Source organism: Euphorbia lathyris, chromosome 7 (assembly GCF_963576675.1).
Source record: "Euphorbia lathyris chromosome 7, ddEupLath1.1, whole genome shotgun sequence".
Lineage (NCBI taxonomy): Eukaryota > Viridiplantae > Streptophyta > Magnoliopsida > Malpighiales > Euphorbiaceae > Euphorbia > Euphorbia lathyris.
This window is the reverse complement of record NC_088916.1, coordinates 26,368,898-26,440,986: the sequence shown is the minus strand read 5'-3', so window position 1 is coordinate 26,440,986 and position 72,089 is coordinate 26,368,898. Positions and strand designations below refer to the sequence as shown.

General features: G+C 37.8%; 2 protein-coding genes and 1 long non-coding RNA gene across 4 annotated transcripts; 1 reads left to right on the top strand and 2 right to left on the bottom strand.

Moving 5' to 3' along the window:
- The first annotated feature begins 19,776 nt into the window (after window positions 1–19,776).
- LOC136201551 (uncharacterized) lies at window positions 19,777–37,771 on the top strand. 2 transcript variants are annotated; one of them, XM_065992241.1, is made up of 4 exons: window positions 19,777–19,946; window positions 23,092–23,196; window positions 26,074–26,302; window positions 26,369–27,133. In XM_065992241.1, the coding sequence occupies exons 2-4, from the start codon at window positions 23,174–23,176 to the stop codon at window positions 26,543–26,545; spliced, it is 429 nt and encodes a 142-aa protein (XP_065848313.1). In that variant the 5' UTR covers window positions 19,777–19,946; window positions 23,092–23,173; the 3' UTR covers window positions 26,546–27,133. The 2 variants fall into 2 exon arrangements, 1 of the variants encoding a protein (XP_065848313.1); XR_010673902.1 differs by lacking the exons at window positions 26,074–26,302; window positions 26,369–27,133 and adding an exon at window positions 37,541–37,771 and having other exon boundaries at window positions 19,788–19,946.
- On the bottom strand, window positions 36,309–38,012 carry LOC136201550 (GDSL esterase/lipase At1g71250-like). The gene is made up of 4 exons (XM_065992240.1): window positions 37,585–38,012; window positions 37,184–37,411; window positions 36,693–36,936; window positions 36,309–36,601 (listed from the first exon to the last, which is right to left on the bottom strand). The coding sequence occupies exons 1-4, from the start codon at window positions 37,966–37,968 to the stop codon at window positions 36,408–36,410; spliced, it is 1,050 nt and encodes a 349-aa protein (XP_065848312.1). The 5' UTR covers window positions 37,969–38,012; the 3' UTR covers window positions 36,309–36,407.
- Window positions 38,013–55,251: 17,239 nt separating this feature from the next.
- On the bottom strand, window positions 55,252–58,125 carry LOC136234924 (uncharacterized). The gene is made up of 4 exons (XR_010691549.1): window positions 58,104–58,125; window positions 57,821–57,938; window positions 57,613–57,711; window positions 55,252–56,299 (listed from the first exon to the last, which is right to left on the bottom strand). It is a non-coding gene; the product is annotated as an uncharacterized lncRNA (long non-coding RNA).
- Window positions 58,126–72,089: the final 13,964 nt, after the last annotated feature.

The window sequence follows — 72,089 nt, the reverse complement described above, 5'->3', positions numbered from 1 at the left end:
TAAATCAAAGCATAATATTCAAAATTTTTTTTAAACTGTTTTCTTTTGTTTTTTTTAAATAGAAATAATTAAAAGTAGGCAATAACTCTTATCCTTTGTTTCATTGTTTGTCAAGATTTTCATGATCGACCATTTTCGTTGAAAAAGAGTCAACCATAATATTCACTACCCTACTTTTATCTCATTTTGCTGTAATGGGAATATTTTCCCTTTATATTTATCTTTAACTTGTTTTTGTAATTTTCTTTTTAAATTTTTTTTTTTGTAAATCATAACTTTGCCTACTAAATGTTTCAGCAATCTACCTCTTTCTGATTTACTATTTCATTTAAATTATCCTGATGTATTAATTCTTAATCATAGATATATTCAATCTATGCATATGATAGTTTTTGCAGAAAAATGTTGTTAAAAAATGGAAGTCATAAAGTTCAAAGGGTTGAAGAAGCTAGTATTTATGTTGCTGATGAAATGTGGGTGTAGCTCAAGTTTGATGAAAAAGCACGACCAAATCAAATAGACCAATGCAAACAAATAGAGGATTTCATTGATGTATTTTATTTGGATAAGCTGCTTTCTCTTGTAAAATTATATATAAACATAGTCTATTAGTCAACAGTTTGCTTATTAGTTATCACTATCCTTTTGTTATGTGCTTCTTCTATGGTTTAACACTGCATATTTTAATTTAATGGACAAAAATAATTTCTTCTTTTTTCTTTTCTCTCGCTCAGTATTATACCTATATTGATTGTCAAACATGTTTTTTTATAAAGAGGAGAATTCAGGTGATTTTGTATTTATTTAAAATCACAAGTTAATTGCTTGATATTTTTGGTTTTGTTTGCTAGAAATATATCAGAGAGAATACACTGTTACTGTTTATGTAAAAAAAATGGTTATTGTTTACGTAAAAAAAACGTATGAAGAAGAAGAATCAGCCAAACTAGTTAAACGTTCGATTAAATTTGAATTTCCAAATTAAAATAATAAATAACTGTATAGGTTGAGGGAGAGAGCGAGAATTTCGATTAGGTAAGTTTATATTCTGATTTAGGGTTATTTAAGTGCCATAATAGTTTTTTTAATATTATCCAGTTGAATAATATTTTTTAATATGTAATTTCCTCAAAAAAGAAACAGCCCATAGTATAGTTTGAACTAAAGGTTAGTTACATTAAACACATGATTATTTGAAAAAAAATACAAATATCTCATAACTGTGTAAATTATTCTAAATTTGTCAAGTTTACTAAATTATAGTGTTTATATCACGGAATATACTCTTTTCGTATTCTTTAGTCATAGTATCATATTTTTATGAGTTATCACATGAGATTTTAATAAATTGGAATCATAAGAAAACTAGATATGAAATCATGATGGAATCAGAAAGCATATATACTTATATAAGATTTTGCTCTAATTTTTAGGATATGTGTCACGACCCGAACCTGGCCATAACCGGCGCATAAATTAAGATTACCTTAACCTATACTAGACTCGAATTTAATTTCAAAAAACAATACTTATCTAACTAATAAAACCTTCTAACATGATTAAACATCTTAAACTGTACAAAAATATATACCACAAAATATCCAAAAGTCTCCAAATACGTACAATAATAATATCTAGCTAACAATATCCTCCTTCAATATCGAACCCAAATGTCTGCGCAGCTATAGAAATCTTAATCTGAAAAATATAAAATCAACGTGGTATGAGATTTCCGCCTATGCGAGCGAAAATCTCAGTGAGTGATAATCATAGCACAACAGACGGGGAACAGGCAGATATGCAGATAAGTTTTCAAATTTGTTTTCAGAATTTATCAAACATAATGGTGCAGAGAAATCAAATAATATTGCGATAATTACTCAAATCAAGTAAATCGAATAATAATAATAAATTACAGAAATTATCAAAACCACGGTACAGTAACATCAGAGTGATGATATTCCACATCACCAAAGGCCAGATAACAGATACAGATAACAGATATAGATGGTAGCGCTACCAGATTCAGATACAGAATGTCTTCACCGACCTTATGCATGATTCTAATACAACTGACACAAACACATACACATACACAGATAAAACAATGACAAATAATGCAAGCCTAATATGAAGGTCAGTGAGACATGAAAACAGAAGAAGATAATACTGAGCACATGTACTGGTTTCAAAGTGTATAATTTATATCTCAAAATATTTTTCAAATAACTTAAATATCCAGATGACAGAATTCAAATAAATTTTAGATTTTCAATACAAACGGAAACAGATAAATCAATCGATTAACAGAATTAAATATATCCTCAAAATAGTTTTACCTTTCCAAATAAAATAAATGATATAAAAAAACTAATGTATAGAAGGTCTGTTCCCAGAAGCATATGCTCTAATGCAGAGAATATTGACAAATAAGTTTAAGCTCAAGAAAATGTTTATCATCTAACTAAACAATGTCTATTTTGAACAAATAACATTTTTAGGAAAATTCATCCAACTGTTTTAATTTAAATGAACGAAAATAGGAGATAAATTTAAAAACCGGATCGAACTATATTTATCAAACGTTTTGATATTAATCACTAAAGAATAGAAAGATGTTTTAAACGAAATACAGAAAGATGTTTTAACGAAATACTTTTATCAAACATATTTCATGCCAAAAATTTCAAAATCAAACAAATAGTGTCATGAACCATAATTACCACTCACCTCGAACTCCAAATAATAGCCAGATCCAAAGCTTAGTTATCAATTTTTTCCAATCCATCTGAATACCGTCAAATTTCCTATTCAATCAATCCAACTAAAATTACTCCAAAATTTTCTATCATACTTAATAAAAGTTGCAACCCAAATAAAATTGAGTCAAACTAAACTATTGGGGAATCGAAATAAGTGAATTTTTATAATGAATATATGGTTTTATAAAAGAACAAGAGCTAATGAGTAAATTACCTTTTGTTGTTTGAAGAGTTAGATCAATTGCTTCCCAATTTGTTCAAAATCGATGAATACGGTTAAAATAAACTGTTTCGGTGAAAAGGAGAAGAATTCGATTTTTTTTTACAGGAAACATTAACCTTTAAAAACTGATTTTATTTTATTATTAATTTTTTAAGAGTTCAACTAAAATAAGTAACTTAAATAATGGAGAATAAAAAGGATTTAGATTATTGTTAAACAAAATAAAATAATAATCCAAACCCACTGATTTAAAAAAAACGAAACACTGGGCAATCTTTTTTTGTTTTTTTTTTGGTATGGAAGTTACATAGTAAATTATAATATTATAAAACCATACTTATCTATAATTATAAATTATAATAGTATGAAAAACTTAAAATTACTAATTAATATTTTCTTTTCAAAGATAAATAACTTTTTTTTTTGAACAGAAGGAAGGGTACAGGACCCCGAGAAACAAAGCAGCAAGACTCAGGAGGGGCCCCGATCTCTCCTAACAACACAAGAACCCGAAGAGTCCGAAAGAATGATGTCTCTAAGGCCTGCAGGGGGCTCGTCACACTCGTGATGCCCTAAGCACAAAGATCCTGCGAAATTTGCCAAAAAATCTGCTGCTCTATTCCCTTCACGAAGAGTATGAACAACTCTAACATCCCAAGTCCTGACTTCTTCCGACACTCTTCAACCAACCAGTAGTACCTGTGTACGCTTGGAGCCTCCTCATTAATCATCTTGACCGCCAAATTAGAGTCTGATTCAACAACAACTTTCTTCCAACCCAATTTCCAAGCCATTTCCATCCCATAATATATACCCCAAAGTTCTGCTAACAATGCTGTGCAAATCCCCAGATTACACACAAAGCCTCTCAGCCAATTCCCCGAACTGTCACGAGCCAGACCTCCACAAGCCGCCCAGCCCGGATCTCCTTTGCTTGCCCCATCATAATTAATCTTAATCCAGTCCTCCGCCGGCGGATTCCACTTCACTAGACGAACCTGACAGTGCAAAGGGCGCGGCCTGCTATGCCCCTGATTCCAATTCACGCTCCTCATCTCCAACGCATGGCTCGAGATGCACGCGATTTTCTCGTCAATTCCCCGAGCTGAACCATCAAATATTAACTCATTCCGCCACTTCCAAATGAGCCAGCAACTGACAGCAAACACCGAAGACCATTTCCTTCCAGACCAGCGTTCTTCAATTTTGATGTTCTGTTTCAGCCACGAATTAAAATCGCCTGAGAAAAAAGCTTGTTGCCAGGTGATGGGGATAAAGAAAAGCCAAACTCTCCGAGCCTCCTCACAATCACAGAAGAGATGAAGCATATCTTCCTTATTTCCGCAATGTAGGCAGCTTGCATCCAAGCTCAAGTGTCTACGGACACGATTCTCATTTGTCAAAACGGCTCCATGCGCTACGATCCACATGAAAAAGCGGATCCTTTCGGTGGTCTCAATCTCCCAGAGCCCCTTCCAGTCCGAGCAACTCCCCTCGCCAACCCGATTCACTGGATGCGGACCCAGAGCCTCATACGTCGAACTCACTGTAAAGGCACCTGTCTGCGTTTTATCCCACGTCCAGCCATCCATCGCCTCACCTCCGTAAAACAGCACTATAGCTGCAAGTTTGAACATTTCTTCACGAGGCAGGACCAAGGCAAGACCATCCCAGTCACACCCTTGCCGCTCCTTCCAGTAATCCGCAATATTCCTTCCCTTCTCTTCCTCCGATAAAGATCGAATGGCAGTTTCACGAAGAGGCCGAGAACCCAGCCAACAGTCATTCTAGAAACTCGTCTCTTTGCCATCTTTAACTAACCTCCTTATCCCTTTCTTCAACACCTCTGCCCCTTTGATAATATTATTCCAAATACAACTCTGGGGGTTCTTCTTCCGGAAGATCTCCATCCCATTACGGTTCCTACCATAGATGCCTTTAAGCACCTTAACCCAGAAGCAGTCCGGTTCTGAAAGCATCCTCCAACTGAGCTTTGCTACATTCGCGAGGTTGGTTTTACGAGTTTGTCTGACCCCTAGCCCTCCTTGGCTCCGAGGTTTGCTCACCCGCTCCTAATTCACCAGATGAACCTTCTTCTTACCATTGGTACTTCCCCAAATAAAGTTTCTACTGATACTGTCTAGAGTCTTACACACACTAATTGGAAAAACTGCTGTCTGCATTGAATAAGTCGGAAGTGCAGAAAGGACTGATTTAACAAGAGTGGTTCTACCTGCCATTGAGAGACAGTTCTCCCTCCAGCCCGCTAGCCGACATCGAACCCTATCGATAACCATATCAAACGAGCGTTTATTCACTCTCTCGTGAGCAAGCTGGACGCCAAGATACTTCCCTAGGTTCTTTGTGCTTTTGATACCCAGCATCCCTGTAATTTGATCCTCCACATGATCCTGCACATTTGCAGAAAAGAAACAACAAGACTTCCCTAAGTTAACTTTCTGGCCAGAGCCATCACAGAAATAGTTAAGGATTTCCTTAATAGTGCTAGCCTGCTCCCCAGTTGCCTGAGCCATCAGAATGATATCGTCTGCGAAGAAGCAATGAGAGATTTGAGGTCCATTCTGAGAGAGCACAATTAGCTTCCAGCGGCCAGTTTCAACAGCATCCAGAATAATATGGCTTAATCTTTCCAAACACAGGACAAAAAGATAAGGAGAAAGAGGATCTCACTGTCTTAAGCCCCGGGAAGGGATGAAACCCTCCCCCTTGGTTCCATTCCAAAGCACATGCATATAGGGGGAGGACACGCACTGCATAATAATAGAAATCAAACCAGTGGGAATACCAAGGCCAGATAGAGTATCTCTGAGGAAATTCCAATTGATTCTGTCATACGCTTTCTCCAAATCCAACTTGATCAACATTTGTTTTTTGTATTTCTGACCCGCTGAAAGGAGAAAACCTTTTCTTGAACTAGCACTACATTGTCAGAGATCTGTCTGCCTGGGACAAAACTACTTTGCATCGGACCCACCACCTTAGGCAGAATAGACTTAATTCTATTCGCAATGCATTTGTTGAGAATCTTGTAGCTTACATTGCACAGACTAATCGGGCGGAACTGAGTGAGGCTCTCCGGGTTTTTTACTTTTGGAATTAGAGAAATAAGAGTGTGGTTCATACCTTCCTCTAGGACCCCAGAGTTGAGCCCACGCAGAACACAAGCACTAGTACTCGAGCCCACCGTCTCCCAGAACTTTTGAAAGAAGCCTGCTTGGAACCCGTCAGGCCCCGGGGCTTTCCAAGGAGCCATGCTATGGAGGGCATTCTTAACCTCTTCCTCATCAAACGGTCTATCCAGATCGGCAAAGTCAGAATCATCAATTCTGGGAAAATTGTGGGTAGAAGAGATTTGGACCCGAACAGGGATATCTTCATGATATAATTGCTTAAAAAACTCAGTCGCCATTACTTGCAGCTTTTTCTCATCCCAAATCCACGTGCCATCCGAACTTAGAATCCCAATTCTCCAATTCCGGCTATTCCAAATAACAGTAGTGAGATGGAAGAATCTCGTATTCCTATCCCCTTCTACAAGCCACTGAACCCGGGACCTTTGAGCCCAAAAAAACTCTTCCTGCTTCAAGATCAGATGGAGTTCCCTCATGAGTTTCTTTTCAAGCCGCAGGAGTCCAGTAGTGCAGCGGACAACCAGCTTTTGTTGAACGCCCCCCAAACGCGCATACACCCGCTTCTTGCGCTTCAGAATGTTTCCAAAGTCCTCCCGGTTCCACTTGCTCAAACGCTCTGAAAGTAACTTGAGGGCGTTAACTAGCTGAGCATTTTCGCACCAACCTTTGTTAATCGTGTCCGCTAGCGAGGAGTCTTCAAGCCAGGCTGTCATAAACTTGAAATTGTCCTCTTGCTTCCTAGGATGAATGTTGAACTCCACCATAATTGGCGTATGGTCAGATTGAGTCCTCTGCAGATGCCTCACAACTGCTGAGGGAAATCACAGCCGCCACTCAGGGGAGCAGAGCCCGCGATCCAGCCTGCACGCCATTCTAGTCCGAGGCGTCAAACCCCTATACCAGGTAAACTTCGGGCCTACATAACCCAAATCCACTAACTCGAGATCATTAATCCAAGTTGAGAACGGCCCACAATGATTAAGAGTTCTTGAAAAACCCCCCTGTTTCTCGCTACTATCCCTGATGCAATTGAAATCACCACAAATGAGCCAGGGGTTTATCACACGGTTGGAAAGATGTATCATATCCATAAAAAATCTCCTCTTGTGTATCATCTGCGGTCTAACATAGGCGGCTGTAAACTCAAAGGCTTTCTCATCCCACTCACCCCCTTTAAAGGTAACGAGGCAGTGCATAAACTGATAATTCTTCTCTAAGATCTTAACCTGGAAGCAAGAATCATCCCAAAACACCCAAATGCCACCACTGAAACCCTCAGCTTCAACAATTTCACATTTCTGAAAACCCATCTGTTTGCCAATTACAGGAGCCCTAGTCCCAGGAATACGCGTCTCCAAGAGGCAAACAATATTAGGCTTGTGCACCTTCACCATATGTCTCAAAGTTCGCTGAAAGGCGGTACCACCGGCACCGAAACAATTCCAAGTAATAATCTTCATAAGAAATATTCTAGGAAAAAAACAAGACTAAACCACTCACTTCAAGTTTAACGCGGAGAGGGGTTCCTCCGTGCTATTTTCCTTTCCTGATCCCTGTGCTACTGACCTGTTCCTCAATTTCTGGATGAGCCGATCATTACCTTTCATCACAGGAATCTCCCGCGTAGAATTCAGAATTAACTCACTCAGGACCGTTCTGGGCTCCGACTCTAGGCGGGTTCGTTTACCTCTTCCTGTCAACCCTATCGCAAAATCCCCACTCATACCAGTTGCATCATTCATACAGCTCCCCTTTTCCACCTCCATCGAGTCCTGCATCAGCTGAGCAAACTTATTCGGATGTAGCAACATACCTGAATTACTCTGCTCTTTTGATATGGTGCCTTGCCTCACAATCCCTTTCCCTTTGAGATTATTTGAACCAGGTCCTCCCACCTGAGCCTTCTCTTTATCCCTCTTGTCAGTAGCATTAAAGCCCTGGAACTTCTCAGCCTCAGGATTGGCATGCCCCTGGGGTGCCTTTCCAGCAAATGGGTTCTGGCCTGTAGACTTCCATCCCTCCTGGTCTTCTCTAGCAACTTTGCTCAGATTAGAATTCCTTGGCTGAAACTTTCGTTTGGGTACCAGCATCCACGGACCATAAACCTCAGAACAGGAACCCGGAGCCTCTTGAAGATTCTTATCCCCTTGTACTGGTTCAGAATCTTTCTCTCCACTCTTCTCATTGGTATTTCCTTCCCCTACAACCATATCACAGGGTTCCGAGGGGCTTTTTTGTGGGACTGCACTAGGCCAATAACACTCAGCTCGGAGATGCCCGTACCTCCCACAATTGGTACATGCGGTATGAAGACCTTCATATTCCACTCTCTGAACTTCCCCATCTAGCTCGAATTGTGCAATCAGCGGTTTTAGCAAATCAATCTCAACACATACTCTAGCAAACCGGCCTCGGGTTCGTTTTGCAGTGTTCTCGTCCACCCGAATAGGTTTACCTACAGTAGCAGCAATGCCCAAGAGAACATCTTCATCATAAAAAATAAGGGGGAGTTGAGGGAGACGTACCCATACCATTGACTTCTCCACACTTGCTTCTGTTGGGCTGAATCCTGGCGACCAGGTACGAACAGTCAGGTAATGCCCCTGAACTAGCCAGGGACCATCGTTGATTACATGATTTCTATCCAGTTCATTATCAAATTGCACGAGGTGGAATCCCTCCCCTAGTTCCATCATACTTACCCCAGCAATAGGTTTCCAGAGTTCAAGAGTTCGACGTTGAAGTGCCACATACCCTAGACTTCGTCCGAGCAATTTGATTATAAGAGCATTTTCCCAAGGTCTAGCTAGACTATTCTTCAGCTCAGGATCAATGGTAACCTTAGGGATAAGAGGTTCCCTTTCATCAACTTCAATTCGGATCAAACCCGCAGCTCGGAGATCCTTTCGCGGTTTTGGTGGGCTTGTCATCGCGCTAGCAGCGGCGATGTCTTTCCAGGATAGTCTAGGTGGATTCCGGGTATTTGGAAATTGAGGGATTTGATCATCGGGGGGACGGAGGAAGAGGCGGCGGCCGATCGATCAGGAGGAACAAGGTTCCGTTCAATCGCACCTGGCAGGGACGACATCACGGATATTTCGATTGTAAATAACTAAAAATATACATATAATTAGATTTTTTTTGAACCATCTCTAAAATTCGGAATATTACATTCTCTCCCCCTTAATAAAATTTCGTCCTCGAAATTTCAAACATGAAAGTCTGTCGAAAGTTTAGACACTACCTTATTTTAAATCAGTACTGCACGTCTGCTGAACTTAATCCTATAAACTGTCAATATTGATATCCTATCATCTTTCAATAGTTACATCTAAACTAACTCCACATGTTCTTAAACCATATATCCTCCTGATTATCCCAATCATCCTAGAAAACCAACAAGATGTTTTTTTTTTTCCGGTAAAGTGAGCTAAACACATTTTTGCTAATATCAAATTCTAGATATAACTCCTATTTACCATAAGACTTTACCCATACTATTTATTTTCAATATAATGAATGAATAATATTTACATTCTTAAATTGCATTCAAATTAATTATCGCATCTAGCCCTTCAAGGCACTGCTCAAACTACATCCACTCACTCTTTTTCCCTGCTTAACTCCAAGTGTTTCAAATATCAATATAATCATATATTCACCAGAATTTCACCATCCAAAACCATATATCAATGACATAGTATATATAAATTCTCAATCATTAAAGTCTCAAAATAAATTAACTAAATCTAAAACACTTTCAATTTGATCTTCCAAATATTTATAAGTCACTTTCATTATAAGCCTTAAGTAAATATGAACTAGATCAAACAATCTCCAAATAAAAGTGACTTAAACCTTACTAATATCTTAATAATTTATAATGTGGTGATGAAGGCTTTATAAAGCACTAAAACTCCAATACACACGTCCATTCAATTTACTTTCCCCAACCATGAAAGCAATACATAAAATGATCATTTATTATGATAATTTGATAACTAAATTTTTAATGAGACCAACTCCATATAATGACTAAACCAACACTAAAGATCCAAAAAGAAAATCTATAACCATTCAAATCCTTTAATTGGACCTATGTAACATAAAGGAATCGGTAACTTTACTCTTATAATGGCCATAACATTTATTTTGTAAAACAACCTCCAATGAATAACTCGATACCAAAACTGTCAGTACTGCATACATATAACAAGTCCAAATTATTTCTTCTTGTACTCTCGAAACACTAAACCTCAAACACATTTCAATTTTGTTGTCTAATACGATTACAACATTTTATGTTCTGGATATAACTCAAAGCTTTAATTTGTAAAACTCTCAATCACCTTAATCCACATTAATTCAGAGCCCAGAAAATCTATGCTCACAGCTTAATTAATCAACAAGTTCTATGTACTAGAGTGACTACACTCACAACAGCTCATAAAATCTATAACATTCAAATTTTTCTATAACTTGAACCTATCAATCACTAAAACTCCAAATAGACTTTGGTATAGTTCTCCAAACCATTTATACTTTCAAATTATATAATATGCCAATTTAAAGTTCTAACCAAACAAACTTAAATTCCCACTATCAATACTAATCAGTTAAAACAATGAACACTCTAATCACCCTTCCAATTTGCCTATCCAAAACCATATACCAATTAGCACATCATTACCAAAGTGGTGCTCAAATCAATTCAACATAATAACCTTGCTCCCACTAAAGGCCTATAAAATATATACAACAAACTTATATCTAACTAACTCCAAAATTATATGCACCAAAAAAACCTACAATTGTTATAACCCAAAAATTTGAATAAGACACCTTCATTCCAAAGGATAACTTGATCCATAAAAGTATCCCATAAAATCTACAGCCTATCTCTGATACCACTTTTGTCACGACCCGAACCTGGCCATAACCGGTGCATAAATTAAGATTACCTTAACCTATGCTAGCCTCGAATTTAATTTCAAAAAAACAATACTTATCTAACTAATAAAACCTTCTAACATGATTAAACATCTTAAACTGTACAAAAATATATACCACAAAATATCCAAAAGTCTCCAAATACGTACAATAATAATAATATCTAGCTAACAATATCATCCTTCAATATCGAACCCAAATGTCTGCGCAACTATAGAGATCTTAATCTGAAAAATATAAAATCAACGTGGTATGAGATTTCCGTCTATGCGAGCGAAAATCTCAGTGAGTGATAATCATAGCACAACAGACGGGGAACAGGCAGATATGCAGATAAGTTTTCAAATTTGTTTTCAGAATTTATCAAACATAATGGTGCAGAGAAATCAAATAATATTGCGATAATTACTCAAATCAAGTAAATCGAATAATAATAATAAATTACAGAAATTATCAAAACCACGGTACAGTAACATCAGAGTGATGATATTCCACATCACCAAAGGCCAGATAACAGATATAGATGGTAGCGCTACCAGATTCAGATACAGAATGTCTTCACCGACCTTATGCATGATTCTAATACAACTGACACAAACACATACACATACACAGATAAAACAATGACAAATAATGCAAGCCTAATATGAAGGTCAGTGAGACATGAAAACAGAAGAAGATAATACTGAGCACATGTACTGGTTTCAAAGTGTATAATTTATATCTCAAAATATTTTTCAAATAACTTAAATATCCAGATGACAGAATTCAAATAAATTTTAGATTTTCAATACAAACGGAAACAGATAAATCAATCGATTAACAGAATTAAATATATCCTCAAAATAGTTTTACCTTTCCAAATAAAATAAATGATATAAAAAAACTAATGTATAGAAGGTCTGTTCCCAGAAGCATATGCTCTAATGCAGAGAATATTGACAAATAAGTTTAAGCTCAAGAAAATGTTTATCATCTAACTAAACAATGTCTATTTTGAACAAATAACATTTTTAGGAAAATTCATCACAACTGTTTTAATTTAAATGAACGAAAATATGAGATAAATTTAAAAACCGGATCGAACTATATTTATCAAACGTTTTGATATTAATCACTAAAGAATAGAAAGATGTTTTAAACGAAATACAGAAAGATGTTTTAACGAAATACTTTTATCAAACATATTTCATGCCAAAGATTTCAAAATCAAACAAATAGTGTCATGAACCATAATGACCACTCACCTCGAACTCCAAATAATAGCCAGATCCAAAGCTTAGTTATCAATTTTTTCCAATCCATCTGAATACCGTCAAATTTCCTATTCAATCAATCCAACTAAAATTACTCCAAAATTTTCTATCATACTTAATAAAAGTTACAACCCAAATAAAATTGAGTCAAACTAAACTATTGGGGAATCGAAATAAGTGAATTTTTATAATGAATATATGGTTTTATAAAAGAACAAGAACTAATGAGTAAATTACCTTTTGTTGTTTGAAGAGTTAGATCAATTGCTTCCCAATTTGTTCAAAATCGATGAATACGGCTAAAATAAACTGTTTCGGTGAAAAGGAGAAGAATTCGATTTTTTTTTTTTGCAGGAAACATTAACCTTTAAAAACTGATTTTATTTAATTATTAATTTTTTAAGAGTTCAACTAAAATAAGTAACTTAAATAATGGAGAATAAAAAGGATTTAGATTATTGTTAAACAAAATAAAATAATAATCCAAACCCACTGATTTAAAAAAAAACGAAACACTGGGCAATCTTTTTTTGTTTTTTTTGGTATGGAAGTTACATAGTAAATTATAATATTATAAAACCATACTTATCTATAATTATAAATTATAATAGTATGAAAAACTTAAAATTACTAATTAATATTTTATTTTCAAAGATAAATAACTCAAAATATACATATAATTAGATTTTTTTTTGAACCATCTCTAAAATTCGGAATATTACAATATGTAAACATATTATCCAGAACAAGAAAAGAGAAATTCATGCATAAGACACTGCGATGATGAGATAACCAATAACCAGTGTCCAACTTTTATAGAACAAGTCTGAAATTAACCAAGTTTGAAACAACCGACCGTTCTTGAATTAATAAAAAACCTAACCAAAAGAGACAAACAGAAAAAGAATGATTGAAGTTAGCGAAAAACAGTAAACGAACCTGAAGACAAAAGGAGGCGGCGGCGGCGATATTTGAGAGCAGCTCAACAATTGTATAGGTTGAGGGAGAGAGCGAGAATTTCGATTAGGTAAGTTTATATTCTGATTTAGGGTTATTTAAGTGCCATAATAGTTTTTTTTTAATATTATCCAGTTGAATAATATTTTTTAATATTATTTAATATGTAATTTCCTCAAAAAAGAAACAGCCCATAGTATAGTTTGAACTAAAGGTTAGTTACATTAAACACATGATTCAACAACAACAACAACAGAGCCTTAGTCCCGAAATGATTCGGGGTCGGCTAACATGAACCATCTTATAAAACCGTGAAATCAAGTCGTGTCAGCGACACAAATTCGCTCCCTCCACTCCATCCTATCCACTACCATATTTTCCTCAATTCCCTGTAAACTCATATCACTCTCGATCACCCTCCTCCAAGTTTGCTTAGGTCTTCCCCTACCCCTCACCACTACATCCCCTTGCCACTCTTCGGTTCTCCTAACCGGCGCATCAAGTGCTCTACGTCTCACATGGCCAAACCACCTTAGTCGATTTTCTCTCATTTTATTCTCAATAGATGTGACCCCTACTTTTGTCCTAATTATTTCATTACACACCCGATCCTTTCTCGTATGACCACACATCCATCTCAATATACGCATCTCCGCCACCGACATCTTATGGATGTGGCAGTGTTTCACTGCCCAACACTCCGTACCATATAACAATGCTAGTCTAATTGCCGTCCGGTAGAATTTTCCCTTCAATCTATTAGGCATGCCGGGGTCACAAAGGAAACCCGTAGCACTCTTCCACTTCGACCAACCAACTTTAATCCTATGAGCAACATCTCCATCTACTTCTCCATCCGTTTGGATAATAGATCCTAAATACCGGAAGCAATCCGAGGCCTGAACAACTCTCCCATCTAGGGTGATTGTCCCTGCCTCCCTACTCCTATGGCCGCTAAACTTACACTCCAAATATTCTGTCTTACTTCGGCTCAACTTAAAGCCTCTAGATTGTAGAGTTTGTCTCCATAGTTCCAACTTCCTCTCCACTCCTTCTTTCGTCTCATCAACCAACACAATATCATCTGCAAACAACATGCACCATGGTATACCATCTTGGAGTGAACTTGTTAGTTCATCCATAACGATGGCAAAAAGAAATGGGCTTAGTGCGGAACCTTGATGCACTCCAATCGTAATAGGGAACTCTTCAGTCTTCCCAACACTAGTATGTACACTCGTGCATGCTCCCTCATACATGTCCTTTATGATGTCAATATATTTCCGCGAAATGCCTTTCCTTATCAAGGCCCACCAAAGTACTTCCCTTGGTACCTTATCATATGCTCTCTCCAAGTCAATGAAAATCATATGCAAGTCTTTCTTCTTATTTCGATAGTGCTCCATTAATTGTCTCATTAGATGGATGGCTTCTATAGTTGATCTTCCCGGCATAAAGCCAAACTGGTTTTCCGAGATCTTCACCATCCTCCTTAGCCTTTGTTCGATCACTCGCTCCCAAAGTTTCATAGTGTGACTCATTAATTTGATTCCCCGATAGTTGGCACAATCTTGGACATCGCCTTTGTTCTTATACAAAGGGATTAAGATATTTTTCCTCCATTCTGATGGCATCTTATTGTTTCTCCAAATTTTGTTGAAGAACGTCGTCAACCATTCGATTCCTCTTTCTCCTAAACATCTCCAAATCTCAATAGGGATGCCATCCAGTCCTACTGCTTTCTTCAACTTCATCTTACTTAATGCCATTTTGACTTCACCCTTTTGAATTCTCCGCAGGCATTCATGATTTATCATATCGTGATGGATACTTATATCTCCAACATCTTGTCTGCGATCTCCATTAAATAAGTCATCAAAATAGGACCTCCATCGTTCCTTGATATCCTTATCTCCAACTAGGACTTTTTGGTCCACATCCTTCACACATTTAACTTTTCCAAGATCTCGCGTCTTCTTATCTCTCATCCGAGCAATTCTATATATGTCTCTTTCCCCTTCTTTCGTATCCAATCTTGTATACAGATCCCAATTCACCTTTGCTCTAGCATCTCGTATGACCTTCTTTACTTCCCTTTTAGCCTCTTTGTATTTTTCGTAGTTCTCGTCACTCCTACATTTCCCCAATATTTTATAGGATTCTCGCTTACTCTTTACTGCTTGTCGTACTTCTTCTGTCCACCAAGATGTGTCCTTACCCGGTGGCATGCTACCTTTAGATTCCCCTAGAACTTCATTCGCTACTTCCCTTATACTATGCTCCATCTTAGTCCATATCGAATCTATATCTAAATCCATATTACAAGTCCAAACATCTTTTTTGGTCATCTCATCCATAAATTTTTGTTGATTCTCCCATTGCAATTTCCACCACTTAATCTTAGTCTCTACTTGTGGTGTTTGTTTTCTTATACATTTCCTATAATCAAGCACCACTACTCTATGTTGGGTTGTCATACTCTCACCAGGGATCACCTTACAATCAATATAACTCTTTCTCCAAGCACTCCTTACTAAGAAGAAGTCAATTTGGCTCGCATTACCGCCACTCCGATAAGTCACTAAGTGGGATGTTCTCTTCATAAACCATGTGTTCATGATACTCAAGTCATAGGCTGATGCGAATTCCAAAATATCATTTCCTGCTTCATTCTTATCTCCAAAACCATACCCTCCATGAACACTCTCAAACCCATCTCGCCTAGAACCCACGTGTCCATTGAGATCACCCCCTAGTACCATTTTTTCATCCCTAGGAACCTGTTGCACCACTTCCTCTAGGTCCTCCCAAAAAGCTTGTCTAATAGAGACATCTAATCCTATTTGTGGCGCATATGCACTAATGACATTCACAACCTCATCCCCTATCACTAGCTTAACACTCATAATTCTATCGCTCTTCCTAGACACCGCTACTACATCATCAATATACTCCCTATCAATAAGAATACCTACTCCATTTCTACCCTTATCCTTTCCTGAGTACCAAAGCTTATAACCCCAAGGAGCTATCTCTCTAGCCTTGGCTCCAACCCACTTGGTTTCTTGTAGGCACATTATATTTATTCTCCTCCTCTTCATAGCATCTACAATTTCAGCTAATCTTCCTGTCAAAGAACCTATGTTCCATGTCCCAAAGCGTAACCTACTACCCTTACCCCTACCCCTACCATTACCGTGGACTAGCTTATTTACCCGCAACCCTTGCATATTTGACACCACCCCCGGGTCCTGGTGTGGCGCGCCACTTCGGGGCGATGACCTAGCAACCCTTGCACATTTATCACTACACCCGGGTCTAGGAAGTGCAGCGCGTCGCTGAGTAGGAAACGCCCCAACGATATTTATATTTTGGTTCATGTCATAAGATGTGGCTAAGTTTTACGCTGGCCGCCACCAACCTACCGCAACCCTCCTCCTTTGTCCGGGCTTGGGACCGGCTGTAAAGGCCATAGTATCATGGAATATACTCTTTTCGTATTCTTTAGTCATAGTATCATATTTTTATGATTTATCACATATGATTTTAATTAATTGGAATCATAAGAAAACTAGATATGAAATCATGATGGAATCAGAAAGCATATATACTTATATAAGATTTTGCTCTAATTTTTAGGATATGTAAACATATTATCCAGAACAAGAAAAGAGAAATTCATGCATAAGACACTGCGATGATGAGATAACCAATAACCAGTGTCCAACTTTTATAGAACAAGTCTGAAATTAACCAAGTTTGAAACAACCGACCGTTCTTGAATTAATAAAAAACCTAACCAAAAGAGACAAACAGAAAAAGAATGATTGAAGTTAGCGAAAAAAAGTAAACGAACCTGAAGACAAAAGGAGGCGGCGGCGATATTTGAGAGCATCTCAACAATTGTATAGGTTGAGGGAGAGAGCGAGAATTTCGATTAGGTAAGTTTATATTCTGATTTAGGGTTATTTAAGTGCCATAATAGTTTTTTTAATATTATCCAGTTGAATAATATTTTTTAATATTTTTTAATATGTAATTTCCTCAAAAAAGAAACAGCCCATAGTATAGTTTGAACTAAAGGTTAGTTACATTAAACACATGATTATTTGAAAAAAATACAAATATCTCATAACTGTGTAAATTATTCTAAATTTGTCAAGTTTACTAAATTATAGTGTTTATATCACGGAATATACTCTTTTCGTATTCTTTAGTCATAGTATCATATTTTTATGATTTATCACATGAGATTTTAATTAATTGGAATCATAAGAAAACTAGATATGAAATCATGATGGAATCAGAAAGCATATATACTTATATAAGATTTTGCTCTAATTTTTAGGATATGTAAACATATTATCCAGAACAAGAAAAGAGAAATTCATGCATAAGACACTGCGATGATGAGATAACCAATAACCAATGTCCAACTTTTATAGAACAAGTCTGAAATTAACCAAGTTTGAAACAACCGACCGTTCTTGAATTAATAAAAAGCCTAACCAAAAGAGACAAACAGAAAAAGAATGATTGAAGTTAGCGAAAAAAAGTAAACGAACCTGAAGACAAAAGGAGGCGGCGGCGATATTTGAGAGCAGCTCAACAATTGTATAGGTTGAGGGAGAGAGCGAGAATTTCGATTAGGTAAGTTTATATTCTGATTTAGGGTTATTTAAGTGTCATAATAGTTTTTTTAATATTATCCAGTTGAATAATATTTTTTAATATGTAATTTCCTCAAAAAAGAAACAGCCCATAGTATAGTTTGAACTAAAGGTTAGTTACATTAAACACATGATTATTTGAAAAAAATACAAATATCTCATAACTGTGTAAATTATTCTAAATTTGTCAAGTTTACTAAATTATAGTGTTTATATCACGGAATATACTCTTTTCGTATTCTTTAGTCATAGTATCATATTTTTATGATTTATCGCATGAGATTTTAATTAATTAGAATCATAAGAAAACTAGATATGAAATCATGATGGAATCAGAAAGTATATATACTTATATAAGATTTTGCTCTAATTTTTAGGATATGTAAACATATTATCCAGAACAAGAAAAGAGAAATTCATGCATAAGACACTGCGATGATGAGATAACCAATAACCAGTGTCCAACTTTTATAGAACAAGTCTGAAATTAACCAAGTTTGAAACATCTTTACCCGTTTTCACACTTTGGTGTAAAACTTTCAATTTTGCACACTAAAGTGTACAACCTTTTGATGACCTCACACTAAAGTGTACAACATGTAATTGTGACTGGTCAACCCGAAGTCAATGCGCCACCTCAACAATTTAACTTTTCTAAAAACAAAAAATTAACCAAATTAATAAAAAAATTATTTTTATACCATTTATAACATCATCTTCTTCAACCCCATCCTTATTTTCTTAGGTAAATTACATACGTGGTGTACAACCTTTACTCCAAATCACACTTTGGTGTACAACCAAAATTTTGTCACCACTTATGTAATTTACCCTATTTTCTTTTACTCCATTTAAAAAATTATTTCTCTCACTAACTCACATCTCTCTCATTCTCTCTCTAACTCTCATGTCTCTCATATTTTCTCTCTCTTTCTCATTCTCCCTTTCTCTTTCTAACTCTTCCATCTCTCTAATTCTCCATTTCTTCCAAAACTGCTCAACATTTAGTAGCTGCTACATTTTGGAGAAACATAACCATATCAATAAACTTAACGCACTGACACAGAAATCAACGGCAAGTCTTTCTTCCATCTACAACAACTGTTTCTTTCCTGTGACCATCACTGTTTCATCATAATGATGAAATTAAATTGAAATTTTCCCTTTGTGTGAATAAAGTGGTATCCGATTAATTATTTTATGATGATCAAATGAGTTGTGCTGAACAATTAAAGAGAGAGAAAGTGAGAATTAGAGAGAGATATGGAAGAGTTAGAGAAAGAGAAAGAAGTGATGCTTATAAAAAGAAAATAAGGATGGAGGTTGAAGAGAGAGAAATAATTTTTGAAAATGGAGTAGAAAGAAAATAAGGATGGAGGTTGAAGAAGATGATGTTATAAAGGGTATAAAAGTAATTTTATATTAATTTGGTTAATTTTTTATTTTTAGAAAAGTTAAATTGCTGAGGTAGCGCATTGACTTCGGGTTGACCAGTCACAATTACCTGCTGTACACTTTAGTGGAAGGTCACCAAAAGGTTGTACACTTTAGTGTGCAAAATTGAAGGTTGTACACCAAAGTATGAAAACGGGTAAAGATTGTACACCACGTATGCAATTTACCCTATTGTTTGGTCCTAATTTTTAAGATAGTTTGGTTTAAAACCGAACCTAAATGCAATATATATTTTTTTTTTTTACTTTTAGGTTTAAATTAATTAACTAAATGCATTTAAACAAATTTAAACAAGTTTCTATCTCTGTCTAACTTCTAAGAAACCTTCTTTTTGCCGCCTCTCTTTAGGAATACGTTACATCAGGAATCTAATTCATTCTGCCGCCTCTCTCTAGGAATACCTTACACCAGGAATCCGATTCATTCCGCCGCTCTCTAGGAATACATTACATCAAGAATCCGATTCATTCCGCCGCATTCCCATACCTTGCCTTCATTTCTCATTTTCTCCAGCTCCAAAGGTATGTCGTCATCTTCTCTTGCGTTTTCTAGGTTTTTTTTTATCTATTACATTTTCTGTTTTCTTTTTTTATCTATTACGTTTTCTTTTTGGTTTTTTAATCGGTTATGCTTATTTTTGTAAAGATAGAACAGACTAGAAGAGAATTTAAAGTCTCACTTAGAGCTTAATTTAGGATGTAAAGTTCATTGAGTAATGATTTTAATTAGGTAATTGGGTGAACTTGATTTATTTGATTTAAGAACTATAAAGTTGGAGTCTTTCCTTATCTGATTTAGGAGCTTAACTTTAGTCGGTTGCTATTGCATTTTCATTTAGAAAACAATCAAATGGTCAATATAACTGGCTTTCCTTGAGTTGAATTTATACGTGGGAATTCAATTACTAATTTATCAAATACTAATTTAAGCATAGCTTGATACATTTAACTTGGCTTTTTGCTCATGAGCTGCTTAAGACTTTTTTTTTTTTTTTTTTTTTGTAGTTTCATGCTCTTTGATAGTTAATAGCTTTTGCTGATGTTGTTAATTATTGAATTAAGAGAGATAAAACAATATGGAAAATACAAAAATCGAAACATGAGAGCATTAATATGAGGAATTTATGTTTACTAATAACCCAATCAAATTTCAAGGTTACATTTGTCTTTCCACTCCATAAAAAAAAGTCATTCTATCTATTTTATTCATAATTTCTCTATCTAAATACTTACTCCTATAATACTCTTAATTGTGTGTACTTCAGCTACCCAAAAAGCATTATTAGATTAGATATATACGTCGCTATCTCTATATGAGTCTCAATAAGTTTTTTTTTTTTAGTATAGCGCGGAGTTCTAATATAGAATGCCATATTTAAGTGGAAAACAAATTTGGTAACTTGATTGAATTATTAATTTCCATACTAATTTTATGTGTTGCTAAGTTATATAAGAAAATGGTAATTTTGGATTTGTTCCAAATATAAAAACAAAGGGAAAAATGGTAATTATGGAATTATTTTAAATACGAGAGAGAAATAAGCAAGTGCCAAATTGATTAATAGATTAATTTAATTTGACTAATTGATTTTAGCATAATTATAATTTGATTATAGTTATTAATTAAATTAAATAAACAAATTAAATCTAATTAGAAAATATAAATATAGAGGAAGATACATTATTATCTTTAGATTATTTATATTAATTAACTAATTATTATTTAGATAATGATCTTTTGAGATTTTTATCATCTAATGTGATTAGGAATCAAAATAGGAAAAAGAAGACTATGACTAGGGGTGTCAAATGTAGGTCACGACTCGCGTAACTTGCAAATTAAATGAATTAGGGTTGAATCTTAATAGGTTCGAGCCATAAACAAGTCAAATCGGTCGACACATTCAACTCATATATAAAACAGGCCAGGTCGCAGATTGACATGTGAATTAATTGTAGCCCGTATAATTTTAAGCGTTTTAATGGGTCATATCGATCCAATCCGAGAACCCATGTAACTCGTTTAATCCATATAAAGATTGTAAATATCATTAATATATATGGGTATGATACCGCCTCCAAATTACTTATCACTGCTTCCATTGGACTTTTTTGCCCTTCTCATAATTTTAATCAAAAACTGAAAATTCTCTCTCCAAAATCATAAACCCGAACAACAATAATTGAAATTATGAAAATAATTGATGTGTGACAACCCGAACCCCGAAAATGGATGATTACGAGTCAGAAATATTAAAATTTATATTTTTCTTATCAAAGAACTCATGAAAATAATACATATTTTTCATGACGATTTTGCGTTTTTCGTCATAAAAAATTGGAGAATTTTGCATTTTTCATTACAAAAATTGAACGATTAGTATTTTTCATCACTAAAAATTAGAGAATTTTGCATTTTTTAAAATTTGGCCTAAACGGATGGCGCATTCCCCCCGGCCCATGACAGGAACGGATGGCGCATTCCCCTTGGCCCATGGTGGGGGCGGATGTGCCATCCGTTCCCGCCATGGGTCGGGGGGAATGCGCCATCTGTTCCCGCCATGGGCCGGGGGGAATGCGCCATCCGTATAGGCCAAATTTTTTTCAATTTTTTTTATGCAAAGGGCAAAATTGTCCAAGTGGTGGCGGTGATAAGTAATTTAGGGGTGGTAAATAGCAAAATCCAATAATTATCACTAATATATATGTCTTAACTTCAATTCATAAACCTAATATTTGAGATGGTGGCTGTCGATATAAGTGTTCCATTTTCGATCTCCTTTGATCGTGAACCTCTCTGTCTGCATTGGGTATGTTTATTGTAATTATGATAATTTGATTTAATTTGACTAATTGATTTTAGAATAATTATAATTTGATTATAGTTATTAATTAAATTAAATAAACAAAATTAAATCTAATTAGGAAATATAAATATGGAGGAAGATACATTTATTATCTTTAGAATATTTATATTAATTAACTAATTATTATTTAGATGATGATCTTTTGGGATTTTTATTACCTAATGTGATTAGGAATCAAAATAGGAAAAATAAGACTATGACTAGGGGTGTCAAGTGTAGGTCACGACCCGCTAACACCACTGGTGTAACTTGCAAATTAAATGAATTAGGGTTGAACCTTAATAGGTTCGAGCCATAAACAGGTCAAATGGGTCGACACATTTAACTTATATATGAAACGGGTCGGGTCGCAGGTTGACATGTTAATTAATCGCAACCCATAGAATTTTAAATGTTTTGGTGGTCCATGTCGATCCAACTCGAAAACCCATTTAACCCGATCCATGTAACTCGTTTAACCCATATAAGGCTTGTAAATATCACTAATATATATGAGTATGATATAATTATCACTAACATATAAGACGTGCTTAGTCAAATATAGATATTAGTTTAAATTAAAAATAATAATGTAATAAGATTTATTTACACTTTTTCATTACATTGAGTGCATATGTGATTTTTTTTTATTTTTTTTTTATTTTTTTTTTGATAAAGAGTGCATATGTGATTTAGATATTCAACCATTCAAAATTTAGAATCTTAATACAAAATTCTATTAATTATTAAGGGTTTAAGAAAAATTTAGCACAGGGGCCCCAAAAAGTTTAAGACGACCCTGTGTGTGTGTGTTTGTTTAGGTGTCTTAATTTCAATTCATAAACCTAATATTTGAGATGGTGACTGCCGATATAAGTGTTCCATTTTCGAACTCCTTTGATCATGAACCTCTCTATCTGCATCAGGTATGTTTATTGTAATTGTTTTTTTGTTAATTTCAATAACTCGTCTTTAGTTCGTCCGTCTTTTTTGGTTAATTTCAATAACTCATCTTTTAGTAAAGTGGATATAAAAAGAAGAAAAAAAATGCCTGGATGATCGGTTGTTTCGCATAAATCGGTTGTTTGGCATAACTGTCTTTTTTTGTTTTTTTTTTATAATAGAAAACTTGTATTACAAAGCAAGAGAAATAATATCGTTCAAAATACAAGAAGAAACACAATGAAGGAAATCTTCTATAAGAATTACCAAATGAGAAAGAACAAGCTCAAACGGCTAAATTATATGCGATAACGTTTGCCTGACGTCTCTCATATATGAACTCAATAGAGGAAAATGCGCGAGTAATCTCAATAATATCTCTCAGGATAACACGCAAGTTAGGCAAGCTTTGATAGTTAGGCAAGTTTTAATTTCAATAACTTGTCTTTTAGTGTAGAATATATAGTTAGGCATAAATGAATGCATATTAATTCTTTGACATAGATTGGTTCTTTGGCATAAATTCTTGTCTTTTTTTATTAATTTCAATAACTTGTTTTTTGTATAGAATATATTGTTAGGAATAAATGAATGCATATTGGTTGTTTGGCATAAATCGGTTATTTCTTTCTACTACTGTTTTGTTATATAAATTGGTTGTTGTTTTGAAATGGATAACATAAATCCATCCTTTCTTTCTATTCCCTTTTCCTTCCATATGATTTTTGTTTGGATATTCTACTTTTAATTTTTTAGGTAAAAGACAACGAAATATTCAATAGATTTCATATTGTTTGTAATATGATTTTTTGTAAGATATAATATGATATGAGAAAAGAGATAAAAAATTATAATAGGTTAATGGTTTGACGAGTCATACAATCCATTTAACAATATATAACAGGTTAATGAGTTAAACGAATTATATTAGTTTTTTAATCATGTTTTTTAAATAGACAAGTTATCTAGGCCAACCCGTTTCAACCCGTTTAATAAATGGGTCATATCGTGTCAACTAGTTTATTAAATAGTGATAACAAGTAGAGAAATTCTGATCAACGTCCGTCCCTGTGGGGGCGTCGTTGGGTTCGACGGGGGGAGGCTCCGATGCCAAAGTCAGTAAGGTGAATCAAGGAAACAAACTGAATTGACAAAGGTTGTGAGAATGTGTACCTTGATAGCCTAGAGATGCAGGCTATATATAGCTAGGAAGTCGTAACCTTCAGGCAACTAGAAAGCCTCCATTAATGCTCCATTAATGGCGGTTACAAGTTCTCTTTAACCTGGCGGTTAGCTAATTGATAACTCATTAATGGTCTTTATGGCCGAGTCGGCGGCCAGCCGTTACAGTGGCGAATCAGGTGAATGAGGAGATTCGCCTCATAGGTCCGCCAGCGGATCTCTCTGAGCAGAACCGTGGAGATCCGCCTGCCGGCTCTCCTTTGGGGATTAATACGCGGCGTTCTCAAGGTGAATATCCCTTTTGGTCCTCAGGATAATATCTCTATGTTATCAGAAGCCCCCCCAAAATTCCCTTAAAGTCCTTTAGGGCTTTTGAGCTTCCGCGCGCCGTCATAAACATCTGCATTAATGAGCACCCTGTTCGATGCCAATTGATGAATGACACGTGTAGTGGACGCACTGTCCCAGGAAGGAGAAAACATCCTTCTTCCTATTTCGCTTTCTCTTTCTTCTCCATTTCTTCTTCATTGTCTCCTTTATTGTTCGAAGCTTTTCCTGGGAATTTTCAGAGTTTCGTTCCAAGCTTCCGATTTCACATGTAAGTTCATCTTCTTCTGTTTAACTTTTCTCTGAATGTTTAGAAGTTCATCTTCATCTTCTAGATCGACTTCAGAGCTTTTTAATTCGACCCCTTCCCTCGAAATAGTAGTTGATTTTAGTTGGACCACTTCGTCATCGGAGAACTCCTTTTCCTCCGAGGACATGATTAGCTCTGATTTAGCTGGGTTTAATAACTCGGCGTGTAATCGCTACCAAACTCGTTCCACCAGATATCCAGTTCTTTTTACTTCTGTCTCCGGTACCGCTCCGGCCGTTAAGGCTAGGTGTTTTCCGGGGAAAATGGCCTCTTCTTCTATCCCACCTAGGAAAAAGAACCCTCGAGCGGAGTCCACTCCGTCTCGTATGAGTGCCGCGGATCTAGTGGATCTGGCGAATCGCTTCCCTTGGATCAATAATTATGAGACTCAGTTAGCCGCAGCCCATCAACGACCTTCCTGTCTGCCTAGCGGTTTTCTAACAGTATATTGCAGTCATGTAGAGAGAGGGTTCTGGCTTACTCTCCCAAAGATGATGGTGGACATCCTCTCATACTTTGATATTACAGCCAGCCAACTGCACCCCAACGGTTGGTTGGATATTGCTTTAGACTGCTACCTCGCCTCAAATTTAGGAGTGGTATATACGGGTCGTGTTTTTAGAGCTTTCCATAAACCCTCGAAATGGAAGTATGAATCCTATCTCACCTTCGCCAAATTCGGAGTATATTCGCCATTCAGCGACAAAATGTCCAATGTCCATTGCTGGGATGAGAAATTCTTCTATGTGAAGATAAAAGAGGGCGAATCTCTGGGTTTTCCCTCGTTTTGGAATCCCAAGCCTTTACACATGGCGGGCGATATGCAAATATTGACCGATAGTGATGAAGTGGTGGCGGAGCTCATGAAGAAGATCAAGGCGGATGCATGGTCATACGCAGACGCTTTAGCCTTCATGATGAGCGATATTCTGTTGATTCGCCGAGAGGGGGAGCAATTCATTTACTCCAAGATTGCGCAATTTGACCAAGGTAACTTTTATTTCTTCTTGAACTTTGATTACTTCAATGTTTTCCTTGGCAGGGGTTTATCTAAGGCCAATCACGCTATTATAGAGAAGCGTAGGAAGTTTTTAGAGGCTGAAGCGCGTAGGAAAGATCAAGCGGTGAATCCTCAAACGGATACTGGAAAACGCCCTGCGGGAACAGTGGTCGAGCCGCCACTAAAAAGGAGGAAGCCTATAGCCACTGGGGGCCTTAAGCTTATGGCGGATGCCATGAGGTCCGCCAGGCCTGTTGGGGAGATAGAACAGGTAAGTTGCCTTTTATTTTTATCTGTTCATCAAGTTTTAAGTTTTGACCCTTGAACGTTTGTGCAGATGGCGAAGCCTGATATGGGCGGATACTGGTCCGCCAAGTATGGCGCTCAAGGATCTTTTAAGAATGAGTCCATCATAAACAACTTGGATGAAGCCCTGGGTCAGGTGGGCGAAGTGCAAAGGAATCAGAACCAAATTCCTGGTAGCGGATGCCAATGCGCACATTGCTTCTGCTAATGCGAACCTTGCCTCTGCCACAGCCGCCTTAGTCCTTAGAGACGCGGAAATTGAGAAGCTGAAGGAAAAGATTGTGACAGACGCCAAGAACCATGAGGACGCCCTAGGAGAAGCTGAATATATGGCGGGTGAGCAAGCCTTCTATTATGGCGAACTGCTCATGACGTACTTTTCCTTGGCGCATCCCGAGATTAATTTTATAGATCCGCAGTTCACTGTCCCTGAGCCGGAAGACGTAGCCAAATATGACAAAATGTCAGACGCTAAGGAATACCTCCACGAATATGTTCGAAGATGGATGAAGGGACCCATGGAGGAGAGAAAACCTTCCACTAATGTCACGCTAGTGGAGCTTGAGGAAATGCCCCCCAAGGCGGGTGAAGAACCGATCACTGATAACACCCCTCCTCTTGGTCCCACATCTTCCGTGGAAAAGGAGGTACCTTCGGCTGGCGTATCTGAGGCTGTGGAGAAGGAGGCTTCTCAGGCTGGCGCCGTAAGCAAGGATAGTGTAAATGAGGATGCTCCTATTATTACTTAGTTGCTTACTTGTGATTTGTAAAAAATCCTTAAGTACAGTTTGTTTTAATCCTTTATGGCAGCTATTTATTTTACTATTACGTTTGCGTAAGTAAATGTATAGGCATCTAGGATTTATTTTGGAGTAGGTGGCCAGCCATACTCCATTGCATGGACCTTTGTGAAGGTTAGAAGCTGTTTTATTCCATTGAAGGAAGTAAAGCTGCCTAGGGGATCAATTTGCTACCTGTCTTTGAGGTCAAGTGATCCGCCCGTAGGACTTGTGAATCCTTTTTTGGGAAGGATATGTAAGAGAGTGTAAAGACCTTGCGTCCAAGGATCGTTTTAACTCTATCAGAGATTGAGATCCTCTCAAAGATGGATCCGCCCATAAGATAGGCTCTCTTATGTCTAAGGAGAAAAAGTAGCTATGAGATAGCGATACTTTGTTAATGTGGAGAGTGTTGGATGCCCCTCTTCTTGTTAAGACTGGAATATTAATATTGCTGCAATAAACTTTAAAAAGAACACAGATAATAGAACAAATGATGTTTATTAATGGGAGAAATGCTTTATTACAGCAATCAGGTCTTATAGGTGAGCCTCGTTAAAACCTTTAGTAAGAAAAACCACATGGGAAAAAAGCTTACTAAAGGAAAAAGAGTACTCAAGACCGTGTGTACACCTCATTTTCTGACAAAATATTTGCGGAGATTTTGGAGGTTCCATGTGCGCGGTAATGTGTTGCCCTTCATGTCCTGAATTTTAAATGTGGCGGACCCAATCTTGTCCACTATCTGATACGGACCCGTCCAGTTGAGCCCTAACTTGCCCTTGCCTTCTCGAGACTGGATTTTGTCGGCCTTTCGGAGCACAAGATCACCCACATTCAGATCCACAAGCTTGGCATTTTTATCATGGTAAGCGGCGATCCGCTGTTTATACGCCGCCATGCGTACATAGGCTTGGTCTCTTCGATCGCCTACCTGATCTAGACTTTCCCTTAGCCTTTTGCCGTTGTCCTCTTCGCAATAAAAGGCCACTCTATCACTTGGGACCTGTATTTCAACCGGGATCACTGCCTCTACACCATGAGAGAGGGCGAATGGTGTTTCTCCTGTGGCCGTCCTAGGAGTGGTGCGATAAGCCCATAAAACGCTTGTCAGCTGGTCCGCCCACTTCTTATCATGCTCTCCCAATCTCTTCTTTATCCCTTTTACGATCGTCCGATTCGTGACTTCGGTCATTCCGTTGGATTGGGGATAATAAACGGAGGCAAATCTGTTCAGATTACCCACTCTTCACAGAAAGTTTTGAATTCGCTACAGTTGAACTGTGTTCCATTATCGGTGATGATGGTATGCGGAACACCGTATCTTCCCACGATGTTGTCCTTGACGAATTCCACCATTCATTCTGCAGTTATTGAGGAGACAGCTTCGACTTCTACCCACTTGGTGAAATGATCCACTGCCACTACCACGTACCTTCTCTATCGGCGAGTTGGAGGAAACAGGCCAACAATGTCTATTCCCCAGAGGGCGAATGGCCGTCCTTCTATGATGGGCCTCTGGAGATGTTTGGCAGTATGTGATTCATTCGCATGAATCTGGCAACTATGACAAGATTCTACCAATTTTTGTGCATCCAATTCGGCCGTGGGCCAGTAGAAACCCGCTAACCTGGATTTCTTTAAGATGGTGGCGGATGCTTCATGAGCCCCACATGATCCCTCATGTAGCTCCTTGAGGATTTGTTGTCCCTCTTCCGACAGAATGCACTTCAACCAAGGGTGGCTAAAAGATTTTCTGTAAAGGCCGTCGTTGATTATGGAGAAATAAGCCGCTCTCCTAACTATCCGTCGTGCCTTTTCCTTATCCTCATGTAAAGTTCCACATAGCAGATATTGGTGAATGACCGATCTCCAATCATCTTCTACCGTTGTGAGTAGGGATACTTCCTCTGAAGCGAAGGCTGGAGCTATTTTAACTTCGAAGGGACAATCTGGATCTGTCCAGTTCTCCTCACAAGAGGCCATTTTGGCCAAATGATCCGCCTCTGTGTTGGACTCCCTTGGTACGTGAATCAGTTCCCATTTGGTTTCCTTAGCCTCAAGGTGATCTAGCAATTTTTTGACTTCTGCTACGTATTTGGCCAAAACATCATCTTTCACCTCGTAGTTCTTGATTACTTGGTTAACCATTAGCTTAGAGTCACTATAGATCACAATCCGCTCAGGAGTGATTTCTTTGAGTAGGCGTAATCCCAATACCAGAGCTTCATATTCAGCAGCATTATTAGTTGCATGGAAATTCAATTTTGCTGCATACCGTAACTTTATGTATTGGGGACCCTTGATCACAATGCCTACGCCAGCTCCATCCGCTGAGGAGGCGCCATCAGTGTACATTGTCCACTCTTCTACTGGAGGCTTGGGATGATCTATCCCCTCATCAGTGAATTCATTCACAAAGTCTGCCAAGACTTGACTTTTTAAAGCTGACCTGCTTTCATATCTCACATCGAATTCACCAAGGCGGATTGCCTATTCCATCAACCTTCCAGAAGTGTCCGGCTTCTGCAACACCTTTCTCATCGGTATATTCGTTCGAACCACCACAGTGTGCGCCTGAAAATATGGTCTAAGGCAGATTGTTGTGGTGACAACAGCTAGCGCCATTTTATCAAGCTTAGAATATCTGGTTTCGGCGTCTTTCAGAACCTTGCTCACATAATAAATCGGAAACTGCTGGCCATCTTCCTCTCGTATCATGACCGTGCACACAGCCTTATCCATAACCGATACATACATGTAGAGGTCCTCTCCCTTCATTGGCCGACTCATCATGGGCGGCTCCGTGAGGAACCGCTTGATTCCTTCGAAGGCCTTTTCACAATCCTCATTCCACTCGAACGCCTTTTGCTTCTTGATGACCTCGTAAAAGGGCTGACATCTGCGAGCTGAACAAGAGATAAACCTGCCCAAGGCTATGATCCGCCCATTAAGGCATTATACTTCTCTGAGGTTCCGTGGTGCTTGCATTTCTAGGACAGCCTTAACCTTGTCAGGATTTGGGCTAACTCCTTTTTCGCTGATCATGAACCCTAAGAATTTTCCATACGTCGCCCCAAAAGTACACTTCTCTGGGTTCAGCTTAATGTTGTGGCGTCGGAGTACGTCCAGTACCTCCTTTATATCATCGGCATGCCTTTCTACGGTTGTGCTTTTGATGATCATGTCATCCACAGACAGAATAGTTATCCCCTTTACTATCTGCGAATATCTTGTTCATCATCCTCTGATAAGTTGCACCCGCGTTCTTAAGCCCAAAGGGCATAACTTTGAAGCAATAATTGGCTTGATGTGTTACGAACGAGGTCTTGATTCTATCCGAGGGCTCCATGGGGATCTGATGATAACTTGACTTCACATCCGTAAAGGAGTACATGGCGTGACCGGCGGTTCCGTCTACGAGCATGTCAATACATGGCAGAGGATAGTTGTCTTTGGGACAAGCTTTGTTGAGATCCGTAAAGTCAATACACATGCGGTAAGATCCGCCCGCCTTCTTTACCAGAACGACGTTCGCCAGCCACTGAGTATAAAACACCTCCTCAATGGCGTCCGCCCGCTGGAGCTTGGTGATCTCTTCTTCTATCACCTTCTGCCTTTCGGGGCCATGGTTTCTCCACTTCTGAGCCACATGAACTGCATCTTTATCAATGTTGAGCTTGTGTGATCACGTCTGGACTGATTCCGGGGAGAATTTCATCCTTCCATGCGAAGACATCCTCCGCCTCACGGAGTACCTTGGTGATTGCATTTTTAATTTCGCCCTTGAGCCCTTTAGCCATTCGCACCTGCTTTTCATCCGCCATAAGGTACATTTCTGTCTCGTCCAAGGCCATTGTGATGAGCTCCTCCTCATCCTCTTCTTTAGATTGGGGGCGAATCATCAGTGATGCCAAATATGTCTTCTGGGCTACCTTTTGGCTACCTCTGATCATTACACCTCCCTTGGCCGTGGGGATGTAAAGCGTTAAGTGGCGTATGGAGATAAGGGCTGCAACTTCGAAGATAAAGGGTCGTCCGAGGATGATATTGTAAGCTAACTGACCATCTAAGATAGAAAATTCCAGATCACCTTTCCAGACCTAGTCATCGTCCGCAAGCTCGCAATCCAGAGTGACTTGGCCTTTTGTTTGGATAGTGTGTCCCGTCACTCCTAGGATATCGACCACAGTTGGCTCTACCTGGACTGGATCAATCATGAGTTTGGCGAAAGCTCCTCTGGTGATGACATTGCACGAACTCCCAGTATCAACCATCACTCTTTTCATCTCCCAGCCTTCCACCATCATAGTGACGACCAGTGCGTCCGCATGGGGGGAGATTTCAGGACCTACATCGGCAAAGGGGCGATTTAACGATGCCCTGTCAAGAGCGGTAGTCCTTGCCTTTTTCAGCATTGGTTGATATCCAGGTCCGCCTGCTATGACATTAATGGAACCCTTCCCCTTCTTCTTTGGGTCCTCTTTGGATCTATCACCATCTCATTTCTTGCCATCATTCTGGATGAACCGATCCAATTTGCCCCTCTCGATGAGACGCTCGATTTCCCGAGCTAACTCCCAACATGCATCGGTGTCATGGCCATTTTTCCTGTGATATTTACAATAATTTTTAGGATTTTTACCAGTATTGGTGTACTCCCCCCCCTTTGGTTCGGGGTATGAAATGCTCCGTTTGTGTTGACTGTTCTCTATCCACATAAGGACTTCACTTTTAGAAGCATTGAGAGGTGTGAAAGAGGTGACAAACGTTGATTTGTTCTTAGAACCCCTTTGCCTGCCTCTAGAGGAAGAATCCTGATGTTTGTCTTTGTCTCTATCTCGATGGCGAGATTCGCCCTTGTCCCTTTTGGGCGATGACAGTGATCCTCGGCGAATGTCATCCACCTCGATAAAGTCTTTACAACGCTCCATCAATTCTGCCATGCTGGTGGGTTTCTTTCGAATTAGATCTTCTTGCAAGCTTTTACAAGTGGTGTTTCTCACAAAACATTCCACTGCTACGGAGATATCCACATCAACGATTTGTATGCACAATTGGTTAAAAGTGTCCACATACTCCCGAAGGGATTCATTCGCCTTCTGCTTTAACTCAAAAAGCTTCCATGATTTAACCACTAGAGGAATACAACCGGCGAATTTAGCATAAAATTCCCTGCTCAATTGATCAAAACTGTTTATTGAGCCCGGAGGTAAAGACTGAAACCACCCGTAGGCTAGACCTCCTAGCGTGGTGACAAACATTTTGCAGAGCACAGGCTCGGTGGCACGGTTGAGTTTGAGCAGTATTCGGTATTTTCTAACGTGAGCTTCCGGATTGTCAACACCTGTGTAGATAGCGAGATTAGGTATTTTAAAAGCTCTATCAGTTTCCTCCGCCTCAATCCAAGCCGCGAAAGGCGAATCTCTATTGGCGAACGGATTATGCCTGGAATTTTCCTCATTCATACGGAGTACCAGAGCTCTAACTCTATCATCAAAATTCTCTGGATCCGCCCTTGGGCGACCCCTTCGTGGAGATCTGCTTGGAGAGGAAGAAGAGCTTGACCCAGATGATGGATCTGATGGCGAACGCCCTCCTCCACTTTCGCGTCCGCCTCCTCCTCCGCTATTACCTCCTCCGCCCCCCCTCCTGGGGGAGCTTGCCCACTACCTCCTCCATGGCTTCCCAACGGGATGTGTCCAACAGTTCCCGAGGGTGGCGGGGGCGGTGGTCCACTCAAATGGGGCGTCTCCGCTGGCATTTTACTCCGTCTACGACCAGTAGAAGGGGGCGATCTGCCCCGACGGGAGGATCTCGGTCGTCGAGGCGAGGGTGATTTAGACCGCCTACTTTTCTCCCTTCTACGCTTTTTGTGTGTTCGCCCCTCGGATCCGCCAAGGGAGAGATTCGTCCGTGGGTGCCTCGGGATATCGGACCCGCCTAGATTTAATCCAGGACCCGTAGATCCGCCCGGAAGGGTTGAATCATTCCTTTGACTTCCTTCTACGCCACTAGGTAATAACTCCCGATTGATTTGCAGTTCTCCAACTGCCGCCGTAGTAGTTACCATGGAATCCGTGTTGTGAGCTTGGAGAAATGAAGAACTCTGGGCGCCCGGTCCAAAGTTTAACAAGGGCCAAGATGATACAGTCGATGTGGACGCCATGCTCCAATGTGGAGGAAGGGTCATGAACGACCACAGGCGATTCCTCGTCTCGGGTCCAAACCGCTCTCCGATTGCTTGTGCACACATGTTGATGAAAGCATCAGGGTTCATACTACTTTCGACGTGCGTTGCAGGAGCAGTTGAATCTGTGCGGCCAGCACTAGATGGTGTAACTAATGGTGTTTCAATTCCTAAAGAGGGATTCTGGTCTCCAGTTGTCATAGTTTCTTAATGTGAACGAAAAACCCTTTGTTTGATTAAGGATTCCACGATCACCGCACCAATTGATAACAAGTAGAGAAATTCTGATCAACGTCCGTCCCTGTGGGGGCGTTGTTGTGTTCGATGGGGGGAGGCTCCGATGCCAAAGTCAGTAAGGTGAATCAAGGAAACAAACTGAATTGACAAAGGTTGTGAGAATGTGTACCTTGATAGCCTAGGGATGCAGGCTATATATAGCTAGGAAGTCGTAACCTTCAGGCAACTAGAAAGCCTCCATTAATGCTCCATTAATGGCGGTTACAAGTTATCTTTAACCTGGCGGTTAGCTAATTGATAACTCATTAATGGTCTTTATGGCCGAGTCGGCGGCCAGTCGTTACAGTGGCGAATCAGGTGAATGAGGAGATTCGCCTCATAGGTCCGCCAGCGGATCTCTCTGAGCAGAACCGTGGAGATCCGCCTTCCGGCTCTCCTTTGGGGATTAATACGCGGCGTTCTCAAGGTGAATATCCCTTTTGGTCCTCGGGATAATATCTCTATGTTATCAAATAGGTCGTGCTAGGATTGATCTAAATGAGTTATCTAAGTAGGTTGACACGACCTGTTTACGACCCACGAACCCATATTGACACCCCTAGACCCCTAATACCTCCCTTTGTGTATTTTGGCCTATACACTTCAGTACCTAGTCGAATTGCTTTGGAATTAGCTCTTTCTCCCTCCTTTGTAATACGCAAAATTGTGTGAATGTCTAAAATTATTGTTTTTTTTGGTAATTATATTATAGAGATAGGAATAACGTTAAAGACGATATGCATTTTGTGGAAATAAGGATAATTTTGTCAACATCCAATAAATACAAACAGTTATTCATGAAAGCTCCAAAACGATGCTGTTTATATATATATATAAAATGCTAAAAGCAGCGGTTGTACAAACTTAACCAAACTCCATATTCCATACGGTTTGGAATGAAACGTTAAACGCTGCTTCGAAAAGTTGAAACAAACAGTATATGTATTAAATATAATAAAAGTATATAAATATTTTATTATTCGGAAATATTCATGGAGATATATATAGAGACAGGGTGGGGGTCCCTATGGGGCGGAATAGTATTCCCCTTCCTCGTCCAATTCCTTTTTTTTTAATAATTCTCTATCCCCATCAGTTCAGATATATGGAATTTTTAGATAATATCTCCTTCGTTGCCACCCTTAAAAGTTACCTCCTAATTCACGTATCTCCATTCATTTGTCAAATATGAATTAATTTTTTTTGGATTTATTAAGATTATTTTTTTCTAATATATATATATATATATATATATATATATATATATATATATATATATATGAAATTACCTTACAATGAGAGGAAAACCTCTTTTGTATAGAGCAACGTTATGAAAACCGGACCGGACGGTTCGACTGCAAACTGGCTATATTTTTGGTCTGGTTGGTATAGACTCAACAAACCGGATTGAATCGTTTGAATCGGTTGGATGAACTGGTCCGATTGAACGGTTTAATCCGGTTAACCATTCAGACATAGTTAATTTATAAAAAGAAATATATGTTGAAGGTAGGATTTGAAATTGGCCATTAGGTATCACTACACTATATACACAGTATCACTAAGTTAGGTTTCAACTTATGATTAGTAAATTTTAAATATATATAAATAAAATTTAAAACTCTTAGTAAATTTTATAATTTAAATTGAATTAAAAATAAGGAAAAATACAAAAATAAACCTTGTGGTTACACCTGTTTTCGAACAATACCCATGTGGTTTAAAAGTTTGCAAACTGGTACCTTGAGGTTCATTCCATTAGCAAACACATACCAAATTGACTAACAATGTTAAAAGTCAAATAAAAAAGAGTTAATTTAGTCATTATATTTATTTATTTTATAAATTAACCCCCTTATTATCTAATTATCACAAACAAACCCCAAAATAAAAAATAAAAATCAATTATACCATTTTCTCCATCTCTATAATTTCTTATTTTTTTCTTCTTTCTTTCTCATATCTCTTGATTTTTCTCTCTCTAAAATCAATTGAACCACCAAATAAACACCCTATTATTCCACCTCATCATCCCTTCTAACAAACACCATCTTAATACTCTGAATGTCTAATCTATTATAAACTTTGACTAAATCTCAAATTAAGAGAAAAACCGCCAAACCACCACAAATTATACTAATCTATCTTTTTATTTGAATTATTGATAAGTTGTTTGTCTTTTCTTATCTTAATTCATTGTAAGCACCGTCGATATTGAACTTTTTGAGTTATATCTCTAGAGAATGTTATCCTCAACCTCAAGGAGATATAAAGAATGAGGATAGAAACGTGAATAATCTTAATCTCACATTATAAATAAACATAGCGAGTTTACTAAACTATATTAGTAAAGTAGATTTCTAATACATGTAAATATTTTAAAGTTAGAAAGTTCAAAGTGTTGAAAATTAGAGGGATTGGAATTGTTACAAGGTAAGGACTGAGTTATAATTTGTAACGACTAAATATGTAATTTTGAGGACTATTAATTGATGAAAAAAGAAACTAAGAAAATGAAAATGGGAGAAGATAAGACACTCAATTAATCCAAACTTTCTTATCTTTCTTTCCATTACAAAGACTAACTCTTTATATAAAGCATAATATTCTTTTCAACTACAAAAGTGGATGGAGCACATCCACAATATATTAGTCAATGGTCTTTATTGATCTTTTTGTTTTTTTCATCCTATCCATCATCACATGTTTGTTCATGGATTCACATATTCATTAATAATTAACTTCATTTTGTTTTTATTATAAATTAAGTTTATTTTAACACAAAGAACCACACTTAATTGGATCAAAGCGAACAATATCTGTGTCTAAAACATAGAAAGTTGGTTGATATTAATGGGATAAACTTCCGACTGAAGATTAGAAAAAAAAGCCTTGGAAGCTATAATAAGATTGACAGCTTGAGTAGGATGAACTCCATCAAAAAACACATACTGTTTTCTGTTTACACAGACTTTGTTGGATGACCTATCAAAACATGCTTCCTTTACATTTTGAAATCCTGCAACTCCAAACCAAGCCAAACTTTGATTATTAATTAATTTGCAAAATCAAACATTAATTAAATCGAAAAGGTAGAAGAATTAAATTACCTAGAGAAGTATGATTGTTGATTATATCCATTATGATGTGATAAGAATTGACAAAAACAAAATGAGAATCAGGAAATTGTTGGTTCATATGATCAACCAATGATTTCAATTGAGAATTGTAGAGGAGAGCAGCTTCATTCAATTCTTTTATGCATTTTGAACCATTTCTTCTTTTAATCGGATAGCACCCAAGTGGATTTGCTGACATCAATACAAATTTTCTGCCTCCTAAATTGTACAATATCTGCACTCACCAAACCAATTTTAATTAATGATATTTACAGTTCAGACAAATTCAGATTCTAGTGGGATCGCTCTCTCCATATACAAAACTCTTGTTAGATTCTTAAGAAAACAAACTTCTATTTTAAAAATGTTGGACGTGATTAACAAAAAAAATACCAAAACCAACACAGAAAAATATACTAACAGTAAAAGCAGAAAATTAAAGAAAAGAGATAGACAAATCTGAGGTCTATATTAGAGGTTACCTTAAATTTGGCAGATAATGCAAGGATGAGATTATTAGTGAAAGCTTGAAGGGTTTGATTCATTGGACGAGCGAAGTAGTTATTTGTGTAATCATTTCCTCCAATCCCCACAACAAACATATAATTTCTTAGAAATTTGTCACTTTTAATACCTAATTGAGTTTCCAATGCTGGTAATGTCCTCTCCACAAAGTTTTCAATTTGCTTATTCAACCCTGTCACATTACCCTGCAATATTTTCAATTCATTTACAGTGTTTAAATTCAACAATATATTAAAATTAATCCAAAGTATATATACATAACAAAAGCTATAATATAATCTAAGACTAACATTTACTAGATTATGCATTTCAAGTGTTATGAACCAAGGAAGAGGAAGAAGAAGAAGAATCATCTTACAGAAACTGTGCCAGTAAAATCAAGTATTCCAGAAGCAGCAGAAGCAAAATCAACACCATGAGTAATATTGGCACCGGTAGTTGAAGGATGATAAAAAGGCGGAATAAAAGGAAGCCCAAGATGATCGGAAAGAAGATCTATCACATTTTTTCCATTAGTGAATCTCCCGGTAGAACCATATGGAAAATCTATTCCATATGGCCAAAAATTTGCTTTAGCCTTAGTTTGAAGGAAGTTATTATTTCCATTGTCAACCAGAGAGCTACCAAACACAAACATTCCTTTTATTTTAGTTTCATTTCCCTGTGAATAACAACTCAATGGAGAAATAAAGGTAAAAACAAGTAATATAGATAACAGGGATGACATGTTTGGGGTACCCATGTTTTTTTTGTCTTAAGGAAATTTCTAATCTATCTCTAGTTGAGAGTATAAATAGTTGGTGTTTTTTTGATAGAAAGTATTAGATCATCCTAATTAATTTTTTTTTTTTAAATTTCGTAATTTGGAAAGAAGATCTGCATGATTGAAAATGACAGCACATAAAAGAGGAAGGACATCTCAATTGGGATCACACACTTAAGATATGCTTTATGAGGTTGTTTTTTTTTTTTTAATTTATTTATTTTATATATTGGTCTTAAAAACATTAGTAGCTCTTCAACTTACAAAGTGTTGTAGTAGTCTACTAAATTTTCTTTAAGTAATTTATTATGTTACGAAGTGTTGTATTATGGATCCGTTAATTTGCCTTTTTTTTTCCACAATGGATGAGTACTGGACCTCGAGAAATAAGAACAAGCGACTAAGTTCTGATTAACCGAGGAAAACTAGTACCACAAATAATTAGAAAAAAATTATATGTTGGATGTCTGTAGGAGATATATCACACTCAACCAAATGAACTTTTATTATAACCAGTGAAATTTTGTATTATTCATAGTAGGTTATCGTATTATAACCGTGTTATACAATCTATAATTATATATAACATAAATACAACAAAAATATTAATCGTGTCATACGGATTATGTCAAGTAGATTTTCTTTATAAGTGATGATGCCATTGTCAGAAATTGATAGTCTTGCACAGAAAAGGACAAGAAATACACAAGGTAATTACGGTGGTCCCACCAATGTAATCATTTAGAACCTCTACGAATTTCAGAGTTCCTCAATGTATGTAGGGTAATTACGTTGGTTCTACGACCGTTTGACTGGAACTCTACAATAAAGGCATTCTTACTGCTGTAATTAGTAATTACGATTGTGGAACCATCATAATTACCTTGTACACACATTCTGTCTTTCCTTGCACCTTAAAAAGAAAATATAATTTTCACAAATTATCTCAAAAAGTGAGTAACAATATTGGACCTATTTTAATAATAGAATTAAAAACAATCTCCTTTTGTAAATATTTACCAAAAGTTGGGAAATATTTTTCTATGTAGGTGTTTTTTTCTCTCGAGTCCTGATATTAATGTGAAGAAAAAATTGAAACGAAGTTTAACGGGAATTCGATGACCTAGTCGCCGCCTTCGTCTTTTGACGGCTGCGGTGAACCAAATCGGCCACCATGGCTGCTCTGACCTCTACTTATTCTCCACTGCTCGATGATTATTACGATATTAGAGTTCTCTTCAATCCAAAGTTGTGTTTCTGTCCGCAGATGTCAGAATCGATTATACCACATCGGAATCCCCCTATTTGAAATTCGTATGCAGGGGTATTGACGGGCAATCCTGTAGGGATTCCTTCTTCATCAGCCACTGTCTCGAAGATAGGAGGAATCAAGACTGTTCGAATCACACAAGCGGCTTATGATAGGAGGGTCGCATTGTGCTCTTCTTCATTAATTAGGATACTGATTTTGAATAAGGGAGATTCTCCTTGGCGAGTTGCTAATCTCAAACAGGCTTTAACAAAGGTACAGGGTATGCAGGATTCATGACGTCTGATTTCAATTGGGCGAGGATTTTGCCATGTTATAATGGGCTCTCAGGATATGAAGAACTATGTGTTCGCGAAAGGAATTGTCAATGTCAAACCTGACACTTTCCGCCTACAACCCTGGGTGCCGGATTTCGACCCCTTCGTTGAGAAATCAACGAATGCTTAGGTATGGGTTTGCTTACACTCTTCGCCGTGGGAATACTGGGATGCCTAGATTCTGTCTGATATTGCCAAATATATTGGGGGTTTGATTCAGATTGATAAATCTATTATGTATGGGGATTTTGGCCATTTTTGTGCGTATGTTGTTGGATGTTGATCTTAATTCTGATTTGCCTGTGAAATTGGGTATTGAGAGGGATCATAAATAGATATAGATTGAAGTTGTGTATGAAAAGTTACCAAGCTTTTGTCGGGTTTGCTCAAATATAGGACATATGGAGTACAATTGTAAGCAGAATAAAAAGCCAATTACAGATGACTCGTTGCGATTGGGTATTCCAACAGGATTAAATAGGAAGAAGAATCTGAAATCAGCACCTCAGGTTGAGATTTTTGTCAAAAAGGCAACTACTTGCATTTTGACCAATTTGCTTCCACGGAATCATACAGTGTTGACGGATGGACATGACAGGAATAAACCTCCGGAGGAGCCAGGGAACACAAAAATGCAAACTATGACACATGACACTCGCTAAGGGACGTTTGATTACTTGCCAGGCAGCCCATAGTTACGAGGTTCGGTCTATTCCTCAAATTTTGACCTAGAGGAACGACCTCCCTCACCAGGAGCTGACAACTTGTTGACTGTTGACATTATGGCGGATGTTGCATCACCTGTTAAATTATGGGCATATATAGTGGATGAGGAGGAATGTATTTGGGAAACTGTCAGTTCAAAGAAGGGGAAATGCAGGGATAAGAAGGTGGAAGAGGAGAATAATATATCAACTCGGGCTAGACGAGTCGGTAAAATCCCTAGCCATTTTAAATGAACGTCCTCTACTAGAACTGTAGGGGTATTCAGAATCAGGACACCCAACGCTACCTTACAAATTTATGTAAATTGCATAAACCGGGTATTCTTTGCCTGGATGAGCCAATGATTGCCTTCAATTCTATACGCACTTCGTTTTGAGACTGTTTGGGTATGCAATGTGTTGCTTCTAATCTAAAGGATCTTCCCTCCTTATAGGTGTTTGTTGCATCTCAGCTGATGCGATCGATTACCGTTTGTTTTAGGTATGAACAGTTTATCTTATTAAATGTACAAGTTCTGGGTCACTCCAATTATGTTTGTTTGGTTTATGGCAATGTTTGTGCGAACAGGAGGTTCGTACTGTATCAGGACGTTCTTGAGCTCCGAGGATATCTGACTAGTCTGTGGGTTACGTTAGGGGACTTCAACGATATCCTTAGCTCACATGAGAAAAAAGGAAGAGCCCATGCTTCTCGTTCATGTCGGGAATTCTGCAGTTTTATTAAAGATGGACTTTTTCTGGAAGATGATCCGTGATGCGTGTCCAATAGAGGTGTGTAAATAAATGATGTGTAAGTATGGGTGATAATAAGTGTAGGATGTGTGTATGTGTGCAATTGAACTCTACTAGACGCGGCTACTTAGGGGCAAGTCTACCCCGTCGTATCAAGTAATAATCCGGTTAAGACCGGGTATCGAATCCACGGGATTTATAACCACAAGTATTAAACTACTCGGTTCTATTCGTTATCTAGGCGGTGGATACTTTAGGTTGGTTTGGGTGACAACTACAAACTACTCCTAAACTATGGTGGATGTGGCTACTTAGGGGCAGGTGTACCCCGTCGTATCAAGTAATAATCCGGTTAAGACCGGGTATCGAATCCACGAGATTTATAACCACAAGTATTAAACTACTCGGTTCTATTCGTTATCTAGGCGGTGACTACTTTAGGTTGGTTTGGGTGACAACTACAAACTACTCCTAAACTATAGTGAGATAGCCTTTATATACCGAAACTCTACGGGTTGCGATAAGTTATAAATATAAAGAGCAATGACTCCGAACATATACGATTGATACTTTACTCTTGCAAAGACGACTACATGTAGACGTACTGACCCGTGAAGTACTTAGACTACGTGGTTCCTAGTCAAGGCGTGTCTAATGCTGGGGATCATAAACCAGGGCCCGTAAGTTCCATGGTTTGTCAATTCCTACGGTTTCCGGTGTGTTACTTCCGGTAGGGCAGCACCTATATGGTTCCTTAAGGATGACCCGTCCAAAAGGGCACCATGTATCGTGTCCCCCTACACAATAATCGATTACAAATATCAAAACAAGTAGTAAACATCAATAGGTATAAAGAAATGGGAATTGCAATTCATATATTATAAATATGGAATGAAAAGAATATGAATACAACCAAGCCTAGTACATAGGAAGAGTGCAAGCTAATTAGCAAGTAAGAAGGGAAGAATCGGCCCTTCGAACTAGCTAACCGGACTCAAGGCCATATCTTAGGTCTTGGAGGTGGAACTTCTCGAGCTTGGTGGACGAGGATGAAACGTAACTTCGGCGGAGTGACGGGATAAGTGAACAAGCTCTCAAAGTGATAGAGTTTAGTTACATAAAAATCTGAATGAGGAAATGAGTGCTAGTCACTCTTATTTATATACATCAAGCTCAGGCGTAGAATCATAATTACACAAATTACAAGTAAGAATTCACACTATTTTTGCAGGTTTCACAAGGCATGCCCCGCATGGAGGGTGGTACGCCCCGCGTCTCTGCCAAATTAGCCCATTCCGTTGATAATTTCTTCCGCGTGGACCAGATTCAGACCCGTTGACTCAACCATGTCCCGTGTAGACTGGGGTACACCCCGCGTGGTTGAGCTCCTAGAACTCAATTGCTTGAATTATGCCTTGGATGCCCCGCGTGGTATGGGTTACGCCCCGCGTAGTTGAGCTTCTGGAATTTTGTCTCTTGGTTCACACTATAGACGCCCCGCGTACTGTGCCATACGCCTTGCGTGGTAGGTGTTGACCTTATGGGAATGCATAATTGACTGTCGTGAATTAGGGGGCATTGTCCTACGCCCCGCGTCCCGGCTTCCGCGCCCCGCGTGTCCTATGAATCATCACCTGTTTATTTCTAACTTGTACCCGCAAAATACGATCCTCGAGAATCGAATTAGCTTGACGTTTATTTTCTGAAAATTATCAAAAATTAAGGAAATTAACTAAAAACATAAAATTTATTTTTATTTTGTTATTTTATTGAAAACACGCTATTTTTGTAATTAAACTTACTTATTTAGTCCAAAATTAAACCGTAAATCACGCTAAAAGATAGGGACAAAATGTCCCTATCAATCCGCATGGTATATTTTACATTTGGTGTAATGGTAGGAAGGGTGCGGCAAAGGTGGAAAGTAGACTTGACATGGTTTTGTTCTCTTCTGAGTTCTTTGACTTCTGGGATGTCTGCAGTACTACTAATCTCTCACGACATCACTCTGATCACTGCCCTGTTTTCCTCAGATGTGCTTCTCGCCAATCTTTGCCTATAAGATTCTAATTTCAGTCGATGTGGTTAACACATCCAAGTCTATATGAGACTATTTCACACTTCTGGCATGGGTCACATCATCAGCTACCTCCTATGCAATCATTATGTCCTAAGCTGAGGCTATTACAATCCATCATTCGAAAGTGGAACAACGAAGTCTTTGGCGATCTCTATGTTAATATCGCAACGACTAATTGCAATCTCACTCAGATTCAATAAAAAATTTCATTGAGTGGCTTCTCACACAATCATCATAAAAAAGAATTAATGGCACACTCCGAATTGGATACTACTCTCCACAGAAAGGAGATATTTCTTCGGGATAAAAGCAGGATTTGTCGGTTGGAGGATGAGGATCATAACAATACTTTTTCAGCCGAATGGCCACTATACGGGCTGCTTCTGCAGTTATTCATGTCCTTCAGGTTGATGGCAATCTGCTCACGGAACCCAATCAAATCAGTTCGCATATCAGTGACTTCTACACTCATTTATTCCGATCTAACAATGCTTCACTGATGGATCATGTGCCAATCTTTGAGACTGTATCGCGTCTAGTCACTGACTCTGACAACGATTCCCTGACACTTTGCCCGAAATTTGTAGAGGTTCGTTATGCAGTTTTTTCTATGGATAAGGAGAGTGCTCCTGGGCACAGGTTCACTGTAGCTTTTTATCAAGCTTTTTGGAATGTTGTCAGCAGTGACGTTTATGACATGGTTAAAATTTTCTCCACTTCAGGTACAATTCTCTCGGGGATGAATTCCAGCCTTATGGTGTTACTTTCTAAGGTCGATGATGCTTTGTCTATCGAGCAGTATGACCTAATTACAATGAGCAATTTTAATTACAAAATTATCTCAAAAATTCTTGCGGATAGGCTGGCTGCAATTGCATCTCGAATTTTTTCTAATAATTATTTTGGGTTCATTCCTGGCCAGAGCATACACCAATGCATTACAGTTGCATCAGAAGGCACTAATATGCTAATGAAGTGGTGCTTCGGAGGAAATATGGCATTAAAGATTGATATTCGAAAAGCTTTTGACACGTTGGATTAGAATTTCCTCTTGGTTATTCTGGAGGCATTCAGGTTTTCATTGAAATTCCGTGATTGGATTCTCAATATTTTATCATTGGCTAGGATTTCATTTTTAACTGGTTCTACGATCAATAGCTTTATCAGATGTTCTCGGGGAGTGCATGAAAGGGACCCTCTGTCACTGATTCTATTTGTCATTGCATAGAATTTTTTGAGCCGATGGCTTCTCCAATTGGGGTCTCTAGCGGGTTAGCGCCTATGAGTTATACACGGACTGATATGTTTCCAACACATTTGCTTTACTTTGATGATGTGCTTATCTTTTACAAAGCTTCAGCTCAGAACATCTGTGCCATATGGGATGCCTTCACTCTGTACGATGTTATCTCTGGACAACAAGTAAATTGGCAGAAGTCAGAGATCTTCCTTGGGACTTTTGTTACGGCTCGATGGAGCACATGATTGGCTAGCATTATTGGGATTCGTCAGGGACTGCTGCCGTTCAGATACTTGGGTATTCCTCTATTATTTGGCTTGCCAAAACGTTAGCATCTCCAAGGCTTGATGGATAGAATTCTGGCTCACTTCACCCATTTGAAGGGTCGTTGTCTTTCGATGGGAGGGAGGGTGGTATTAGTTAACTCGGTTATCACAGAAAGCTTCATACATTCTTTCATTGTCTATAAGTGGCCTATTAATTTAATTTCGCACATGATAAAATGCATAAGAAATTTTATCTGGACTGGATCCATTGATAGTAGGAAGCTTATTTCAGTCCTATGGCATGAGTGTTGTCAACCAGTCAGCAAAGTTGACATTGGAATTAAGGACCTCCGCACTTTGAACATGACTCTTCTTGGGAAAATGGCTTGGGGGATCTTTCAAGGCGACTCCTTTTGTTTTTTGCTCCTTCGTAAGAGGATCGTCAATTCCGCGGGGCTGCTATGGGTTGGAGTTGTTAATTCAATGATTTAGGGATCGACCAATAGTGTATACACCCTACTTCGTCGTCACTATTTATGGTGGATCAGTTTGAATTTGAACCTTAATTTCTGGAATGGGGGATTGGATCACGCCTACTATCGCTGAACAGGTTGATATGGCTTACTGTCTTCGGTGCAAATCAGTAGAGTTGGTTGAAAACTTTCTGTCAGACTCAAGTTGGCAAGGTTTGCCAGAGCTTCCGTGAGATATTGAGATGCATATTCATATGATTCAGAGAAGCAAAGAAGTTATGAATGTTTGTGTTTAGCGGCCTTCGGTCATATGAATGTTTAATGCGAAGTTATTCTATGCTTGGTTGAGAACGGGTAGTATGCCATAGCCATGGTGTTGTTTTATTTGGAAGCCGTATATCCCACCATCGCACTCGTTAGTTTATCGGCGGGAAGTCCTTGGCTATTTACCTATGGATGATCGGCTTAGACACAGAGGATACCCCATCTCGGTGTAGTTTATGGGCAGCTTCTGAAGAGACTGCAGATCTCTGTTTGTCTCGTGTCCTTTCTCTAAGAAATTTTGGCAGGGCTCTGGATCTCTTTTGGCCGATGCATGCCTGATTTGGGAAGCAGAAAAGCAGAGCTTCAGTCTGCAGGTAAAGGCTTTATGGTCTTCGGCTATTGTCAACGGGATATGGACATTATGGTACACTCGGAATTAGATAATTAAGAATGAGTTGATGTGTATTTCACTAACATAATGACGTATCTGGAGCTTGCTTAGAGTGGTGGGACATCTGGAGATTGGCAGGATGTGGAACTCAGTGGTTGAGGCTCAGATCATCAAGGAGCTGGGTCTAATCTGAAGACCAAATCGTGCCCCACGAATTACTTCTGTTTATTGGCATCCTCCGCCGGCGAGCTATTTGAAAGTGAATACTGATGCGTCTGTGGCAGGGGCTCCGAGACCGGTGGGATGCGGGGGTATTTTCAGATCACAAAATGGTATCTTCATAGGCGATTTTGCTTATCCAATTGAATTATCATTCTCCTATATCATCGAGCTCTATGCTACCATTTATGCAATCAATACCACTTTTGATAAGGGGTGGGCTAAACTATGGGCTCAGAGCGACACTACATTTGTAGTACAGCTGTTGCGTACCCGGACACAGACAGTTCCATGGGTGCTGAGACATGACTGGCTTAGATGCATACATCATTCTTACTCAATGACTTTGCTTGTCACACATATTTACAGGAAGGGTAATCAGGTTGCTGACTTATTGGTTAATTTTGGCAGAACTGCGTCTCAAACGGTTTGGTGGAATGAAATCCCTCTTTTTGCGCATCGACTTATTATTGTAATTTAGGGGGCGTTGTATTTACCGCTTTGCCTAAATTTTTTTGCGTTTTTTTTTCACATTTGTATTTTTTTTTATTTTCATTTGTAATAATATTGGTATTGGGGCCGGGTGCTCAGATGGGCGTACCAACCTAGTTGGGATGTCCATCTAATCCTCTCCCTATTTACCAGCCTTCCATTAAAAAAAAGTCCTAATATTAGTGGATTGAATGTACCACTTAAATGAAGATTAATCAAATCCTATTTAGTATTATTTAAGAAATCCTATTTAATATTTTTGAGTGAATGATATAAGTTTGAGCATGCCAACTCGATTGGCGGCCCTTAAAAATTATTTTATGATAAATAAATAAGTTTTTAATAAAATAAAAAAGAAAAACAAAGAAATAAAAATAAAAATATAACCCGATGGAAACACTGACAAATTAAAATTGACTTAAGCCACTAAAATCCTCATGAATGACCGGAATCTGGCGTCGAACTCCACCATAATGTACTAGAGGAAGAGAACACGTGCCTAACAAGAGAATTAACAACCTGATTACCCTCTTAAAAAAAATATGAAAAACCACCACTACAAAAAGAGGCCTTCAATGAGAAGAGAAATTATCATTAAAAATCTAAATATGTTCATTAAACTGTTTTTAGTGAGAATTATTACTCTCATCGCCCCCTTCATTACCGGGATCACTTACTAAAAGTATTGATGAGAATAAAATGATCTTGTCATTAACAACATATAATGAGATTAATTTTATCCTCATTAGAATTTTTATAATAATAAAAATCTTCGCATTAAATTGTTTATAATAATAAAAAACATTCTCATTAAATTGTTAATAATAATTAAAAAATCTTCTCTTACAAAATTTATAATTATTAGAAAACCCTTCATTAAAGTTTCTATAATAATAAAAAATAAACATATTTACATTATATAATAATAATATTATGTTTATTCACGATATTATTATTTTGACTAAAATTTTGAATTATTAAGAATATAATTCAACAATATATTTTAAAACAAAGTTGTATTAATAACATGTGAACAATGCTCAACATGACAATGCATATTCCACTATTTATGGTACCACAACTCTCAACATCATATATAGTGCACATTCCACTCAACAATGATAGTGCAAATTCCACTATTTAATAACATGTGTCCAGAAACTTCAATTTCTTTGTGCATCAATAATATACGTATATACATACACATGATTAGATGCATGTGCTAAAATAGAATATAAGTTGCATTAAATTAAGGAAAAAAATACACAAAATAAATTTTGTGGTCTGTTTTCTTTCGATCGGTATCGTTATGGTTTAAAAATTTACAAATGGGTATCTTGAAGTTTATTCTGTTAGCAAACACGTACCAAATTAACTAACGGTGTTAAAAGTCAAAGGGACAAGAGTTAATTTTGTTCTTATATTTATTTATTTTATAAATTAACCCTCTTATTATCTAATTATCGTAAACAAACTCAAAAAAATAAAAAATAAAAATCAATTACACCACCATTTTCGTATTTCTTTAATTTCTTTTTTTTTTCTTTTTTCTCTCTCATCTTTGTTAATTTTTCCCTCTATCTGAAAGGTCTAAGTAGCCATGTTAAACATGGCGGAACTGCTCATAATATGTCTTCCTCTTCCCTTCGCAAAAAATCTGATCTGACTCTCGTTTCCAAACTCTGATTTGAAATGCTTAGCCAATCTTCAAGAAGTCATATTAGGGACCAAACTTTCTGTTCTTTTTTTCTGCTATTATACTTGCCATTGTTGCTCATTATTACAATTTTGGTAGAGTATGTTTCTTCACTCCTTTTTTCAGGGTTTACTGTTTTATCCAATTCCCATTCTAGTGATTAATTTATATGAATTAATGTAGCCATGAGTGTTCGGATTGAGCTTGCTTGGACTTACTCCTCGCAGAAAGAGTCAGCTTTTTGACTAAGTCTGTCTGTCTGTCTATATGAATAACTATTTTGTGAACAACAATTGACACTAGCCTTTCTTTCTTCATTGTAAATTGCAGGCAAATTGCTTTCTTCACAGGTCCAACAGGTAGTATACATTTTATTCAACTTCACTTATTTCATACCTTTTAAAAAAAGTTAACCAATTAAAAGAAACTGAAGACCTTAATTTCTCTGAATAAGCATTTTTAGCAGAAACTGATATTTTCAGACGTCATTCACTTCACCATCTTATTATTGTAGCTCAGACATGACGTCTAACAAATGTGGGGATGACATGATAGAGAGAGAAAAATTAACAAAGATGAGAGAGAAAGAAGAAAAAAAAAGAAATTAAAGAGAGATGGAAAAGATTGTCTAATTAATTTTTGTTTTTTATTTTGGGGTTTGTTTGTGATGATTAGATAATAAAGGGATTAATTTATAAAATAAATAAATATAAAGACAAAATTAACTTTTTTTTCCCTTTGACTTTTAACACAGTTAGTCAATTTGGTAGGTTTTGCTAACAGAATGAACTTCAAGGTACGAGTTTGTACATTTTTAAACTGTGTCGATCGAAAATCGAAAATAGGTATAACCATAGGGTTTATTTTTGTATTTTTTTCTTAAATTAAAGTGCTCCCATTTTCTTGCTAAGATAAACATTACCAGCATAATAAAATGAAAGTCCTCATCATTTAATAAAATGAATATCTGAAGGAATAGAAAATGTAAGATGATATATGGTGGGTGACTAAGAAGGGGGAAAAATAATCTTTACTTATTGCAAAGCTCTAGTTCTGTTGAATATGGAGATTAGTGTAACAGCATGGAAAGATTAGACATATATTTCTCCTTCACAGAGCAAGGATGAATTTCCAATTTGCACTTACGCTATTAAACTCATAATCTATCTGCAAACAGAATAAGCTTTTCAAGTATTAGCTCCAAAAGAGAAAATGCAACATTAGAACATAAAAATAACAACTTCTGCTCCATTAAACTGTTAGGGAAAACCCCGCAGCGGAACGAAATATTTAATTTGGGTAAATAAATTGACAACAAAATAAAAGGAGAACAAGAAAGTAAATGACACAAGGATTTACGTGGTTCGACGGTGTGCCTACTCCACGGGCGAAGGAGACCGAAAATTATTCCACTAGAGAGACAAAAGTGGTACAAAAGAATGGAGAAAATAACACTCAAAACCCTTAACCCCAATACACCCAAAACCTCACAATTCTCTCTTGCAGAATATCACTCAAAACTAGCAATCTAATATCAATTGCTAGGATACACAAACCTATGCCAATGCATGGTATTTATAGGAAAATTTTGGAATGTGAATGGAAGAAATCAAAGTAAAAAATTACATGTGAACAAAGGGAAAAAGACTAATGTGAACTTTGACGAAATTGTATGGCTTGTGTTCAAAATTCAACACAATTTAATTTGAATGTTGAATTTCAAATCACATTCATACAAATCTCCACCTTGATTTGAAATTTCACCAAAGGTCTTCCTTCGTCGTAATGCCCTTCCGGGCTAGCTCACTTATTGCTAATACCAATCAAGTTCAAGCAATGCTTGAACTTAGTCATTGGAAGAGGCTTCGTCATCATGTCGGCTGGATTATCTACAGTACCAATTTTACTAACTGTAATATTTCATTCAGAAATAACATCTCGAATAAAATGATACTTCACATCAATGTGTTTCGTTCTTTCATGAAACATCTGATCCTTCATCAAATATATAGCACTCTGGCTATCACAGTGAACGACAATCTTCTGCAAATTTGAACTGAGCTCACCAACCAAGCCTCGTAGCCAAATAGCTTCTTTTACAGCTTCAACTACAGCCATATATTCTGCTTCTGTAGTGGACAATGCAACTGTAGACTGTAAAGTAGCTTTCCAACTGATGGCACTGCTACCAAGAGTAAACACATAACCTGTAATGGATCTTCTTCTGTCAAGATCACATGCATAGTCTGAATCAACATAACTTGCCACCATGTTCTCACTCCTTCCAAATTTTAAACAAGCATTAGTAGTACCCCTTAAATATCTCAGAATCCATTTCACAGCATTCCAATGATCTTTACCAGGATTTGACATATATCTACTGACTGCATGTGAAATGTCAGGACGAGTACAAACCATCACGTACATGATACTACCAACCGCACTAGAGTAAGGTACATGTGACATATATTCAATATCCTTTTTGGACTGTGGACACATATCAGCAGAAAGTCTGAAATGAGCAGCAAGTGGAGTTCTTACAGGTTTAGCATTTTTCATGCCAAATCACTCCAACACTTTTTCAACCAAACTTCTCTGAGTTAAACAAAGTGTTCCTGCAGCTCTATCTCTATAGATCTCCATACCAAGAATCTTCTTGGTAGCTCCTAAATCTTTCATCTCGAATTCACTACTCAGCTCTGCTTTCAATCTGTTGATATTAGACATATCCTTGGCAGCAATAAGCATATCATCAACATAGAGTAACAAATAAACAAATGAGCCATTTAGAAGTTTTGTGAAATAAACACAACTATCATATTGGCTCCTAAAATAACCATGCCCAATCATAAAGGAATCAAACCGCTTATACCACTGTCGAGGAGACTGCTTTAACCCATATAGTGATTTCTGCAACAAGAAAACATGGTCTTCTTTGCCTTCGATTTCAAAACCTTCAGGTTGTTGCATATAGATTTTCTCCTCAAGTTCTCCATGTAAGAACGCAGTTTTGACATCGAGTTGTTCCAACTCCAAATCATTTATAGCAACCAATGCAAGCAAAACACGAATAGAGCTATGTTTAACAACAGGAGAGAAAACATCATTAAAATCAACTCCTTGTACCTGACTATAGCCCTTTGCTACCAATCGTGCCTTGTATCGAGCATCTTCAACGCCCAGAATGCCATCTTTTCGTTTGAAGACCCATTTACAACTGACAATCTTCTTGTTCTTTGGCGGTTTCACCAATTCCCACGTTTTATTTTTGTGAAGAGATTCCACCTCCTCTTGCATGGCTATCAACCATTTTCCAGATTCATCACTGGACATGGCTTCTGAATATGTTGAAGGATCGCCAACTCCTTCAGTCTCTTGTGCAGCAACACAGGCAAAAGTGACATAATCTGCTAACCTTAGTGGTTGTTCCTCTTCAATAGTTGTAGATTCTTCTACTTCGATAGACTCCGTCAATTGTTTATTCAATGGAGAGAATGAATTCTCCACCTCAACTTGAACCTCCACCTGCTTATCAGAATTCTGTATCTTGGTGTTAAAAGTGGCTGAAGACTCCTTTGGATTAAGCATGACAGATTCATTAAATACAACATTTCTACTGATTACAGATTTTGGTGACTTGGGATCAAGAAGCCAAACTTTATATCCTTTTACACCAGGAGGATAGCCGAGAAAAATGCCCTTTTTAGATATGGGCTCCAACTTTCCATCATTCACATGAACATAAACAGGACATCCAAAAATCCTCAAATCAGAATAATCAGTGGGTTTTCCAGACCATACCTCTTCAGGAGTTTTACAATTAATTGAAGCAGACGGAGAACGATTCACCAAATGACAAGCTGTTAAAGCTGCTTCAACCCAAAATTCTTGAGATAACCCAGAATTTGATAACATACAACGAACCTTTTCCAATAGAGTTCTGTTCATCCGCTCAGCTACACCATTTTGTTGTGGTGTTCCTGGAACCGGAGATGTTTGGAGATGCCCATATCTTTACAAAATGTGTTGAATTCATCATTGCAAAATTCTAGACCATTATCAGTGCGGAGACGTTTAATCTTCTTACCAGTCTGGTTTTCCACCAAGGCCTTCCATTGCTTGAAAGTGGCAAAGGCATCATTTTTGTGCTTCAAGAAATAAGCCCAAACCTTCCTGGAGTAATCGTCAATGAAGGTAAGCATATATCGAGCACCACCTTTTGAAGGAACACGTGCATGCCCCCATAGATCGGAATGGATATAATCCAAAGTGCATTTTGTTTGGTGAACACCAGTGTTGAAACTGACTCGTTTGTGTTTGCCAAAAATGCAATGCTCACAAAACTCCAACTTGGACGTATGTTGACCACAAAGGAGACCTCGTTGACTTAACATGGACAAGCCTTTCTCACTCATGTGGCCGAGTCTCATGTGCCACAATTTGGTAATGTCTGACTCCGGCATGGAAGAGGAAACTGCAGCAACACCTGTGGCTGTTGATCCTTGTAACACGTACAATCTTCCAACTTTTCTGGCTTTCATTACGACTAGAGCACCTTTCAAAACCTTCCATCTCCACCAGAAAATCTGCAATTATTGTCATCTAAAGCAGATAAAGAGATAAGGTTTTTCTTCATGTCAGGAACATACCGTACATCTGTCAAGGTTCTGACAACACCATCATGCATTTTGATTTTGACGGTACCAGTACCAACAACTTTATAAGGAGAATCGTTGCCCATCAACACAACTCCTCTGTTTACTGATTCATAAGAGGAGAACCAATCTCTGTGAAGGCAAATGTGAAATAAGCAAGCAGAGTCAAGGATCCACCTTTGTCCAGATCTAGCACCATCGTCGGACACGTCATAGACTTCGCAATCTACTTCATCTTCAGCAACACTGGCTTCGGCATGATTGTCTTCTTTATGAACCTTTTCTTTATTTTTCTTCTGTAGTTTGAAACATTCAGCTTTGATGTGCCCTTTCTTTTTACAGTAATTGCATGTCACATTACTGTATCTAGATTTTGATTTTGATCTGGATCGATTGTTGTTGTTGTTGCTGCTGGGATCTTTTGTAGAAGATCTCCCTCTAACAACTAGACTTTCTGCAGGGCCATTTCTATCATCAGAAAGCTCTTTGTCTATCAGATCTTTTGAAAATAGACACCCTTTAACCTCATCTACAGTTAGAGTGCTTTTACTGTAGATCATGATCTCCCGGAAATTTTTGAAAGACGGAGGTAAAGATCGTAACAACATAAGAGCTTTATCTTCTTCTTCATATTTAATATCTAAATTTTCCAGATCCAGCAAAATGGAACTAAAATTATCAAAGTGTGACTTTAGGGATGTACCTTCTGCCATATTGAGCATGTGAAGACGATGTTTCACAACAAGCTTGCTAATGAGGTTTTTGGACATGTAGAGAGACTCAAGTTTCTCCCATAAGCCTTTAGGAGTCTTCTCATGGATGACTTCACGCAGGACCTCGTTCGACAAGCATAACTGAATGGCAGCTAGAGCTTTCTCCTCCAATTCTTGTTTCTTCTCCTTTGTTACCGTGGGAGGTAACTCGTCTGCTAACACTTTGTTCAATCCGTTCTGTGTCAAAATAGCTTTCATCTTGACTTACCATAAGGCAAAGCTGATAGTACGGTCATACTTCTCGATATCAAATTTTGTTGTCACCATAATAGATCCCAAAATAAATATTAATTGGCTCTGATACCAATTTGTTAGGGAAAACCCCACAGCGGAACGGAATATTTAATTTGGGTAAATAAATTGACAACAAAATAAAAGGAGAACAAGAAAGTAAATGACACAAGGATTTACGTGGTTCGGCGGTGTGCCTACTCCACGGGCGAAGGAGACCGAAAATTATTCCACTAGAGAGACAAAAGTGGTACAAAAGAATGGAGAAAATAACACTCAAAACCCTTAACCCCAATACATCCAAAACCTCACAATTCCCTCTTGGAGAATATCACTCAAAACTAGCAATCTAATATCAATTGCTAGGATACACAAACCTATGCCAATGCATGGTATTTATAGGAAAATTTTGGAATATGAATGGAAGAAATCAAAGTCAAAAATTACATGTGAACAAAAGGAAAAAGACTAATGTGAACTTTGACAAAATTGTATGGCTTGTGTTCAAAATTGAACACAATTTAGTTTGAATGTTGAATTTCAAATCACATTCATACATAAACAATGTAAAATCATATCCATCAACTCAATCGAGACTCCTTATAAATCTTCAAATGTATCCATACTAGGTGAATATAGCACTGTACATTAAATCAACCACTAATTGATTAAATTGGCTCGAGAGTCAAATCACAAGGCTATGACAGGTGCAAGACTGATAGAAACAAGTGTGAAAAAAACAAGTATGAAAATCCAACAGATACAAATCACAGGAAGGAACCCAAGAAGGATGAATTACTATTATTGAAGGAAGATATCAACCCAACTGAAAGTAACAGAGATGTAATGCAAAAATGGGAGAAATCCCCAAATCCAACCGGAACCCAAGTTCTTCTCTGCTAAAGAAGTAGAGACAACGAGCCAAATAACAATTATGTTCCTATGTAAAGGGTAAGCATATTCCTGACATATTTGGTACAGCTTTGTTGTTAAAATGCTCAAAATTTCCTAACCTTGCTTATATCTCATTCATAACCCATAACTCAATCATATCTGATACTATAGCCAACTTTCCCATCTCATATGTAAGGCAAATTATGTTGAATTATGTCAACATTTCAGCCTTCATTTCTGTTTCTTCTGATGAAGAAACTATAATGAACCCTCTTGGCCTAGTAATGCAGCTACAAAATTTGAGCTTCCGTTTTCCAATCGTTTGCAGGTTCTTCCTTAGTCTCTGCTATTTTCCAGGTGAAATTTTCAGTTGAAGCCGGATCTCGGGTTGTCCAAGTCTCACTTGAAATACAAATTGGTGAAGGCTCTTGATCAAGAAGAACCCAATACCTTGCATAAGTAGATGGTCCCTTTATTGTTTGAAAATTTATGTCTTGATCAATAACCCTCTTCTCCATTACATTGCTGAATAACTTTCCTGTTATGATCAAAGCAGGAAATTGGGTATCTTTGAAATCAAAAGGGGAAGAAGAAGATTATTATTATCATTAATAACAAAGGATCCTCTGCTTCAGCCACTGCTACAGAGACAAAGGCTTGGCCAGGTAATGTATGTTGGGGAATCCGGGGAGCCTTTTTACGATTAGGGAGAAACTTTGAGCCTTGTGAATGGATATAGTAATGGGCTTGACACCACACTTAACCCAAAACCCTAAGGTAGTGGGTTAATGATCCTTCCCAATTATATACCATTCACCAATCTCACAATGTTCCAATGTGGGACTTTTTAACACCAACTATCTCAACACAGTAGACCAGAGGGAGGTGGTTGGATGAGAGTGATGAAAAATTGAGAGATAGCCACCATTTTTTGTGCTCCAAAGAAGGTGGACGTTTTTTAAACAAATTGCATAGTTGAATTATCAACAAACTAAGACCCAAAACCTCATATGGTGATCATTAACAGCCTCTATCTTCGTGTAATTCACCAAGAACAAAAGTGGATCAACATTTTCTATTGTAAGAACCTCATTGACAGTTAGAATAAGAGAATAAACATCCTATGATTTTGGTGAAAGCTTCAAAACTTCAAGAGAATTATCAAGAACCATGTCCCTCAAGAGAAACAGCAACTGAAAATCTCAAATACAAGACTCATGGATAGAACTCTTAGTTTGAGAGAACAATATCGGATGTAATGTAAGCTTAAGATCAATTCTGAAACCAACACTTGATATTTATGGCAATAAAACAAAGATAAAAGAGAGAGAAAGAGAGAGAGAGGGGTAAAAAGGCAATATATATGCATATATTAAAGAAGAAGAAAACTAAGCAGTAGTCAATTACAAAGTAGCAGGCATGAGAATGGTCAAGCAATAGAATGGTCCAATTCACAGTTCATAATTGGACTAATCAGATGACATCAATTGGGATACACTAAGGAAAACCAGAAACTCTAAAATACAACAGGGCTTACATGGATAACATCCAAGAGATGCAATGGAATTTGTCCGGCTTCTTCATTAGGGTATCTGTAACCATATAATGCAAATTAAAATTCGACTCTATGCATATCAAAATACTTTCTTCTAAAATTTTGGAAAAGGAACAGACAGGTTGTGTAAAGTGTGAGAAACAAGCATCAACAAATCACTAAATTACGCCACCGAATTACTTATGATTATGGTGTTTTTAGCATGTGCAACAGATGAAAAGGCCAAACATTTACGGAACATTAGCAGCATCCACAATTTTGGGATTGGAGTGTAGTAAGTGTTCCAGTTCAACTGGAGGTACCTACAAGCAAATATATTGCGAAGGAGTGGAATCATATACAATCTTCTTAACGTCTGAAGATTATAAAAGACCGGTAGAATTAGAGTGAATAAACCACCTGTTATGCCTTGCATTTTATCCGTTCCTTTTATCAAAATAACAAATATCCCCATTCTTTAACCAAGTATCTAAAGGTTTCAGCAATTGCCTTCTCGTCTCCTACATAACTTATACAGTTGAATCATCGATAATTTTGCTTGTTTTTTTTGTATTTCCTAACATACATGAGATATGTTAGTTACCCTGCTTCAATTGATCATCTCCTACCAATAATCGCACCACTAACATCAACTGAAATCAGTATAGTACACACCTTATAAATAGCAAGTTCTACCAAAGAATGATGCAACAATGCCACTACATATAATCTAGTTGGGTGAACACAAACAGGGAACTCCATGAGCAATCAAAAGATAAACCTATTATTATTGGTGAAAAGAGCTATTCTTCTTTGTGAACCCTTGTGGACACCAAGCAGCGTTCAGGAGACATGGAGGAAGCAGAAGAGTTCATAAAATTACTGCTGGATAAAAGTCTAATTTCTTTAGATATTCAAGAAAAATTGTTGAATGCTATTAAAACTAACAAGTCATTCCAAAATGGTGCCTAATAGGAGTTTATGGAGCCTGATGGAAAAAATTGAATAAAAATGTGATATGTTTCTCTAGTTTGATGGTGCGTGGGTAAAAAATGAAAATGTTATGCTCTAGCCTGTGATAAATAACAAGTAGCCTACTCTGGTTTTTCCTAAGATTAACAAGGAAAACTATCATTGGCAGCAGTTTGGTGAAAGAACTTGTCATCTTGCATAAATGTATATATCAGTTGAACTTGAACACCAAAACTTAAGTGGTCTCTAGAAAATAGTGTTATGCCTTAAAATCCAAAACATGGCCTGCTTAAGACGTGCCACTTCCTCAATTATATACATATTCAATCAATTTTATGCCATTTTTCTTCACATTTCTGACAGCAATGAGTCTAATTCTCTCTACAATAACGCAAGTACCTTCTTAAACAGCTAGACTAGTGGCATTGGAACGTAAGTGACTTGCTTTGCTGGTTCGGTACAAGGAAATGTCATTGACCTGATCCAAAACATCGCATTCTGCAAAAGAAAAATTATATTCATGAGATCTATCAAATTGATGCTGCAAATCCCTTGTGGTAATGGCAGATAGTTAGTTTCATATAGCTCTTGATTATTAAGACTCTACCACTCGTTCTGTAGATATGCTAGAACAAAAGGCTGCAATCCTTTCTCATGGTACATATAAGTTCAATTTGGTCCATTGGAATATATATTCCTCATTTAGTGAGATCCCTCAATGTTCCCTGCACAAGCAACAAGTAAATGGGCAAAATCATAAAAGCAAAACAAATCTATAGACATGTATTCGTTTCCTACACAAGCATATATATGAGTATACATTTTAGAGTGAGAATGTGATCTGTAGTAAAAGATGTGAATAAATGGGAATTGAGGAAGAAAATCCTTACCTCTAAGAGATGTCGTTCATACCCACGAAGAACAGAAAATGACATAATTCAAGGCGCTTGCATGCGGAGTTAGAGCATCTCCAAGAGACTCTTAGTAAGCTCATCTTCCTTATATTCACTCCTTATTTATTATTTTATTATTAAGATTATTTTTTATTGTTACATTACAGGAGAGAGACATCAATAATAAATTGTTAATAAAAAATAAAGTTAGGAGGCACTAAGAGGTGGAGAGAGGCTCTCTATTAATAGAGAGGATCGAAAAGCTCTTAATGATTTGAGGAGCCACTAAGAGGCTGTTGGAGATGAATTTGCATTCTCTCTCCTCAAATTTTAACTTAAGAGCCAACTTAAGAGGCTGTTGGAGATGCTCTTAGCCATTAATCCATATGCAGTTGTAATGAAAGTGTTGAGAAAATTAACTATTAATTTAAAACAATTAAGGAATTGTTGTGAAGTCCCGATTAATAAAAGGGTTATTTTGTAATTTGTATTAATTAGGAACTGATTATGTAATTTGTAAATAATAAAAAAAAATGAAAAATGAAAGTTGGACCACCGAAATTGGTGGTCCAAGTAAGAGAAGTATGGGTAGGCAGCAATTGTTGCTGGCCTAATTAATTGCCAGCAACAATTGCTGACTTTTCTTCCTCGGTTTTTCCAAGGAGATGATGCTCCATATATATATATTGAATGTGAGCATTTGTGGATTTGTGGGAGATAGAAAAGAAAAAGAAAATGTAAGGAGAGTTGAGATTGTGAGAGGAGTCACAATTGTGCCTTTATGAGTTTTGAGAGTTTATTTTAAAGGGTAGTCTAATTATTTTGGAGAGAGATAAAAATAGTAAAGATAATTATTTTGGGTAGTTTTGGGAAACACCCGAGTGCTACTATTTTTGTTTTATCTCATTGTAACTCTAGAAAGTTTCTAGAGAACACCTTCTTGTAAACCTCATAAATTCAATAAAATTGTTTTATCGCTTCCGCTAAATTATCGCAATCAATAAAAATTCCCAACAGTGGTATCAGAGCTATGGTTCAATGTAGCGTCGCCTACCAAATCAATTGGGCGTGAGAAAATGGAGAAAATGAGCAAGCAGTTGAGGGAAGGACTGCTGGCATGGGGAAGCCCAAATGTTTCGTGTAAGAAGTTTGGGCGCGTGCAATGGAATTGCAGAAACAAGAGAAAAGAAAGTGTCAATGTGACAGACCATGTTGACGAAAAAGAATTTGCTTAATTTGGAGATAAGTGCTCCAATAATTGAAGGTTGATGAGAAGTGCATCAACAAATTCACCGAGAAGTTGTTTGCGGAGAGAAGTGCTCCGGTGATGATGGGAAAGTACATCATTAATTCGGTGAGAAGTGCACCGAGAAGTTGTTTGCGGAGAGAAGTGCTCTGTTTACCGTTTACAAGGTGATGATGGGAAAGTACATCATATATATTAAAAAAAATGAAAGTTTTAAATTAATAGTTAAGGGGAAGATTGTTGAGAAAATTAACTATTAATTTAAAACAACTAAATAAAAAAAAGAATTGAGGTGAAATTCCAATTAATGAGGGATTATTTTTGTGTATTATTGAAGGATTATTTGTGTAATTTATAATTAAAGAAAAAAAAATAAAAAAAATAATGAAAGTTGGACCACCGAAATTGGTGGTCCAAGTAAATGAAGTTGACCACCGAAATCGGTGGTCAACATAATGGGCAGCAGCAATTTGCTGCTGCCTAATTAGTTGGGCTAGGCCAGCAATAATTGCTGGCCATCCTTCCTCCTTGGCTTTGGCCAAGGAGATGCACTATATATTGAGAGTTTCATATTTGGATTGTGAGAGAAATTAAGTAAGAATAAAAAAAAAGAGTGGGAGAAAGATGTAGTTGTGAGGAGGTACAATGGTGCCTTGTGAATTTTGAGTGTTTATTAGAGGGTAGTTTAATTATTTTGGGGAGAAACAAAATAGTAAAGATAATTATTTCGGGTCTTTTCGGGAAACACCTGAGTGTACTATTTTGATTTTATCTCATTGTAACTCTAGAAAGTTTCTAGAGAGTACCCTCTTGTAACCTCATAAATTCAATAAAATTGTTTTATCGCTTCCGCTAAATTGTCGCAATCGAGAAAAATTCCCAACAGAAAGACCCGCCAGGGAATAACTAACAGATTGCGGCGCAAAGAGAGTTGTACAGCTCGGGTTCAAAAAGAAAAATTTCTCATAAAAGGAATCCATTGGATTAGCGCTAGAAGTGAGATTAATACGCTGAGAGGACAGAAAGAAAACTGAGGAATGTTAGTTTTTGGGTTTGAAATGGTAAAAGTTAGCTGAAGTGGGAATTGATAACTGCTAAAGTAAACTCCACGTTCATGTAGAGTTCTCGTCTCAATGGAGAAGAGGGATCCCCCAAAAATTCTCTACGATGCAGGGATGATTTTTTTTTTTATTTTTTAAAATTCGTCTCGCCCTACTGAGTTTCAACTCGACTATATTTGAATTCTCGAAATTATTAGTAACATGACACACATATATTAAATAAACAGGCCTTAAATCACTATTTACCGTTTGACCTATTCAAAATGTTAGTTGTTGCTTTCTGAATTATTATTTGGTAATTAATAATGTAAATGGTAATTAATTTTTTTTTTTGTTAAAACCTTAACATCTCTAACAAAAACCCGATCCATACAAATTTGATGGAACTATTAAAATTTTTACAAATTATGTTGATAAGGTATTAGAAATATTTGGTGGAGGCCTTCCAAGTGAATCTTCCCTGTACTCAGAATGGTCCCGTGTATGTGGATGTTAAGCGATTATATTTATAGGCGTTGGGTCTTGGTCAAAGGAGCAAAATATCATTCGACCTGACCCACCTTCATTAGACGGATTTGAGCTTTTATGCACATAATGGATTTTCTTTTAAAAGTTGCGCGCAATGCACTTATATTAAACAAAGAAAAATTACATTAAAAAGAAAGGAAAAAACCCTCAACCCACCCCCACATGATTCGAACTTATGACCTCTAGGGTTATAGGTAAGCTCTCAACCAACAGGCTAAGAGCTTCACCACTATGCACATAATGGATTGCTTCTGGTTAAGATGGTAGGTGCCTACATGGACCTTATCAGTTACATGCCATCTCTATCAAATCTATTTTCCACAATAATTTGTTAATTTACTACCTATATTGATTGATATTTCATAAATTTTGATAGATCAATGAGAAAATATTATTTAATAATATATGATGAAAAAAAACCAATATTTTGGATAGATCGTGAGACAAATATTACAAAATAATATGCCACCAAATAAAAACTAACATTTATAATATGTCAATCGACTAATAGTGCTTTAAGCTTTTAATTTATGCCGTAATTATATTTATTAAGTATAAAATTTTAATATTAATATTTAAATAATATACATTATTAATAATTTTTAGAATTCCAATAGAGTCGATGATCAAATCCCTACGGTACAAAGACAATAACTTTGGACATAAAAAGAATTCACTATGTTCTAACACTAAATTGATCCATCCGAATATTTTTTAATTCGAAACAGCCACTTGGAAGTAATAATATTGTAATTGTTGAAACACCTTTCCACATGATTTTGATTTGACAAAATTATTTAAGTTAATCCCATGATTAAACAATTAAATTTAAGTGCTTTGGTTTAATTATACTAATGTGTTTGTTCAATGTTGAGTAAGTTAACTAACGAGAATAGGAACTGAAAGTCTATAAAAGAAAGATAGAACGAAGTCAGCATAAGCAAGTCATACAGCAGAAGCTGAGTGGAATACAACTCAGCGTTACAAAAGAAATGTCTTCTTCAAGAAAGCTTGAAGGCGAAGCTGTGGAGTCAAGTTGAGCAATATTCAAGTCACCGCTAAGTCAAGCTGAGTAATGATCAAGTCAGCGTCAATAATCCGTCAATTTGTGAGACAAGGTCTGACACATTTCAGAAGCCTCGGAAATCCGTTTCAAGGACCTTTTCGAGACGCATGGACCATCTGACGTTTAGCAAGAAGACAAACCTAGCGCAAGAAGACAAACCTGGTGCAAGAAGACGAAACTGGCAAACCTGACGTCTGCTAAAAACAGAAGACAGGACTGGCCTGCAATTCTGGAAGCTGACCTATCAATGACGAAAGAAGACCGTTTACCCTCAACGAATATGTCTGAATTCAAATCATTGAAGCTTCAGAATTCACTATAAATGGACAAGTTATCACTTGGATCATTTGCCAAACATACAAGAGAGAAACAGACAAGCAAAATCTTCACTAAGTCGAAAATCCAAAAGAGAAGCTGTCTGAATAGAAAAAGCAAGTTCTTACACCAAACTCCAATCATTGTGTAAAAGTCTAGAGTGAATTGTATTCATCTAAAGTGTTCTTCGTTTTGTGAGAACAATCTTGTATCAATTGTAAAGGTTAGAAGAGTGAAGCTGAGTACTCGGTTATAGTACTCAGTGGTAGAGAAAATCTGAATACTCGGTTATAGTGTTGAGTGGTAGATAGGATTGAGTAGATGAATAGAGGGCGGTACTCTTGCATACTCAGTTGCTATTGTAAACGATTTATGCTCTACCTTTAAAGAGCTCAGTAGTGGATTGAAAAATCCCGGAGGGATTCTGGGGACTGGACGTAGGCGGAGAGGCTGAACCAGGATAGTCTACTGAGTAATCTCTAACCCTTTCTCTTGATATATATATATATATATATATATATATATATATATATATATATATGTTGCTTGCTTAAAATTACTTAGTAAATAATCTGTACAAGCTGACGCTGAGTAATCTGAGTGCTGAGTTGGAAACTGACCTAAGTGTTACTTCCCAACTCACAACTGAAACAGCTCTAGTCAGTATCTGATTAAAACTGTCTCACACCACACTCAGCCCCGCTAACCTGAAACTGAGTTAAATCGTCAAACATTTATTTAAGTCAGCATTATTAACGAAAAATTTATATTAGTTCCTAACCCCCCCCCCCCCCTGGAACTAATCCTATCACGTTACACGAGACAAACAAGTGGTATCAGAGCTCAGTAGCTCACTATTCAAGATAAAATTATCTTGAGCTGATCCCTATAATGGCTGAGAACAGCACTCGTTTCCTTCCAGGAAATCAAACAACCCAGATACTCCCCGAGGGATTATCTATTAGTCGGCCTCCAATGTTCTTCGGGTCAAATTATACATTCTGGAAGAACATGATGAAAAACTTTATTCAGGCAACAAACATGAGTGCATGGCTAGCTATAGTCCAAGGCCCGTTTGTTCCCTATGAAACCATTGATGGTGTAAATTCCATCAAAAGTGAGGATAAGTAGTCAGATGATGACCTTAAAAAATTACAAAATAATGCTTCGGCTATCAATATGCTTCACTGTGCGTTAGATGCTGTAGAGTACAACAAAATTTCAGGTTGTGAGTCAGCACAAGAAATTTGGAAGAAGCTGGAAGTGACCTATGAAAGAACGAGCAAGGTCAAGGAGTCCAAGGTGAATCAACAAATGAGACTATACGAGCTGTTTGAGATGAATGAAAATGAAGACATCTCTGAGATGAACTCAAGATTCACCAACATCATAAATGAGCTTAAAAGACTCGGCAAGAACTTCACTGAAGAAGAACAAGTGAAGAAAATTCTAAGAAGTCTTCCCAAGAGCTGGCAAGCAAAGAAGACTGTCATAGAAGAAGCTCAGGACCTGACCACGTACAAGTACGATGAGCTCATCGGATCTCTGCTGACCCATGAGATCTCCATGAAAATTTTTGAGGCCAAAGAAAACACTGAGGACAAGAAGCAAAAATCTCTTGTCATGAAAGCTGACTCAACGGAAGCTGACTCATCAGATGATGAGGAGATGGCCATGTTTACCAGGAAGATGAAGAAGTTGTTTAGGAAAAATGACAAGAACAGCAAAAGGCCATTTAAAAGAAGCGATAAATACAACGCTGAGTCTAGCGACAGCAGACACAAGAGGGACAGCTCCAAGCCTGTTACTTGTTTCGAATGCCATCAAGCTGGGCACATCAAATCAAGCTGTCCTACTCTGAATAAAGAAAAGAAAGATAGTAGAAAGGCAATGGTGGCCACATGGAGTGATAGTGATGAGTCAACCTCATCAGAAGCTCATGCCACTGAGTCAGCAAACATCTGTTTTATGGCAGACGAATCCGCTGACAACTGCCGATCTGAGCAAGCTGACCTCTCCGATGGGTCTGACCATGAGGAACACTCTAATGAGGTAACATCTATTCCCTTGCTCAGAAATGAAATGGTTAATGCCCTGAGTGATCTCTATACACTGATCAAAAAGTGTAACAAGAAAATAAGAGCACTCAGCAGGCGGTGTGATGAGATAGAAGAGGTCAAACTCAATGACCTCTGACATTTTCTCTAGGACAATACCAGGCAAGATGAAAACTTGAAAATCATGCACATGTTTGTCTCTGAAGTCCAATCAGACTCTAAAAAGCTGAGAAAGGACATCATATCCATACAGAAGCAGCTGAGTTCATCGGCTAAAAAAAGGTTCTATCCAAAAGCTGAGTATTCAAGTACTAGTCAGCAAAGACGGTACACTCAACAGAATAGTCAGTGTGACTGTTGTGGAAGGAGAGGACACACTATAAAAGTGTGTTGGTATGCTCAGCACCATTGTGTTGACCAAAAATGGAAATACCCTCAAAGGGTAGTTTTTTGCGACTTTTGTGGAAAAGATGGCCACACCATAAATGTATGTCGTCACAAAATTAAATATGATGCATCACCTGTTAGCTCTAACATAGACAGCGCATGCTCTAGGCATATGACTGGTGATGAAACTCAGTTCATCACACTTGTGCATAAACGAGGAGGAAATGTAAGTTTTGGAGACAACAAAAAGGGTAAGATAGTAGGGTCAGGTACCGTTGGTGGTAATCCTGCTATTGAGTCAGTCTCCCTAGTCAGGGGTCTTAAATATAACCTATTGAGCGTAGCTCAGCTGTGTTTCAGCAGTAGAAAGGTTGTATTTGATGCCACTGAGTGTAGGATACTCGAGGGAAAAACAAACGAGTTGATTTTAACTGCCCCTCGTGTTGAAAATGTTTTCATGCTAGATTTAGAAAAGAAGTTTTCGAAAAATATATGCCTAGTGTCAAAGGAAGATAATTCCTGGCTATGGCATAGGAGACTTGGTCATGTAAGCATGGACCTCCTAGCCAAATTAGCAAGAAAGCAATTAGTTGAGGGTTTGCCAAAACTCAAGTTTGAAAAGATCAGTTGTGTAATGCTTGTCAGCAAGGTAAACAAACTAAAAAATCTTTTCAAAGCAAAAATGTAGTCTCAACCAAGCGTCCATTAGAGTTGCTACACTTGGATCTTTTCGGACCAGTACAGCCGCTGAGCTTGGGTGGTAAGAGATTTTCCTTGGTCATTGTAGATGATTTTTCTCGGTACACTTGGATCATCCTGCTGAGTAGCAAGGATGAAGCCTTTGAGATGTTCTCAACATTAGTTAAAAGGCTTGAAAATGATAAAGACCGAAAATTAGCTCACATCCGAAGTGATAATGGCGGAGAATTCAAAAATCAACAATTTGATGAATTCTGTGAAGTTAGCGGCATTGATCACAATTTTTCTACTCCTAGAACTCCTCAACAGAATGGGGTAGTTGAGAGGAAGAACAGAACCTTAGTTGAAATAGCTAGGACAATGCTGAGTGAGAATAGGCTTACAAAGTATTTCTGGGGTGAAGCTGTCAACACATCTTGCTATATACTCAATAGGGCCTTAGTTAGACCTATACTTAAGAAAACCCCCTATGAACTTTGGAAAGGATGAAAACCCAACATTGGATATTTTCGTGCCTTTGGTTCTAAATGTTTTATTCTTAATACGAAAGACAACCTTGCTAAGTTTGATTCTAAAGCTGACGAAGCTATCTTTTTAGGCTACTCAACTAACAGTAAAGCATATAGGGTGTTTAATAAATGAACTCAGGTCGTAGAAGAATCTGTACATATTGATGTAGACACCGAGTCGGAGGACCTGTGACGAAAACCTGAAAACAAGACGGTGGAAGCGATTGATTCCGGAAGTTTCAAAAAAAAATAATAAAATAAATAAGTTATGGTGGGTCGCTGCTGTTGATTAGATGGCTCGCGAATGCTTAGCGGCATGGTGCGAGTACTTAGCGGCGGCCGGCAAGCGTTTGATGACAGTCGGACACCCGCTCGACGACGCAAAGTGCGCGCTCGACGCCCGTCGGGCGCACGCATCCAACCAGGAATAGCACGCACTCGACGTCCGAGCAATGCACGAGCTTGGCAGCGCGCTCGTTGGCCACGGGGCGTGTGCGCCCAGCAGCGCGAAACACACGTTCGGCGGTCACGACGCGTGGACGCCCGACGGCGCGGAACATGAGCTCGACGGCCGCAGGGGGCGTGCACGTCCGGCGGCGCGAGATGCGCCCCGGTGGCCGTTGGGCGAGCGCCCATCCGCGTCGGGCGGACGCCCAACGGCAGTTGGGCGCGCACGCCCAACCTCGCGTTGGGCGCTCGCCCAACGCTGTTGGGCGACCGCCCAACATTTGTTTGGCGATCGCCCAACAATTGTTGGGCGGCCGCCCAACAATGTTGGGCGGTAGCCCAACGCAAGGTTGGGCGGCCGCCCAACATGCTTTGGGCTGCCGCCCAACCCCCTTGGGCGACGCCCGATTTTACTCGGGCGTCGCCCATTTATCCGGGGACCCGTTTGCCTATAAAAAGGCACGGATCCCCATGCATTTTAGGAGGAGGATATTTTTTTGGAGCTTTCTCACTCTAAACATTTTTAGAGAGAGAAAGTCAATTTTTGTAGAAAATATTTTTTTTCCCAAAAAATCCAAATTTTCCCAAAGTTAAATTTTTACTAAAAAAACCGGAAAATCACGACTCGTGGAATCAATCGGCTTCGACTGTCAGATACCGAACTTGAGGTATTATCCGAGGACTAGACTCGTTTTATTTTATTTAATTTATTTCTTTTCCTTTATTTATTTTTATGTTATAATTTTATTTATTTTGTCATTTATTTATTTATCACATTTTATTTAATATTTCGTATTTATTTAATTCCCGTCTCTTGTTAGATAGTTCGGTTTTGTTTTGAAGTAAAAAACCTCGTTTTGATATCCCAATACGAACCGTGATCCGATTAAAAGGTAGTTCGGTTATTGAAAACGTTGTAATTATAGGTTTTAACTAAAGAAATTTCCAAATAATGTTTTAAAATAAAAACGTCGTTTTAGGAACTTCCGTTATTGACTATGATCCATTTTTGGTAGTTCGGAAATCCAAAACGATTGAATTAGACTTAATTTAAAGCTTTTGAATAAATCTGGAAATAATTGGAGTGCTGCTGTAATTTTCCGTTTTCTGTCACTAAAGGCTGTTTACCGACGGGATTTCCGTCGGTAAAGCTGCTGAAATGTAAAAAATGGTGCTTTGGTCCCTCTTTCTCAACTTTTAAGCTTTCAATCCTTTGTACATATATGTATATTTATGTAATAAATATTTTCAAATTATTTTTGGATAATTGGTGCATATAGTTATTTAGAATATTTATATATCATTTTTTAATTTAATCTAATATAAGTATATGTATATATATATTTTTTCTTTTTTATTCATTTAAGTGATAATGGGTTTTATTTTAGAATGTTATTTACTTGGGGGTTTTGAAAGTAATTAATTTGTAGATATTTTGTGGATAAATGGGTATTATTTTGATATTTAAACTAAATTATGTATGTATATATATAGTTTTGGACTATTTGGGCTATATTAGTTATTATTAGATAAAACTATTTTGGGGACAAATAATATTTTCTTATTTAGAGGTTTTATTTATTATTTTCACATATTTAAAGTAAACATGTATTATACTTAGTATTTTCATTATTATTCCTTATATATGTATTATATAGTATCTTTTCACTTATCCTTATTTTATGTTTCTTTTTTTGGCTAAAATGTATATATATACCTATATTATTTTCTTTATTCTTTGGACATTTATGGGTCCATGTTTCAAATGGGCTTTATTTGGGAGTGAATTTTGATTTAATATGTTTATTGTTGTAATTATGACAAGTAAAGAGTCCATTGAGTGAAAAGGGGAAAATAAATCACAAAAAGAGTTTTCAATTTAATTATTTAACTAATGGATTTTTAGAGGTTCCTAATGTAAATAAATAGTGTTTTCTTGACATTTCAAATCGTTTCTTAAAACACCACGTTTTAAAACCTTAGTCCGTTCCAACGATGGATTAAGCGAACCTTGTAATTAAAATCGTTTTCATTGTGAATAATAGAGTTTTTGAATCGTTTTCTTAAATGATTTATATAAAATAAATTGACTTGTATGCTTAACCACGTTTTCTTATTAAAGGTTTTTACCTTAACGTTTTCAAACACTTGAGTCGTTCCAACGGCGATTTGGGTGAACTTCATCAAACGGGGTTTTAAAAACGCACCTAAATCATTCCACGGCGATTAAGGTGCGAATCATGTAAATAAACTCGTTTTGGGGAAATGAGTTAGTATAGAATTAACATGTAACACGAAATGTAAATCATGTTGTAAATAAACCACTTCTTTCTCCCCCCTCTCTTTGTATGTATATCGAACTGATGTAAATGGGTGATTCTTTACTAAAGTGGCTTTTCAATAATATATGCTCAAAACGGTTTCTAAAAAGAGAAACAAAAGGTTTCAAATGAATTTTAAACTTAAAGAAGTATACGATTAGTCCGTTATCGCCTAACATGCTGAGTAGGAGGCCGGTGGTTCATAACCGGGTGATGTCGGGGTGCCTAGTAGCCTTTCTCCGGAAAGGAGCTAGCCTTCTCGGCTCGTACCTAAGTTTCCCGAACCCACACCGGTCTCCCGCAAGGGATCGGTGTTCATTTTCCCATTCGTGGGTGGCGACTCTTCCATATCTCCGAGCTCCGGTCCTGCCGAGTAGCTTGATTCCACGATTGGTTGCTTGCGGCGCCAATCACCGCTTACGTCACCATGAGGTGTCCACCCCCCGGTCCGCCCGGGAGATTAGGCCGCGGCACCTCGTCTAACAAGTGGCGACTCTGCTGGGGAAGCGAGAAATTTGATTCCGGAAGGCGTGTATTAAGCCCTTAACGGGGACGGATCGTATTATTTCTTTTCGTATGCATTCATGTGCATTATTGCAAACCTTTTGGGTAATTTCTGTGAAACCTCTAGCGAGAGTCCATTCGTCGCTCGAAAGAGGCTAGTGTAAGTTCCCCCTTACAGTAAGGCGCCAAAGGGTCCCCATCCATTCGTTAGGGCGAATTTGTGCGGTCCTGTGAGGTCCCGCGCTCAGCCGTGTCAGCATATAGTAGCCTTAGAAGTTGCCATAGGATTACCCATTACTATTTTGGCGTGATAAATGAATCAGTTCGTGTTTTCAAATCGCCATGATACATGTCTAAATCCTAAAGTATGTAAAGAAAATGAAACGATGCGTTAATATATACTCTTGAGTCGACATACTAATTATCCTAAAACATCGAAATGATTTAAACTAAAGACGACTTAGTCATCTCGTATGAATGAACATGTGCGGCCCGCCTTGTCCCTTTCTGTGTCCCGACGAAGGCACATGTTCACGAAATGCGTTACGACGTAAGCACGTATTAGTATGCGTCGGTTTGGTGTTAAGGATAGTTACATTTCGATACAAAAGACTATATTAACAGTAGCCGTTATTCACATTCTTTAAATAAATTGGGATGAAACGAGATCATAACGAAACGAAAACGAAGAACATTTCTGTTTCGAACGACCCTGTCGTAACGTGAAAAGTTTCGCACAAGTAGCCCGTCCCTTCCGAATAAAAGACGAGCTTTTACGTTATGCCCCGTGTCGTTCTTAAGAGAAATGGACGTGTCCGCAGAAGTGACTAAGAAGAGAAAAGCGAAAAATGAACTAAACGACCAAAATCATTCCGAATTTACGATATATGTCAATCCCGAGCGTAGTTAAAGAAAATAAACCAATGCTGTTGAATACGTGCCTCGAACGAGTGTATACCCCGTTTAAAATCACAAAGCCGAATTAAGCCAAACCATATAATTGCGCCATATGGATGAGACTGCGGGTTTTGACTAACGACTCGATCATTTCGACCGTTACCAAAACTGCAAGAAATATGGCCCGATGTACGTGTTTGCTTAAGTCATGCCTAAAGGAAAGAGAACGGTGATATCCTCGCTTTGAATAGGCATACGATTCAACGAAACGTTGATTTTCTATAACCACACTAAGATGATATATCCCGTGGATTGGGAAGAACAACGAACTGTTGCTAGCCGAAAGGTTACCGTGCGCTCAAAATAAGACTCACCGTCTTTTCACGTAGCTAAAATGAGCAAACGGATCCTCGACGCTAAGAACAAACGCGTTACGCGATGAGTCCGTTCCCTAAAATAAAATCCAAAAGTGATTCCATCACTGAATAAACACGTGGTTACGTCTCTCGATAGATCCAAAAGATCCCGTTGTAATCCAAAAATCGAGACACGAACCCGCGCGAACAAAAGGGAACGAGTCATTGACAATAACGAACGATTGCACTAGAAGAATAACTCGTACCACGTCTAAAAAACTGAGATGCACTCAAAGGGAGTCAAAACCCGAACTAATGCGTCTCACGAAAGGACGAAAGACGAGTTATTCCGAAAGGACAATCCAACTTGGTCGATTTCTTAGTCACTGAACGCTGATGCGTCAAAAACGAACTGTGTTGTCTGATGACTGATTTACTTTTCTGCAATAATCGACGGCATCACGCGTCCCCTGGACCGCAATGTGAGCCCCAAACCAAAATCCTAGGAAAGAGACCTGGACCAACGAGTGTGTGGAGGAATAAGGGTGGAAGAGAGATGTCATGATACGTGTAATTAGACTAACGTTTGTTCTTCTTATCTTATATATCCGTAAATAAATAAACGCACACACCACGAATCATGCATATAAAATCATGCATACATACTAATGGATACCGTTCGCGCAGACGTCATCATTAAGCGATTGTGGTACCGAGATAGCAGTCGGCTAGTTAGGCAGTTTGACCAGTTACAAATTGATAGTTCTGAATCGGCAGTTGTGGCTTCGGAATTATCTTCGTCCGAGTATACTCAGTCTTCAGCCAGTATGTCTGCGACCGACGAAAAAGTGGCCGGATTGGAAAACTCTGTGAACAACATTAATGAGCAGTTAGCGGTGATAGCGGCCCAGTTAGCTAAGCTGGCCATGAGAGATGATAAAAATGGCAGTAAACACGCTGAGAATGAGGTGAACGATGGACCTCGCTTTGGGAATGAGGATGACTATCAAGATTATATCCGGAAGCAGCTTGAGAAAGAGAAAGCTAAGGAAGAGGAGTGGAAGCAACATATCACGCAGGAGGTGCAGGACTTGCACGGAGGAAGTTCCGAGAGTCAGGACTTTTATAACTTGAAGAATTGTTTATCGGCAACGGCTTTGCCTTTGAAATTCCGGCTCCCTGACATGAAAAAGTTCGATGGAACTGGGGATCCCACTGCCCACATGAATCAGTATGTCGCTGTAATGAAGCACACGATCCTAACTGAGGATCAAGTCCTGGGACTATTTAACACTTACCTAGAGGGGGCTGCCCTCACATGGTTTCATGCATTGCCGATGGTAACAAAGAGGGATTGGAAAGAGTTAGCGAAGTCATTCATCGCTCAGTATAGCTTCAACACCATGCTTGAGGTCACTTTGAAGGAACTTGAGAGCACTAAGCAGCAGACTGGGGAATCCTTTTTCGATTTTGTAAGAAGGTGGAGGGCCAAGGCCGCGGTTATGAAACAAAAGCCGCTTGAGCAGGATCAGATCCGAATGGTAGTGGGCAACACATTGCCATATATTAAGAATGAGTTGCGGTATATGC

Coding starts and splice junctions, on each gene's coding strand:
- LOC136201550 (XM_065992240.1), bottom strand. CDS start 37,968: ATGGGTACCCCAAACATGTCATCCCTGTTATCTATATTACTTGTTTTT. Junction 36,937..37,183: donor CATTATCTGCCAAATTTAAG/GTAACCTCTAAT, acceptor TGGTGAGTGCAG/ATATTGTACAATTTAGGAGG. Junction 36,602..36,692: donor CAACAATCATACTTCTCTAG/GTAATTTAATTC, acceptor TTGGAGTTGCAG/GATTTCAAAATGTAAAGGAA.
- LOC136201551 (XM_065992241.1), top strand. CDS start 23,174: ATGAACCTCTCTATCTGCATCAG. Junction 23,197..26,073: donor AACCTCTCTATCTGCATCAG/GTATGTTTATTG, acceptor TTTCCTTGGCAG/GGGTTTATCTAAGGCCAATC. Junction 26,303..26,368: donor CTGTTGGGGAGATAGAACAG/GTAAGTTGCCTT, acceptor ACGTTTGTGCAG/ATGGCGAAGCCTGATATGGG.